This window comes from Stegodyphus dumicola, chromosome 9, assembly GCF_044657685.1.
Source record: "Stegodyphus dumicola isolate Sdum_Otavi_A_Nest chromosome 9, ASM4465768v1".
NCBI lineage: Eukaryota > Metazoa > Arthropoda > Arachnida > Araneae > Eresidae > Stegodyphus > Stegodyphus dumicola.
In genome coordinates this window covers 12,308,163-12,380,251 of record NC_140776.1, presented here as the reverse complement: position 1 = coordinate 12,380,251, position 72,089 = coordinate 12,308,163, and the positions used below count along the sequence as shown (strand labels likewise).

Genomic DNA, 72,089 nt, shown 5'->3' with positions numbered 1-72,089 from the left:
TATGACCGACCAATCTGTTGAATTCCGACCGATTTATTGTCCAGAGAATCAGTCGGTGTTACGGTTCACAAAACGGTCTTGCGAGGCAACACAGCGTACGATTATGTCATTGTACATGGAACAAGTGTTCCTAAAATTTCGAGAGGTCAAGAATGACATCTCATTTCAAACGAATCGAGAAAAATTTTCAAACGGACCAAGAATTGAGTCGGTTTGAAAAGGAAGACGAAAGCCCCAAAGAGGAAGGATGGTCAAAGAGACAAACGTTCGCCATTCATTTACTACTGGTAACGGCAGGTCCTACGATTCTTTTCGCTTTACTGGGCAACGTATTGAAGATTCATTATTATGTCGTCTGTTTAATTCTATTATTTTACTTTGGAGCTCTGGCCTACTTGATACGATACCGATTTCAGTGGCTATTGCAAGCTTTTAAAGAAAGCCAGAAATATATTCGTTGAATATGGGACTTGAAGAGTGGATTATATAAAAAAAACTTTGAAAAAATGAAGAGGGAGAAGAGTAATAAAAAAGGAAGAAGCAATAATTTAACCATGGCGATGGATCCTGTACTTATTCATCTATCTCCCAAAAATTCTGAAGGTAAAGAGTTAGATTTGGAAATATGGATAAACCCCGATGATACGGATGACAAGATTATAGAAATACATCGTCATGATCGCAAAGACAAAACGAAAGAATTTGAACCCTGTTGTCAAAATCCTTCTTTAACTCCCGTTATCCTCCAACGTAGAGAAAATGAAAAGAATAAGACGATAGATAAAACATTAGAATTGACCAAAGAAGCCATCCACATGTTGAAAGAAGTCTTTTCGGGAAATGGAGAATTCAGTACAATGGAATTTGATGCATCGTAATCTGAGGTAAGAGCTGATTTTAGACAGCCGACCAAAGAACCTGAAGTTGAGAAAGCAACAAGTTGTCAAGGTCGTAAACATAAGAAAAGAGTTAATAAAAAGAAATAATACATTTAAAAAGACCTCCCCATCTTTCCATGAATTTCTTGAACAATTAACTGTTTTCACGAGACTCAATCCACATCTTTGCTAGATCTAAAGAGAATCTTGAGAGAAGACATGGCTTAAACTGTTTCCAGGAGAGTTGAAGTGCAGGCTTTTTCAATAGCACAGAGGGATCTGAAGCAACAGTTGAAATGCTGAAATATATAGAACAGAAATTCCATTCTTAAAAAAAAACTGGGATGTCTTGTCAATCGAATCGGGTGGAAAAAATTCTTGGCTGAAAGAAAAAAAAAAAAAAAAAAAAAAAAAAAACCACTTTTTGTTAATTTTTATCATGTTTTTAGACATGATAAAAATTAACTCTACCCTCCTTTTTGTTTTGAATGATGTCTCACCTTTTCTAAAAATAGATTTCTAAGAATGATCATGTTTTTCTTGGAAGTCTATTGTTTACAAACATGTCTAGACAACATGTTGACATCATTCAAAACGAAAAGGAGGGTAGAGTTAATTTTTATCATGTCTAAAAGACATAATAAAAATTAACAAAAAGTTGTTTTTTTTTTTTTTTTTACTGAAGAATTTTTTCTCCTAGTTCTTAAAAATATTTTTCAACGATATCTCGATACCTCTACCTACTTTATTCCCCCCCTCTCTTAGTATATAAATGGTTGAAAAAGAAATCGGGGTTCATTCTGTTTCGTAAAAAGATAGCGAACACATGGCAACGGATAACTTAGTCATTTCATGTGAAGAAGATCCCTTTGAGGATATTCCAGATACGGAACCCACTTTTTATGGACCATTTTCACACGTTTTTAGAGTACCGAAAAAGTCTTCTCCTTCTCCAACTCATTCTTTGGAAATACTGTCTTCTCCTCCCTCGTTATCCACTCATCAGCGCTCTAGAAAGAAGAAGTCCTCACAGACCAAGCTTCACCAAAAAATTGTTGGTGTGTTGGCTGTCACCCCTGATGGATATACTCTTACGAACTGCGTCCGGTTTATAGCCAGAGACCTGAAAACACATACGAAGGAATTTATTCGGCAATTGAATGCGGATCTGGAACGACTTCATATTGAAAAACTCTACGTGGCGAATGAACCCACTCGAGAAAAAATTCATCAAAAGGCACCTCTCAAGTTTTTATGGACTGTTATTTACAAACCTCAACATCGTCAGCCACAGCAATGTCCATCTTGTCGATCGAAATCTTGTCATCGATTTATGGCCATGCTAGCGCTCCAACAATTAGTGAAATTTGCTGTTCATAAATGTATTCATTGAGTGGATAGGTAATCAAGGAATTTTTCTCTCTTTTTCCTTTTTTCAGATGATCCAGAGAAACAAATACTCTACTTCATATGGTTTAGTGGTAAAGACCTCATCAGGACAGGTGGTGATGATTCATCGAAAAATGCCATACTGTTTTCAAAATTATTTAATTCAGCTTTTAAAAAATAAACGTATCGAACCACCCTTCGATTTGGAAAAAATATCGGTGCTTCAAGATGAATTTGAAAACCATATTTATCCGACTCTCCATCCCAATTTACAAGACGATTATGATCGGTACAAGGCTAAATTAGCTTATGAAGATGAATGGGATTTCCCGCATGGACAAATGGATAAAAGACGCTTCAAGAAAGACGACGACCCTCGATTCAAATGGTTCAGAGTCGCGTATCAGGAATTTGAAGAAGAGTCCGGCTACCGATTCGCCTACCAACCCTCGGACCCTTAATCAGTATCCCTTAATCAAACTAGAATTTACGGGATTAGATCAATGCATTTATACACAATATTTTTTATAGTCGAACATCCTAAACATTTACGCCGTAATACCTACTTTGATAATTATTCTCCTTTCCAATCTCAAGCAGCTTATAGAATGGCTCTCGAACGCAATATCGGGAGTATTGATGATCGGATGGTCTATCGGGGTTACTTAATTAAAATCGAAGAGGCTCTAAAGTATCTAACACGTCAACAGGAAATGAAAAAGGACGGGAAGGATCAAGTGTTGCTGTATTTTTTAGACGGAGATAAATGGAATCCACCCGATTCTATTTGTTATTTAGAAAAGTAAAAAAATGGAATAAGATCCCTTAACCACCCCGCATTTCCCACTTGAAGAATCCATCCTATCTATTCTTTTTTTAAATGTCTAGGGATGTCATCCGACGCATTCTCTCCGCCAAAAAAAAAACAAGTTCCTCCCACCTACCCCAAAAAGAAGAAGAAGAAAAAGAAGAGGAAATTTCCCATGAGTCTTTTCGAGAACCCTCCCCCCCTCTCTCTTCCTATATATAAAAGAAACCGAGAGAAAAGTTGTCTTTTCTTTTTTTTCCATCTCGTCCTCAGGAGAGAGAGAGAGAGAGAGAAAACCAAACGCCATGGAGTGGTTACGGCGAGAGTCTTTTTCCCTTGCGATTCGTTTCCGGTTCGCCAAGACAATTCCCCTCACGTTTTACTTGGGGTCGGGCACGCTCTATTTTCGAGGATCGGAACTCGTGACTTGCCTTTCCCAGCAAGGGACTTGGATGAGTCCGAAAGGTCAACGGACCCTTCAGCAATGGATCTCTCGAGCCCCTTTTCACCCTTACCGATCCTTAACGACGGATCTCTGGATCGATACGTCGGACCGCCCCAGCCGGATTCTCCGCCATACCCCTTTTATCACCTTCGATTCCCTGGAAAGACTGCTCAACGATTTGGGTCCAGACGCTCTCCTCTTTTCGACCTGGCTTCAGAGTGTGATGAGAGAACCTCTTCAAATCCAAGAAGATTCTCAGACCGGGGAAACTTATTTTAGTCCCGTGGAGAACAAAGTGATGGACTTTCAGTTTCAAAATTTATCGGAACTGTTTCAATGTGCTTTATGTTTTTATTCTTCTTAAAGAGTGGGGGGAAAGGAAAACTAAAAATTGTAGAATAATCATAAAAAATAATTTTGTTTTTCTTTAAAAAAAATATTGAGATAGTCCAATCTTGGGGAGGAGGTGGAAAATTCAAAACTATTATCTAAAACAGATGTGGCGGTCAGTCCATTTCGATCCACGGAGGAGGATATGTGTGAGATTCTCTGATCCATAGTGAGTTTCAGAAAAAAAACTGCGAAAGTTTCCCCCCCCCCTATCTCCAAAAAATGGGTATCCAGGTTGAATGCACAGTACAGACTGATGGGAAGCCGAAACTCGAGTTTCTTAAATAGAAAAAAATAAGAGCTCCTTCTAGAAATAATTTTAGATGTCTTGTTTGGATGAGTGAGTCGACTGGGAAAAATTTCTCAGCGCTGTGGAAAAAAATTTTGAGTTAAAAAAAAATAAAAAAATAAAAAAACTTTTGGTTAATTTTTATCATGTCTTATAGACATGATAAAAATTAACTCTCTTTTCTTTTTGTCTGGGAAATGATGTCTCACCGTTTCGAAAAATAGAACATATCCCATTCTTGAAATTCTATTATTTTAGAAAGGATGATGAGTGATGGTCTATTTTTCGAAACGGTGAGACATCATTCCCAGACAAAAAAAAGAGAGAGTTAATTTTTATCATGTCTATAAGACATGATAAAAATTAACAAAAAGTTTTTTTTTTTTTTTTCAATTCAGAAATTTTTCTCTGAGCTTTGCCAATTTTTTTCCCAGCCAGCTCCATCCATAAAACAACACCTCTCAAAATCTTTTCTCACTTATCTATTTAAACCACTCGAATTTTTGCTTCCAATGAGTCCACGCATCTTGGCCTTTCTTCCACTCTGCTCTGAGAAAGATAGGATAGATTGTTTTCGGTGGACCGTCCTGTTGACGCATTTACCTGACGCGAAACTCGGAATATCTGCATAAATAACAAAACGTCCATTTTTAAAAACTCATCGTCTAGTCCATTGAGTTGGTTGGGAAAGAAAAAAATTCTCAGAGCTCTGGAAAAAATTTCTGAGTAATAAAAAAAAAAAAACTTTTTGTTAATTTTTATCATGTCTTATACACATGATAAAAATTAACTGTCCCCTCTTTTTGTCAAGGAAGGATGTCTCACCGTTTCGAAAACGAAACCAAAACTCATCCTTCTCATGGCAATTATTCCAAGAATGAGTCACGGTTTGTTTTTCCGATTCATATAGAGAGCTATATATAGATAGTTTCCCTCCTAACTCCCTCTATTATGACTATTAGTCTTTTCTATTTTTCCAAGAAATATACAAAGAATGATCCACAGTTTTTTTTCCGTTAATGAAAAAAAAAATGCTTCCACCTACCGACTTCTTTTTAGTACCTCTTTAGGTGTCTCCTCCTTCTGGATCTTTTCCTTCTCCTCTCTTCCTCGCGAGCAGGGAATTGGAAATGCTGTTCAGGATGCAACGCTCGTAAAGGCTCCATTTTCTTCCTGGAGAGGGCGTCTACGGCAAACACCGTCTTGTCATGAAATTGGAGTTGGTAGTAAAGAGGTCCATGAATAATGTACACGGAGCGAGCTCGCAGTCGATAGGGAATCATACGATACCCGTCGGCTTCTGATTCCATTTCCCATCCATAAAGACGGATAGAAGCTTCTCCGGTTTGAAGAATATGAACCCACTCGGGTGAAACGTAAAACAGTTTTAAAAAGGTTCCAGCATCGACGGCGATCATATTTTCCTATCGCAGATAAGCGTGTAAGCGAAAGGTTCCTGCCTCCATCATCGATTGGAAAGCAAAATGCTTGAAAGCTTCGATGGACGAAAAATAATGCAGGATTTTTCCATCGTAACAGGATAAATAGCACATGGTTTCTTGGACGATTTGTTCCATACGCTCCGGATCCCGAAACCATTCTTCGAAACGGGAGAGAGGTTCCCATTGATGAGCTCGTTCGAGATGACAGACGGGCGTGATTTCCACCAGGGTAGGTAGAACTGCAACGGCATCGGTCGACATTTTAGTTTTGCTTGGTTGGGAAGGAAGAACGAGAATGAACCCTGTAGGCAGAAAAACTCGGATCTATATAAATACTAGTGGAAAAAAGGCGAGGGGAAGGGAAGTTCTTCCTTCCTCCCAAAGAAAGAAAAGTGGGTGGAAAGAAAAAAATCATTTCACTCTCAGAAAAAAAAAGAATTTTTTTCTTGTCAACATGTTGTCTAGACATGTTTCTAAAAATAGATTTCCAACAAAGGTTCATTCTTTTCTTAGAAATATATTTTTAGAAAAAAACTGACATATCCTTCACAACAAATTTCTTTTTTTTCCCTCCCTCCAGTCAACTGGATGGGCAAGCGTTTCGGGTCAGATCAGTCCGTGCTGACATTATTTTTTTTAAATACAATGGAATTAGTATAGGAATGTACTAGAAACTGACCCAAGGTTGAAAAAAAATATCAAAATCAATACTCACTTCTTGACGATTTCTTTTTCCAAAAACCTGTCGAAGAATTCTTGATGGGTTATTCACTCTCTAGACCTGTCTGAAGGGAATCCACTCTAAGGTGAGCGCGCATTTACCTGACGCGAAACTCGGAATATCTGCATAAATAACAAAACGTCCATTTTTAAAAACTCATCGTCTAGTCCATTGAGTTGGTTGGGAAAGAAAAAAATTCTCAGAGCTCTGGAAAAAATTTCTGAGTAATAAAAAAAAAAAAAACTTTTTGTTAATTTTTATCATGTCTTATACACATGATAAAAATTAACTGTCCCCTCTTTTTGTCAAGGAAGGATGTCTCACCGTTTCGAAAACGAAACCAAAACTCATCCTTCTCATGGCAATTATTCCAAGAATGAGTCACGGTTTGTTTTTCGAAACGGTGAGACATCCTTCCCAGACAAAAAGAAGAGGGAGTTAATTTTTATCATGTCTAGAAGACATGATAAAAATTAACAAAAAGTTTTTTTTTTTTCATCACTCAGAAGTTTTTTCCTCCCAGCCGACTCGATGATCCAAACAAGACAGATCCAAATTGTTTCTAGAAGGAACTCTCCCTTTTCTATTTAAACCACTCGTGTTTCCAACTTCAGTTCAGTCTGTGCTGTGAATTCGACCTGGATACACACTTCTCCCTCCTGGAAAGAATTTCTGTGAAGGTATGCGAACATTTTTCTCAGCTCTTAGAAAATTTTGCCAGCTGACTTGCTCGACGAGAGACATCGAACATTCTGTTATCTGCGGAAGCCGTTTCATTTTCGTGCAGTCCATGCTGTGGACTCACCTGAATATCCATTGCTCCCTCCTCTTCTGGAAAGGGTCGTAGCTTTTTTAGATCCTCGTCGTCTTTTTACGTTTCGTTGGATATCTAGGACGAACTTTTTTACCTTATTCCTTGCAAACTCTAATATTGAGGTTGGAGAGCCGTCATGGAAAATCAGCCATGACCCTGACGAATCTAAACCGACTCCTTGAAAGCAGAGCTATGTCATGTTTTTTTGATGACAGATTTCCAAGCTCCGAGTGATGAGAAATTTAGAAATTTTGCAGTGTTAACGGAAAGGAGGAGACAGAAACCTGGAGAATGGAAATGAAGCTGAGAAAAAATGCTAACAGCTCAGAAAAAAAGGCTCTTTCCAGGAGGGAGGAGAAGCGCGTATCTAGGTTGAGTGCACAGCACACACGGATCTGAAGTTGGAAACGCGAGGGGTTTAAATAGAGAAGCGAGAGTTTCTTCTAGAAACAATTTTGGATGTCTTGTTGTTTGGATCATCGAGTTGACTGGGAAAAAAAATTCTCAGAGCTCTGGAAAAAATTTCTGAGTAGGAAAAAAAAAAAAAAAAAACTTTTTGTTAATTTTTATCATGTCTTCTAGACATGATAAAAATTAACTGTCCCTCCTTTTTGTCTAGGAAGGTTGTCTCACCATTTCTAAAAATAGATCATGACTCATTCTTGGAATAATTGCCTTGAGAAAAGGTGAGTGATGGTCTATTTTTAGAAAAGGTGAGACATCCTTCCCAGACAAAAAGAAGAGAGAGTTAATTTTTATCATGTCTGTAAGACATGATAAAAATTAACCAAAAGTTTTTTTTTTCAGTCTAATTTAGAGAATTTTTTCTAGCCGACTCGATCGAGAAGACATGACATGACCATTGTTTTTTTTTTAATAATGGACTTTCACCTATCCCTTTCAACCCTCCGAATTTGGCTTTGGATCCGTGTCCTTGCTTCCACATTCAGAGCTCTTTTCTTCAACATTTCGATGCAGGGGAAGAATCAATTCTTTCACGATGTTTAGATATTCTTTCAGAATGCTAGAAAACTCATTCAAAGAAGAAGTATCTAAGGGTGGAGTTGCCGGTTGAGCAAAATTCACGAGTCTTGGAACCGGATTATGCGAATCCGTCTGTATGCCAAACTGTAAAGGTGAACCACCCGCTTTAGGAGAGCAGATAATAGTAAGATCCATCTTTTTTCAATTTTTGATTTGAATATACTTGTTTCTTCTTACTCGGAACATTTTCCTTTTTCTTCCTCCTCATCCAGGCACTGAATTCCAGGTGGAACGGAAGCATTTGTAATAAACTGTTGTTTCTTGGTTCCACACGCCTGACATTTTCCCGTGACCATCGGCCGTCGATTTTTTGACATGCGATAGTGGACGTCGACCGTATCGGTCTTGGCTCGGCATTTCACACACCAAATGGAATACGAAACAGGTTCCGCGTCAGAATGCTCCATTGCAGTAACACACTCTTTATTATTTTCTTCTCTTTCGAGAGAGAGAGATCTTAACCAGAAGTGTAGATATAAAATTTAGGATACGTTTCGGATCCTTCGGCTCTTTTCGCATATCCCACTTCTTCACAGAGGTATTCCGTTTGCTGATCCGCTCTTCGAGGATAAAACTCGTTTCCCCAAGCATCGCGAGCATAACGAATTCGATCGCCGGCCGTTAAACAATATTCGACTCCATCCGCCTTTTTAGGATACATTTCATGCCCCGATTCGTCTTTGGCATAAGGGAATAAAACAGACGTATAAAGCGAATACTCGTCCCCATTTTGAAATTTCGGGTAGTATTCTCGTCCAAAAGACGTTCGGGCATACCGTCGAGGAGCTAAAATGTATTGGTTTCCGTTTAAATCTACCGCGTAATACTCATGACCGCTTTCGTCTCGAGCCAAGATAGGATTTCCTTCAGGATCCGTGACGTATAATTCGTAATGAGGATGTTGGGGTCGGTCGGGTATCGTTCTTTCCCTATGCGTCTACTCGATAAACAGACATGCTTAGTTCTCGTCGCCTGCTCCTTCCTTCCTCCCACTCGAGACCCGTTGAGATGAGGGTATGAGGTTGATATCTATAAAATGGTTTGACCCTTTCAAACTATTCCATTGTTTAAAGACGGGTGGGTTAGGAAAAAAAAATATTAATAAAAGCAAATATCTGAGCGGTTCAACACAACGGGTGAATGGAAAAAGGAATAGTTCTCTCTCTCCACTCACAGGATGGTTTCTTCTTCTTGAACGGCTCACACTCAACTGAAGCGAAACTCGGAACTCGAAATGTTTAAATAGATCATAGAGTCCATTCCAGAAAGAATCCGGAGATGTCTTGTCCAGCCAAGTCGACTAGAAAAAAAATTCTCACAGCTCTGAAAAAAAAAACTTTTGGTTAATTTTAACTGTCCCCTCTTTTTGTCTGGGAAGGATGTCTCACCCATTCGAAAAAAACAAACCATGACTCATTCTTGGAATTGTTGCTATTAGAAAGGGTGAGTGATGGTCTATTTTTAGAAAGAGTGAGACATCCTTCCCAGACAGAAAGGGGGTTCATTAATTTTTATCATGTCTAGAAGACATAATAAAAATTAACCAAAAGTTTTTTTTTTTTTTTTTTTTTTTTTTTTTTTACAGAAATTTTTTCCAGCCCACTCGATCGACAAGACGTCCCCATTTTTATTTAAGAATGGATTCTTGTTTATTTGTGTAAGCATTCCGAGTTTCGTTTTAGATGAGTCTATGTTGTTGAAGAGGAAACATGGGTACCCTCATTTTTTTTTCCTATCTGATTTCTAAGATGAATTCAGTGAGTTCACCTTGACCTTTTCAAATTTTGTTTGTTTACTTTTAGCCCAGAGGTCGACGGATAAATCATTCTGATTTTTTATATATTTTTTTGTGTCCCTCTCTCTCTAAGAAACCTATCTCGTTCCAAGTCTTCTCGAAGTGCTATTGGTTCGTTTCGAGACGAGGTCATTTCACACCCCCCCTCCTCAAAATGTATAGATATAAATTAAAGGAAGTGATTTTCATACACACACTTCACCTTTTTGAGTGGTGTCACGATGAGCCTATCCAGTAGAGAACGTCTTAGGGAAAGAATGCGTGAACAGAAACGACGCTGGCGAAGCAATTCAGCTAATCGAGAGCGAGAACGAATACTTCAAAGGGAACGTTATGCTGTTCTTAAAAAGAACTCCCGACCGCGAAAGAAACATCTTCCTCCCAAGCAGAGGGAAAGCTATACGAATTTGCAGTATAAGGATATGTGGTCCGAAGAAGCCTATCAAAAATGTATTCGACAATGTAATAAAGAGCAATACAATTTCCTGATCTACGTTCTTGTTCGTTTGTAGACCTATTACGCGTTACCTGAATCGAAACGTCCCCCTCCTCTGGATATTATTGTGCAAGGATCTGCCGGAATGGGTAAATCTTTCCTGATCCAAGCTTTATACCAAACTCTGATTCGAACGCCTCTTTTTAGCGAAGCGTGCTCGGTTCTCAAACTCGCACTCAGTGCTCAAGGAGCGGTCTACATTACGGGAGATACTTTGCATCATGCCCTGCGTCTTCAAATGAACGGGACTTTTGTTCGACCTCTGACCCAAGAGACTTTAGACTATTACAGACCCCTGTATGCTCCTTTACGGATGGTGATTCTGGATGACGTTTCCACGATCGGATCCAATTTATTTTCGCGCCTCGACGAGCAACTTCGACAATTGTGTCATGTGCCGGATAAGCCGTTTGGGAATGTGCATATGATTAAATTCGGAGATTTGCAGCAGTTCCAACCGATTCGCGACACGCCCATTTTTTATTCTGAAGGGTGGTGGACGCCTCAATCCACGCTCTACTATGAACTAGTCGAATGTATGCGATTCTCTCTGGATTACGAGGAGAGACTCGATCGTTTAACGAGAAATCACTTTTTAGAACCGGACGATGTGGCATTTTTCCAGTTCAGCGTTCGCAGTTTCGACGAAATTCCTCGCGAAGCCATTATTCTCCGTTTTTCGAGCAAGGATGCAGAGAAATATAGTATGAAACGTCTCCAATCCCGACGGACGTACTGTTCGTGTCTGGCTCGAGACGTGATTTATTCCGAGAGCGAAAAATTGCGGAAGAGGATGATGAAACGGAGTCGACATTTACATCGATCTCAGATGGCGAATCTCGAATCCGTCCTCCATTTACAAAGAGGAGCGCGATATCAATTGACTAAAACGCTCGACAGATCCAAAGGATGGGTGAATGGAGCGATTGGAACACTACACCAAATAGACCAGGACGAAGACGGAGTTGTGACGCGTGTCTGGCTGCAATTTTCCAATAGTCTAGCTCCTATCGATCGCGTCTCCATTCGTATTGACACCTGTTCGACGAAAAGACTCGCATTTTATCGCGAACAGTTTCCTTTGATGTTAGCCGAAGCGATTACGGCTCATAAAGCCCAAGGAGCCACCTTTCCGTCGATCGCAATTTACATGCACGGACCTTTTAATCGATTTCAGCAATATGTCGCTTTTTCTCGAGTGACTCAACCCCAGGGATTGTATATTCTGGACCAGTTTCGTCCGCGCATGAAATTGGCGAGCAAGCAAAAATACGAGGAGGAACTGGAGCGATTGCAAAACATGTCCCGGATTCCGTATGATATATCGGCTCGAAAAGAGAACCAAGATCCGTACGAGTTTCTCATGAACCTTCTTCAATGTGGGAATAGTCTTTCCTTCCATCTTTCCAATAGAAACATCTCCCAAGAAAAAGAAGTCGTCAAACTAGAAGAAAAACCTTCTTTCCATGTAAAACCTGTTATAAAATGTCACTCTTAAATCTTTTTTCAAAAATTCAATAAAAAGAAATATTCTCCGTCCCCTCCATTCTTTCAAAGCTTCACAAAACGCTCAACAATGTCCACACAATGGGAAGAGAAAAATCGATCTCAACGGTCCACACAACATGTTGACTCCTCAAAATATGTCTCTCCCAAGTGACAGGATGCTTCTTCTTCTTCAACGGCTGACACTCATCTAAAGCCAAACTGGGAATGCTTAAATAGATAAGCGAGAGTTTATTCTTAAAAAAAATGGCGCTGTCTTGTCAATGGAGAATCGAGTCGGCTGGGAAAAAATATTGAGAGCCGGGGAAAAAAAATTCTCTAACTCTAAAAAAAAAAAAAAAAAACTTTTGGTTAAAGACATGATAAAAATTAACTCTACCCTCCTTTTGTCTGGGAATGTTGTCTCTCCGTTTCTAAAAATAGACCAGAACCCATTCTTGGAATTTTATTCTTTTTAGAAAGGATGAGTGATGGTCTATTTTTAGAAACGGTGAGACAACATTCCCAGACAAAAGGGGAAGGTAGTTAATTTTTATCATGTCTAAAGACATGATAAAAATTAACAAAAAGTTTTTTTTTTTTTTTTTTTTTTTTTTTTTTTTTTTTTTTTTTAAGTTAGAAAATTTTTTTCCTGGCTCTTAAAATATTTTCCCAGCCGACTCGATTCTCCAATTGACGACACAGCGTCATTTTTTTAAGAATGGACTCTCGTTTATCTATTTAAACATTTCGAGTGTCACTTCAGATGAATGTCAGCCGTTTAGGAAGAAAAACGCAGATTCCCATTTTCTCATTTCCTTCAGAGAGAGAGGCCTAGATTTTCGAGACTCGATGACTTTTCAAGCATTTTTTGTTTAAGCTATTCGACTTCATATTTGTCTGACGTTCAAGAGTATGATCTCTCGTGGATGGATCTCTTCCACCTCATTTTCTTTCCAGTCGATTTAGAAGGGGGAGGGGAGATTTTTTTCCCTCGCGGTCTCCTGAATACCGTTCAAAGAGTCTATGGAGAAATTATATGGTCAGAGTCACGGATTTCCAGGGCAATCTGCTTCTCAGCTTAAAAAAAGGATCTCTCTTTCCCAGTCTGTCTTCGATTGCCTCGTTAACTGTGAAACCCATCGCTTTTCCGATTTCATGGTTCTCCCAGTATAATCAGACAGTCGGTCACAAAAGTATTCGAACACCGGTACCCTATCAGAAAATGACAAGACGGCGTTTTTTTTTCTTTTTTCCTCTGTGTGTCGTGTTATTCCATCCTAGGTTTTCTTCTCCCCCCCCATCTTGGAAAAAACTGGAAAAAATTGGTCACGATCTCTTTTTGAATGGGGAGATGCTATTTTGAGAAAAAGCTGACGACCCTATCTTGGAGAATGAACATGACCGCTCTACACACCCTTTCACTCTCTCTCTCTCTCTTTGAATTGGGAAGCCATTTTGGGAAAAAGCAGACGACCCTATCTTGGAGAATGGAAATGAACGCCTCTCCCTCTCTCTTTGAAATGGAAAGCCATTTTGGGACCCTCTATTCTTGGGGAGGGAGAAAACTGAAATCTGCACTTTGCTGTCTCTGAATGCGGAAAGCCCTTTTGGGAAAAGCGGACCCTCTTCTTCTGATCTTGGAGAACTGGAAATGAACGCTCTACACGATCTCTCTTTGAATTCAGAAGGTATTTTGGAACCTTCTAATGTTGGAAAACTGAAATGAACGCTCTACGCATTTTCTCTCTCTCTCTCTCTCTCTCTTTGACATGAGTAGCCATTTTGGAGGATTCTCCACCACCATCCTAACCTTGAAAAACTGAAATGAACGCTCTACACCTTCTCTCTCTCTCTCTCTCTCTTTCTCTGAAATGGGTAGTCATTTGAAAACTCCCTAACTTTGGAAAAAACAGAAATGAACGCTATACACCATCTCTCTTTGAAAATGGGGGGTGTCATTTTGAGACCTCCCTCCCCTAAACTTGAAAAAAAACTGAAATGAACGCTCTACACTTTCTCTCTTTGGACATGGGTAGCCCTTTGGGGACCCTCTCCTCTTGGTAGAAAAAAAAAGAACTGAAGTGAAGGCTCTACACAATCTCTCTTGGAATGGGATCCATATTTCGGGAAACGTGGATCACCTCATGCTGGAAAACTGAAGTGAACCACCAAGATTGGACTCTATATAATATTTTTTTTAAATTGACATCATGACCCTCCTCCAATTTGTTATTAAAAAAAATTGTTTTTTTGTTTTGGTTTTTATCCCATTTCCGATGTGATTTCAGAAATGCAATTCCATAACAGTTCAATTTCATTCGAGGTTAAATGATCTAAACAGTCTTTGACCCACCCATCCGTATGATTATTTTCTTCTCCTTCCTGTTGCATCAAATTTTGTAAGTCCATATAATCATTCCATACGGAAGGGCTGGATCCTCACAAGGCTGTCTTGAAACACTTGGAGTCTCTTTGGGATGAGTGGAGGGATCTAGGATGTCTGGACCCGGCTGTGATTCTACCTCCATGATTTCTGGACCCGTTGGAACTTGTGAACCCGGCTGTGATTCTGCCTCCATGATTTCTGGACCCGTTGGAAGTTGTGGACCCGGCTGACATTCTACCTCTACGATGTCGGGACTTTTTGAAGCTTGTGGACCCGTTTGACATTCTACCTCTACGATGTCGGGACAGGTTGGAGGAGAAGAAGAAGAAGAAGAGGATACTGGAAGAGGTTCTGTCTGTGAGGAGTCCGAAAGAGGCTGCCTGTTTGAACAAGTCGGGGAAGAAGAAGAAGAAGCTTCTGGATTCTGAAGCGGATCTTGCACGCCAGGTAGGTTCCGGTAAGTCGACCGTTTTTTAAGAGGTAATTTTTTTTCTTCCTCCTCATCTTCAATCGTGATGACTTCAATTTCATTCCGTTGCCGGGTCGATTTTGTTTCGGGCCATGACGGTTTGGTCCAGCTCCTCTTATCATCTAAGGAAGGGATGGGTAAAGGTGGCGGAGGGTTTTCTTCTTTTTCTTGAAACACCATCGGCGATTGGAAAGAAATCTCCTTTTTCAATTGTTTCCAAAGCGAGTACGAGCACCGATCGACGAGAAAGAGAATCTTCTGGGTTGTGACGATGAGATATTGCGTTTTCGGGGGAACGACATAGTTTTGAAAAGGTCTTAGAATATATTTCTTATATTTCATCCTGTCGCTGACTTTAAAACTTCTTTCCTTCAGATTGGGGGACGATGATTCGTAATAGGCGAGAGGAGCGGCTGTGGTCTGAACAATATGAATTTCGTCCTCAGCCGTCGTTCTCACTCCAAACGTAAAATATCGTTCGTTTCGTGAGAAAAATATTCTTCCACCGAAAACTCGTGCGCGGATCCGTATATCGCCGGTCTGTTTGAATGGGCCGTCTCAACGCTCGATCCATCCGATTCCAAGAGAAGGGAGATTCCTCTTTCGTTTGTTGCGATTCGAATAAATTTCTGTATATATTCTGAACGAGCAGGTTGGAGGATTCGACATCTTGGTTGAAAGAAACGATCGCTTGATGAGGTGGTAAATGCGGAATAAATGTCGCACAATGACACGCCAAAAAAATTTTCAAGTTGGAGATTTGCTTTAGCGTCTTCAAATCCTCCCCGTTCGAAATCCGTTGAGTTGGAAAAACGTCTAATAGCGAAATGGCTCCCAATGGAAAAGAAATGATCTCGCCCAGTACTCTCGCCTTTTTATATATAGACACACACAGACACACATAGAGGCTCTATGACGTCCGTTTTATTTGTTTTTTTTGTTTCTCTCTCTCTCTTCTTTCCAAGAAATCTTATCTCCATGACCTCTTTTTCTTTTCTTAAAAGATGAATGTGTGTGGGAATGAGGAAGTGAAAGTAATAATTTAATAAACAAAAAATTATCCAACCATGACCTTTTTTTTCAAAGTCAACCGTTCCAATCCAAGGACGTCCAGAGATAGAGGAAGCAAGGAGAGAGGAGGAGGGAAGGGAAGGTCACACTCTCTTTCTCTTTATAAATAAAAGGGGAGAGCCCCAAAGTCGTATTTTTGTCCAAGTGGATCATGAGGAGGCATCCCCAGCTCACTACGTGTATTCCTTTCAAATATAAATATGTTGATCTTTCCTTTTATATCATCCAAGGAGTCGTTTACTTGAAAGCCTCCGATTTTTCAAAATGTGCGGGTTATCATACCGTGGGGAGTTGTCAAAAGATGCGGGACGAATTTTTGTCCGACGAAAACGTGTTGATGGCTCGTGACATTCCACCTTTGGATGCACAAATTTTGTTAATGAAACGAACCAAATATTTTTACACGTCCCACTTTCTAACCGTCTCGCAAATGAATAGGATTATGGATCGTCTTGAGAAGACAAAAGGGATTCTCGTTCATTTTAGTGAATGGTTGCACAAATGTCTGCACGAACCTCTCTCGATCGAGAAGACTGGGAAGAATACCTATTATATTCTTCTCGAGGACTCTCCTCCTTCGTCTCATCTTAAGAAGGCTACGACTTTTGAAAAAATCCTCGAGCAAGAAAAAATAGAATGGTGGAACAACTACCCCATCCCTCTCCCCGAGCATCAAGAGGAGCCTGTTCAGAAGAAAAAGAAAAAACCTTTCCAAAAGCCTATCCTCATCCTCCTCGATAATGATGGGGATGAGGAGAAGCCTGTTCAGATTCCTCTCCGTTTGTCAAAACCCGTCGAGGATGAAAAACCTCTCTTTTTCTCAAGACCCCTTGAGGAAGAGAGACCCCTCGAGAAGGAGAGATCTCTCCCATTGTCAAACCTCCTCGAAGATGAAAAACCTCTCCCTTTCTCAAGACCCCTCGAGAAGGAGGGACCTCTTCCTTTATCAAACCCCCTCAAAGATGAAAAACCTCTCCATTTATCAAGACCCCTCGAAAATGAGGGACCTCTCGATTTGTCAAAACCCCTCGAGGATAAGGGAACCAAAACTTCTCTCTCTTTCGAAGAGGAGGGACCTCTCAATTTGTCAAGACCCCTCGAGAATAAGGGAACCGAAAATCCTCTCTCTTTCTCAAGACTTCTCGAGGAGGAGGAGGAGAGACCGCTCCATGTCTCAAGACAGGACCCCCCCTCTATCTCTTGAGGATCCGAGGGAAACGATTCCTATTGAAAAACCATCTATCGACGATCCCCAGAAAAGGTCTTCGGAGGAGATTAGACTTCCATGTAGAAAACGAATCTGCCACAATCATCATCATAATAATAATAATAATAATATACCCCCCTCTCAACAACAGAATCCTACAACATTTGCAGATAAATGCATTCAAACCAATCCCTTTATAGTAACCCTTTTGATTGGAGAACCCGTGCATTAGCCTCGAAAAAAAATGAGATTCTAGACTGTTTCTATGACAAGAATGTTAAGCCAATAGATAGGTCTAGCTCAGAATTTTTCTTTTTAAAAGAAAATAAATAAATAAATAACCCAAAGACTATTCGTAAATATAAATGGTAAAGTCTTGAGTCGGCTGGAAAAAAATTTTCAGAGCTGAGAAAAATTCTCCAACTCAGGAAAAAAAAAAAAAAAAATGTTTGTTAATTTTTATCATGTCTTAGACATGATAAAAATTAACGACCCCCTTCCCTTTTCGTCTGGGAATGTTCTCTCACTCTTTTGAAAAACAAATCGTGATTCATTCATGGAATGATTGCCATTAGCGAAAGGATGAGTCATGGTCTATTTTTAGAAAGGGTGAGACATCCTTCCCAGACAAAAAGGGAGGGTCATTAATTTTTATCATGTCTAAGACATGATAAAAATTAACCAAAAGTTTTTTTTTTTTTTTCATTAGAGAATTTTATCTCAGGTCTGAGAAATTTTTTTCTCCCAGCCAATTCGAGACTTTACCATTTTTTTTAAGAATGATTTTTCCCTGATCTATTATTTCAAAATTCCAAGTTTCGCTTCAGAACCATCTGTGCTGTTGAAGAAGTAACGTGATATATGTATTTTTTAATGAGTTCTCTCAAGATTGAATTGTGCAGGATCGACCTTGCGAATTTCTTCTCTGTGTCTTTAAATAATAATGATACCGAACCGCTTTTTGTAGAGCGCAGTGGAAAAAACCTTTTGTATGGTTAGGACAATTCATGTGTTCGATCCCATTGTATTTGAGAATCTCTTGCGTCGATCCCGAAATGCAATAAATGGATCTTTGCAACCATTTCTCTAAAAACCGCCGTTTCATTTCTCCTCGCACCCAAATCATGGAAAAGGGTTCCGTCAACATCGTTAACACCCATGGAAAATAACTGTACGGAATTTCTCCTTCGTACCACGACAAGCTGTGATAATAATCACTCGCCCACACAGCGGTTCGTTTTTCTTTTTCGGTGAGCATTTGCCATGGAAACGGGGGTTTAAAAACAAATATCCCTCGAGAAGTACCGTCCAATGTGACGTAAGCCAATTCTTTCACAATAAAGGCTCCTTGAGAATCGTAGAAACCTTCAAAGTCGAGCACGAGTTCCATGTTTTTTATTTCTTTTTCTTTCCAAGGTTACCTTTATTATTATTATTATTATGGATGTGTATTGAGATACGCACGATATTATTCAAAAAACAAGTATATATACGAATGTGAACTTTCCCAGAATTCATACGACCTGTCACGTGCAACTTTCTCTCTCTCTATAAAAGAGGAGACGGCGAGAGAACGCTATCCATTTTTTCCTTCAGAACACACAGTGAGAGAGAGAGAGAGAGAATTTTGTTTTTTTTTTTCTCAATTGAAAAAGATAGACATTTTGAGTGCCAAACCTCTCAAAGATTCCTACATTGTTCTGGACATGGAATACTTTCACTGTTATGATCCAAAGACGGGAGATATATGTTTCATCTTGAAAGAACTGGGCTACATCACTTGCGATTTAACCTTATGCGGATCCATGATTTTTCTCCCTCCTGTCCATTACGTCCGCAATTATCGTCCCGCAATCAAGCTGTGGTCAACCAGACTACAAATAATCGACACGGCCTGCAATGGATCGAGGGTCGTCTTTCCTACGAGCATCTTCCTACGATCCTGAAAATACTGACCGAAAATGTGGAGACGATCTACGTCAATGGATACGATAAAGCCGAATTTTTCAGCAAGCTCTGCCAGCGATCCGTTTACGAGTTTTACATCCCAGGGAAAACCGAGTGGCGGAACAAGTCGAAATGCACGCGACACCAATATTTCCAAAAGATGATTCATTGTGCCGAGAACAACGTGAGAAATTTTCGATACCATTTGATGGAGGGTAGTTACGTTTTTCGGAAATTACAATGTTACCCCTCCGAGAGCAAAGCTGTCGAAGACGAAGAGGAGGCGGAAGAATCTCCCCAGGAGAACTCGTGCGACGATGAGGAGGAGGAGGAGGATGAACTTTCTAATAATAATAAATGTCTAAGTTGGGATGCTTTAGAGACCCAAGAATATTGGTCTCAACACTTATCTCACCTAGACCTGAAAGAGGATCCTCAAGTGTACTCTTTGTGGTCCTCTTCTAAAATTTGGTCTTGGAGAGAACCCTTGAATGTTCATGAATGAAATGGTATGTAAATCCCTAGAGAAAAAATAAAAAAAAGTTCCTTTTTTTTGTAATATGTTGATTTCTTTCCAATCCCATTTCTTTTCCATAACTCCACCCCAATCGACGAGAAGAAGAAGAATTTTCCAAGTTACACAAGACGAATCTTCCAAGTTACACAAGACGTAGAAAGATTTCACAAGGATTTATAAATCACACGCTCCCACATGATATATGTATAGAGAGAAAAAGACCCTCTGTTCTCTAGCCAATACGTCAAGGCTTTCCTAAACTAAGAGAGACCATGGGTACCGAGGAAACCTTAGCAGAGCAAGTGGAAAGACTTTCAAAGAGATTAGAAGAGTTAAGACGGGATAGATTTACAGTTCCGCCGACTAAAGAGGAAACTATCATCTATTTCAACAAACCGCTGTACTTTCATCCCCTACCCCAAAGAACGAGACGAGTGGACTCGCCGTTGAACAGTTCCAATGAGAAACAAAATGTCACTTATTTGAATAGCCAATTTCAACACATGAATATTTCATAAGTATTTTTTTGTTTTTTTCCCTAAAGCGTAGGGAAATCGGATCAGTAGTTTTTCCCTTTTCATCGTCGAAAAAGATTGGGAGGAAAAATCTTTCTCAACTCTCTCAGAAAAATTTTTCAAACTTTAAAAAAAAAAAAAAAAAAAAAAAAAAAAACTTTTTGTTAATTTTTATTATGTGTTAGACATGATAAAAATTAACTCTACCCCCCTTTTGTATGGGAATGTTGTCTCACACTTTCTAAAAATAGACCATCACTCCTCCTTTCCTAAAGAATAGAGTTCCAAGAATGGGATCTGGTCTTTTTTTAGAAACGGTGAGACCCTATTCCCAGACAAAAGGCGGGTAGAGTTAATTTTTATCATGTCTAAAGTTCAGGGTCCATCCATCTTCTTATGTGAAACGGTGACCCTGACGAGATCGAGATAAACAAGTCCTATGAGTTGTTTTGTAATCTTGACGCGATCCAAGAAAGACTTTTTATTTTTTTTTTTTGAAATAGGCGGGGGGTGGGGAGAGAAAATGTTCTCACGACCCTCAGATATCTTTTCATAAATATATTTTTTATCAAAGTGTTTCTTTCATTCCGATCCTTTTAAGAGGTTGGAATGACCCTGACATTTAGATGGGGTCGCGATCCCGACAGATGTCGCGCGAGTATAAAAGCGTGTGTCCTCCGCGAGATTTCTTCAGAGAACAGAAGAAGACGTGAACTGAGCTGGTAAGTCCCTTTGGTCCTATGAATATGGTTATCTATAAAATCGATTTGATTCTTTGTTTTTTTAATAATCATAATAATCATAACTTCATTTAAAAAGACCTTTGAAACTTTGAAACTTCTTAACCCTTTGAAAAGAAAAATGTCTCTTTCAAGACGACGACTCTAAAACGTTTTATTGTTTTTTTTTTCCCTTTCTAGATCTTCCCTGTTATACATATATACCTTTTCGACTCTTTTTTTGCTCCTGTTTGTGGAAGACATCACCGTATTCATCGCCATGGCGTGTTCAGAAAACTTTATCGTGCTCGATCTAGAGGGTTTCCAGTCCTACAACCACAAGAAGGGTGAATTTACCTACGTTTTAAAAGAATTGGGCTATGCGACAAAAGATTTTTTGACCGTGGGATCGTTGACGTTTGCTCCTCCTCAACCCTTCCACCAACTGAGTGACAAAAACCAAAAGACGAATGCCTGGCTGACGAGAAACCGGCACGGACTTCGTTGGAACGAGGGTCATATTCCCTACAACCATTTAGGACGCATTCTCCAATCGCTCACTCACAGCTTCTCCACGATTTATGTGGTGGGATGCCAGAAAGCTAAATTCTTTGCTAAAGCCTTGGATTATCAAAAACCCGTGACGGAAATTTATGTGCCAGATGGAATCATTTGGAAGTATCGGGAAAAATGTGCATGACATCATCAAAGGAGGAAATATTTCCATTGTGCCGAAAACAAAGTGCGCAACTATCGATGGCATATTACGGAAGGAGATTTTCATATCAATCACGTCTATCCAGGCGGAACGGAGAAAGAGGAGAGGATTCAGGAGGAAGCAGACAATCCTCTGTAAGCTTTTGATAAGGCCTACGATCAGTTAGAGAAGGATCCGTCCCCAAAAGCGTACGATGACCTCATCCAGAAATGGGATAATCTGTCCTGTTTCCAAGTGATGGAACATCCGGATGAGCATACGCCTTTCCACTTGATGGGCTCTTCTTCTTCTTTGTCGTCAACTTCCTCCAATAACTCGAGGAAGACGGAGGGTTGGGGAGACATACCTGAAAATATTCCCCATTAAGATCCAGCAGCCTGTTGGGACGAACCTTCCAAAGAATCTCATGAGACCCCCAAAATATCTTCAGAGGATCCAAAGACAAAATCCACTAAGTGTTGGGACGTTGAACGGACGACTCATGCTCCAAAATCCACTAAGACTATGTCCACTGAGTGTTGGGACAATGAACAGACGACTCATGCTCCAAAATCTACTGAGACTATGTCCACTGAATGTTGGGACAATGAACTGACGACCCATGCTCCAAAATCTACTGAGACTATGTCCACTGAGTGTTGGGACGATGAAACCGAAAAGACGACAGAGAATTGGGATGACCGTTCTCAAAAGTATTTGAATTGATATATACATAAACTCAGGAGAAAAAATAAAGAAAGGATTTTTAGAAATAAGTAGGGAAAGGTTCTCCGCTTTCCCTATATTTATGGAAATGGACTGAGAAGAGAGAGAGAGACGAATCAGGAGACCAAAAAAATGGGTCTTGGAAGGAATGAGTGCAAATGCATTCGATTCCTTCCGAGACCCATTTTTTTGGGTCCCTCTCTCATCCAATCTTGGAAAAGAACTTTGTCCTATTTTTCTAGGTCCATTCAAAAAGAAATGAATCTATCCATAAATTTTCTTAAAAGAAAAAAACAGAAAGATCCTTTACCTCTTGACGGTCCAAAGTCGAGAATCTTGGAAAACGTTATCCACTCTCCATCCAGTCAAGCTTCTCTGTAGAAAATCTAGTAGGTGCATCTGCATTCTTGAACACCCGGCAGTTATTATTGGACGCGAAACGTCGAATGCTGAAATAGTTAACAGTGAGCCCATTCTTAAAGAAACGGGGATGTTTTATTCATCCAGTCGAGTGCGGAAAAATTTCTGAGAGCCGGAGAAAAATTTCTCTGTTTGAAAAAAAAAAAAAAAAAATACCCCCTTTTAGTCTGAAAATTGATGTCTTCAATTTTTCAAAAATTGAAGACATCAATTTTCAAATTTTCAGACTAAAAAGGGGGGTAATTTATTTTTCTAATTGCATCCAATGTAAGATCCAAGTCACGGTTTGTGTTTTCAAAAAATTGAAAACATCAATTTTTAGACTAAAAGGTTTTTTTTTTTTTTTTTTTTTTTTTTTTTTTTTTTTTTTTCATATCTAACTTTGAGCCACAGAAATTTTTTCCGGCTCTCAGAAACTTTTCCCAGCCGACTCGATGTGAATAAAACTTTACTGTTTTTTAAGAATGTTATTTAATGGATCGATTTCAACCTATCGAGTTTCGCTTGAGTTCCGGCCGTGCTGTGGGCCGACCTGGATACAAGTTTTCCCCTTTTGGAATAGAACAAAACTTTACTGTTTTTTAAGAATGTTATTTAGTGGATCGATTTCAACCTATCGAGTTTCGCTTGAGTTCCGGCCGTGCTGTGGGCCCACCTGGATACATGTTTTCCCCTTTTGGAATAGAATTTCCGTCAAGGTAGGCTACTTTTCCTCTTTTTGCATTTTTCATGTCATTTCATTTGTATTACAATATACTGAATACGGGCGTTCGAACTGATTTCTAGGCTATTTCTATACAAATGGAGCTCGATCCAAGAAACAAATGATGTCTTTTTTTTATTTTGTGGACTGCTAATTTGTATTGGAATATACTGAAAACGGGTGTTTGAGTCGGTTTTCAGTATATTTCAATACAAATAGAGCTCGATCCAAGAAAAAAATGATGTCTTTTTTTTATTTTGAGGACTGCTAATTTGTATTGGAATATACTGAAAACGGGTGTTTGAGTCGGTTTTCAGTATATTTCAATACAAATGGAGCTCGATCCAAGAAAGAAATGATGTCTTTTTTTTTTATTTTGTGGACTGCCAATTTGTATTGGAATATACTGAAAACGGGCGTTCAGGTTGGTTTTCAGTATATTCCAATACAAATGGAGCTCCATCCAAGGAAAAAAATGATGTCTTTTTTTATTTTGTGGACAACCAATTTTGTATTGAAATATACTGAAAACGGGCGTTTACGTCGGTTTTCAGTATATTTCAATACAAATGGAGGTCGATCCAAGAAAGAAATGATGTCTTTTTTTTTATTTTGTGGACTGCCAATTTGTATTGGAATATACTGAAAACGGGTGTTTGAGTCGGTTTTCAGTATATTTCAATACAAATAGAGCTCGATCCAAGAAAGAAATGATGTCTTTTTTTTATTTTGTGGACAACCAATTTTGTATTGGAATATACTGAAAACTGGCGTTCACGTCGGTTTTCAGTATATTCCAATACAAGTGGAGCTCGATCCAAGAAAAAAATTATATCTTTTTTTTATTTTGTGGACAGCCAATTTTGCATTGGAATATACTGAAAACGGGCGTTCACGTTGGTTTTCAGTATATTCCAATACAAATGCAGCTCCATCCAAGGAAAAAAATAATGTCTTTTTTTTATGTTGTGGACTGCCCTATTTTGTATTGGAATATACTGAAAACGGGCGTTCGAGTCGGTTTTCAGTATATTCAAATACAAATGGAGCTCCATCCAAGAAAAAAATGATGTCTTTTTTTTATGTTGTGGACTGCCCTATTTTGTATGGGAATATACTGAAAACGGGCGTTCGAGTCCTTTTTCAGACTATTTCTATACACATTCCACTATATCAAAATGACGTCATCGTTGAGTCCAAACAGAGTCGTCCCCGGACAGAGTCGTCTCCGGACAAAGTCGTCCCCGGACAATTTTATACCGAATTTGTATAGAGATATACTGAAAATGGGCTTGAGGGCCGCTTTCTGGTATATTCCTATATACATTCGGTTGCATTCAGAAACAAAAAGAATGTCTTTTTGAATGGACAGGATGACTATGGAAACCGGATCTCTCTCTCTCTCTCCCAAGATTGGATGAGAGAGCGGCCCCTATTTGTATTGCAATATACTGAAAACGGGCTTTCAAGTCAGTTTCTAGACTATTTCTATACAAATGGAGCTCTATTTACGAAAAAAATAATGTCTTTTTTATTGTGTGGACAGCCCTATTTGTATTGCAATATACTGAAAACAGGCGTTCGAGTCGGTTTCTAAACTCTTCCTATACAAATTTCACCATCTATATAGAGATGATGTCCATGTTGAAATTATTTCTTTTTCCCTCCGATGGATTCATTTTTTCTTTTATTTTTTATCGTCTGTCGCCGACTAGGTCACGTGACTGGCGGCAGAGAAGGAATGTAATACACTTCTCTTTTAGTTAGCTTGAGGGCGACGCCTTAAAATGATCTGTTCTTGGCCGCATAGCGGTAATTGTTCTTGATAAACGAATATTGGCCCTATGATGGGAAAATTTATAATATATGTATGATTGTGCTTTCAATAATGTAAATAATGTACATAAGCTCTTCATTAAATGTTTTATTTTTATATAAAAAAATAGAAGCGTGAATTCGTGAGCATAAACTTGACAATTTTTATACACATGTATTTTGGTGCCGAAATTCCCGGACCTTTAGATACTTTAAAGTCGAAACTGAATATAGTTGAATATAGTTCTATGCTGGAATAATGGAAGGATACCTGAAAATATCAGGTAAGCCATTTTCTTTCATTCTTGAAGTATTCAACCTTGAAAAATAATGATTGAGTTGAATAAAAGTATTGAATATTTATGTTGTTTTATTGAAATATTACTTGAAAGAATAATATTTCATTGATGCTTAAAAAAATAATTTATCTTAATCGAAGGAAATTTGTGGACTATAAATATATTGTTTTTAAAGGAAGTGCTTAAAATATTGAAATACTGTACTTTAATTTTTGTTACAATTATTTGTTGAATTTTATAAGGTTATATTCCATTACTTGAAATATGGAAAATATAGACAAATTAAAGTCGAAAAGAGCTGCTATCAGATCTGCAATCACTAAACAAATAAATAAAGCAGAAGATTTGCTGGTAGCAGCGATTGAAAGAACTGACACAGATTCCTTGTTAGAGTGTCAGGATATTTTGTCAGAAAAAGAAAATTCTTTAAATGAAATTGATAAAGAGATAGATAAATTGATTGAAGATAAAGCTGAATATGAAAAAGAATTAAAATCGGTTGAAGAATACTCTCATAAAATTTTGAGTATGAAATCCAAAATTAAGAATAGGTTAAGAAAATGTAAAGCAGATACCGAAGTTAACGTAGTTCAAAATGTACCTGTAACTCCTGTAAACGAAAGTAAATTTGTTGCGGCAGTTAAGTTGCCGAAATTAAATATTGAAAAATTCTCTGGTGATCCCAATACTTATTTAGAATTTATTAACTGTTTCAAGAATGCTCTGAAATCACATCGGAAATGGGATAAAAACCAAAACAAAAAAAACAATTTTTTTTAATAACAAATTGGAGGAGGGTCATGATGTCAATTAAAAAAAATATTGTATAGAGTCCAATCTTGGTGGTTCACTTCAGTTTTCCAGCATGAGGTGATCCACGTTTCCCGAAATATGGATCCCATTCCAAGAGAGATTTTGTAGAGCCTTCACTTCAGTTCTTTTTTTTTCTACCAAGAGGAGAGGGTCCCCAAAGGGCTACCCATGTCCAAAGAGAGAAAGTGTAGAGCGTTCATTTCAGTTTTTTTTTTCAAGTTTAGGGGAGGGAGGTCTCAAAATGACACCCCCCATTTTCAAAGAGAGATGGTGTATAGCGTTCATTTCTGTTTTTTCCAAAGTTAGGGAGTTTTCAAATGACTACCCATTTCAGAGAAAGAGAGAGAGAGAGAGAGAAGGTGTAGAGCGTTCATTTCAGTTTTTCAAGGTTAGGATGGTGGTGGAGAATCCTCCAAAATGGCTACTCATGTCAAAGAGAGAGAGAGAGAGAGAGAAAATGCGTAGAGCGTTCATTTCAGTTTTCCAACATTAGAAGGTTCCAAAATACCTTCTGAATTCAAAGAGAGATCGTGTAGAGCGTTCATTTCCAGTTCTCCAAGATCAGAAGAAGAGGGTCCGCTTTTCCCAAAAGGGCTTTCCGCATTCAGAGACAGCAAAGTGCAGATTTCAGTTTTCTCCCTCCCCAAGAATAGAGGGTCCCAAAATGGCTTTCCATTTCAAAGAGAGAGGGAGAGGCGTTCATTTCCATTCTCCAAGATAGGGTCGTCTGCTTTTTCCCAAAATGGCTTCCCAATTCAAAGAGAGAGAGAGAGAGTGAAAGGGTGTGTAGAGCGGTCATGTTCATTCTCCAAGATAGGGTCGTCAGCTTTTTCTCAAAATAGCATCTCCCCATTCAAAAAGAGATCGTGACCAATTTTTTCCAGTTTTTTCCAAGATGGGGGGGAGAAGAAAACCTAGGATGGAATAACACGACACACAGAGGAAAAAAGAAAAAAAAACGCCGTCTTGTCATTTTCTGATAGGGTACCGGTGTTCGAATACTTTTGTGACCGACTGTACCCCTAGACAATGGGAAATCACGTGTCACATAGGAATGTCAGAAACGTTTTCTTTGTGCGGTAATGACAACACAAAACTGAAGAAAGAAAGGACACGAACGGGATGAGAAAACATGTTTATTATTCGAAGTACAACAAAAAACAAAGAAAAAAATATAAAGAGACAACGATCATCATCAAAGAAGGTGCTCGAAATTACGACCCAGACTGTGATACAGGAACTGTACGTCATGCAATTTCCATTCGTAATGCATATCTTCCATCCGCCAGAGAAGTGAGGGTCCATCACTGCGACTTCGTAATTTCGAACACCTTATTTACTGATGATCATTGTTTGTTTTGGGTTTTATTTGTAGGTTTCTGTACATAATAAAACGTATTTTTTCTCACTGTCTGTGTCCTTCCTTTGTGGCGTTTTGTTTCGTCACTACTGCGCTAGAAAAGCGTTTCCGACTATGCTTTGCTATGATTTCCCATCGTTTAGCTGTATTCTATCTCTCCTGAAAGTTTGTCACAGTTGTACTGATACACACTGCATTTAAGTTTCATTAAATATGAATTTAGTAACTTATAGTAATATGTATAGTTATATTTGGCAATATGTATTTCTGTAATTTTGCAATATATTTAATACTGGAAGGGTCGAAAAAGCATTAGGTATAAATAAAAAATCTTTAAATTAAACCTATAAAAACATGTCATAAATATATCACTAAGTAATTATCTGTAAAAATTATGAAGAAATTTATTCATAATTATTGGGAGAGATTTAAATAAATCTGTGATGTGTGGAGCAGTATTGCCTATTTTCTATTAAGCTTATCATTTCCTTCAAAAGGAATAATTTACCAGTTTTGTATCTAATCAGTGACAGAGGTGTTTCCGTTATTAAGGGGTCCCTTTATGTAAATTTATTTATGTATTATTTATTTATTTACTTACTTTATTGTTAAAGAAACGCTTAACGACTGGCAACGGTTCTCGTTTTCCTTTACGTTTGGTGTTGTGAGTTTGGCCCGTGAAAATAAGGTGAGGAAGATTGAAATGCGTGGCTCTTAAATGTTATCTGAAGTGATTTATCGTCTGTTAAGTTAAACATGAATCCTTTAGTTGGACAACAAGTGAATGTAAGCATTTCGATTGTTAGAATATATGTACCGTAATTGTGTTTCCCGCTGAATACTTCTATACAGCATCTTAACGTTTTGCTTCATTTTATTTCCGTACATTGTCTACGATATTTTTTTTTCGTAGGTTCTATTAATGTGTACATTTATTTCGAAATAGCGACTTATGAATGTCCCACAACATACTTCTCTATCCCAAGCAGACCAGGAAAAGGTTTATCAATGGATTAGTGAACTAGCTCGTCCGGATACTAGAGAAAATGCTCTTTTGGAACTAAGGTGAGCTTTTACTTTTGACCTTTCAGTGAAGGTTTAGAAATTAAGTATATGTATACATGCAAAATTCAAAAACTTAAGTAAAATGTATTACGAAGTGTTAAGACGACATGTTGTATTTATGGATTCTAAGAGATTGTCTTCAGATATTTTATCATTTTCATTTCTGCCTTTTTTTTTTTTTTTTTTTTCTTTTGTATTGCCTGTTCTAATGCATAAAATTCCAACATGAGTTTTGCCTCAATTTAATGATTTTAAATAACTCTGCATAAGTTCTTTAGATCCATCGATTTCCGTAAATATTTTCAGTTTGTCTTATTAACAACTTATTATCTAAGCCATAAATTCCACTAAAATAAAAATTGCAGACTGGTCAACCTTCTCTTGCAGAGAATCATATATTTCAGGGCAGGTGATAGGGTGTTTGGCTACAAATTAAAAATAGCACCCTTCATCATCCTTTTTCAATGTTCATTTTCTGTCAGTGATGAAATATAATTTGGAAGAAGAAATAAAACCACAGAACCATATTTTAAGCGATTAAATTGCATTTTATTGAAAAACATAAATGAAACATTTATGCATAAAAATTTAATAAAACATTTTTTTTTTTTTTTTTCAATCTGAATTTTTATTTTTCTACCCCTCAATTGAGTGAAAGAAAAATTATTTCTTATATGTCTAATCCAACACATACATAATTTTCAACTGTTATTAATGTCAGTCTCAGAATCTTTCTTGTGACATACTCATATGTAAATAAGTTTAAATTAATTTTAATTTGGAAAATGATACATTGACATGTGAATCAACATCAGACAAAGTCAATAATATTCTTATTGAGATGGGCAAGTTAAAAAAGACTTGTCCATTAAGAATATTTTTGAATGCATATGTACATCTATGGATATGTGTACATCTAATACTGTAATATAAATCTAATAATGTATAATATGTATTTAATTGCAGAATGGTAAAATGATTTTTAGTTTTAAATTATCTTTGTAAATACTTTTTTAAAATGCATATCTTTAGAATTCCCCCTCCCAATTTAGTTTTCTGTAGATTTTATGTATCAGTTTCTGATAAATTGTATAGGAAGCTAAAATTACTGTAGTGCAGTTCTATTGGTTAAAACCATCCATTTAAAGATGTATCAAATGTACAATTGTAAACTTGTCCAGATATTTCCTTTATTTTGATGTTAATACTGAAATAGACTTGTCTTGTGTTCATCAGATTTTAGCTGCAGATTTAAATTCATACTCTCCATCTACATGTGCACTAACTTTTTTTTGGTAATTTTAAGCATATTGCTATGATTAGAATCTGATCTGTGTTCTAAAACAATTTTTTATTTCCTCTTAATATATTCTAAAGTAAGTGTAATATTCATAGTTTTATCTTGAAGCTATTTGCTTGAGGGTTTATTCTAAGAATATTGTGCCAAATCAGAGGAGATAAATTTAGCAATCTTTAATTTTGTGCATTTTATGTTATGTTGCTTTGTCGAAAATGTTGTTTTCATTATTTGATAAAATGCATCATTAATTTCTCATAGCTGATTAGGGTATCTGATAGCTGCTTTAAAGTTTAAATTGGATTTAAAGAATTGCTTCACTCTTTGGTGAAGAAGTGAAGACTATTTAGTATACAATTTGAATGAAAAATTCTTAAATGGAAACGGCAGAGAGAAGTAAAATGGCAGTTTTGTTAAATTCAAGAAGGGGTAAAATTAGGAGCTTTTTTTTTAATTAATTGGGAAAATATTAGTGAACTTAATAGTGGGTTTTAATTTTAGCAATCAGAAGCTGAAGAATCTTTTAGAGAACGATAAGCATACTAATTTTGGATTGTAATAACTTGACCGTAATCAGCTTATTATCACAGGGATACTAAGAGGCTGTTTTCAATTTTAGATTCTTACTGAATTTTTTATTGATTGATTTCTAATTGAAGTTAACTTCAATAGCATGAACAGTATAGCTACCTGAACTAAGCCCTGGTCATCTGATTTTTCGAATCGTCTGCCAACTGCTGGTTTTATACTGTGACTCTTCGATTTTTCAAAGATTTCTGCAAGAAAATTAATCACATAACTTAAGTTAAAATTGACTACCTAAAAGTATATTTACTGGTACCCCTTGGTAAAAATTGGCGATTTAAATTGCCGCTACACAAAGACAAAATAAAAAGTCGAAGAATTGCACAAATTTGGTATCCATGTATACATTGACCTATTTTTACTTAAAAAAAAAAACACAGAATTGCACAAACTAGGCATTGACTTTATCCATGTACATGTCGACCTATTTTCACTTAAAAAAACATCAGAGAATTGTACAAACTTGGCATAAATGAAACAACAACTTCGCGATAATACAAGGGGTACTTTCAGTCTACTCTAACCAGTTAACTATTAGGCTTTATATTATTGTATATAATCATAAATAATTTGAATCTTGATATGTTGTTATATTTTGCTATGTCACCATACATAAAAAATTACCGTAAAACCCTGTTTAATCGAAAGCCATCTTAACAGGAATGGTGGTGGTGGTGGGAATAGAAGTTACTTGGTCATGCCCAACATCCTCCCCTCTGGAAACCTTGGTTGTGTATGAAACAGTGAACTATGAAATAAATCTTTTCCGGAGATACTTTTAAATGCCTTTGGCACAGTGATGTCAGAAGTTTTTCGACTGAAATAGTAGAATTGAAAAGTCGTAAAAATTAGTACATGAAGCCTGAGCTTACATGATTTGGTGACATCATAGTTATACATGTTTACATGACCTTTAGTGTCATCACAAATGGTTTCGTAAGTTGCGGACTGCAAGTCAATTCTTGGTTGTTTAAATTGCATATCTTGGTTTTGACAACAAATAAATAAATAACTAAATAAATATTGCTAATTATCCATTGTTTAAATGTTAATTTTTCTTTTAATTAATTCTCAGTTAATTTAAGTTTCTATTTTTAAATGAATAGTTTCATATCTGTTGTTAACTGCTTCCTTACATTTGGATAGTTAGCGCTTTTGTACGAATTATTTTTAAGTTAGTAGCTGATTTTTCTAATTTATTTGTCCTTTATTGTAAATATTAATGCTTTTCAGTGAATATTCCATTCTGTTTAGTTGACTTATTGCTTTATCAGATTCTGATTGCTCATAAAATATTCATTCTTTCACTGTTAAATTTCTTTGTGTTGTTATTTAGAAAACTTATTTTGCTTTAAGTCATCTCGATTGTTTAGTTCTTGGTAATATTTTAATCAGGAGAATAAACTTCATTTCTTTCTCTGTTTGAATACTGAATATATGACACTGAGGCTACAAATCGCTTCATTATCACTAGAGAACTGGAGGAAAAACTGACTTAAAAGCCAAATTTGTAAAGCAGTTAAATCATTAATATTAATGTGCATGACACTGTTTTACTCTTTTGTGATATTTTTCCTTTTATTACTGCTGCTTTTAAAAGTTCACAAGGCTATCAATAATGCAATACAATCGTTGCTTTATGTACATGTGTCTATACACACACATATGTGCACATACATACATATACTTGTGCATACATACAGGCATTTCTGAATCCAGCCCTGATGATGGAAACATACTGAAAAATTTTTAAATTCTCTTGTACATAAGAGACAACTCAAGTACACATTGAGCTCACCAGCAGCCGAGCGGTAAAGTCGCTGAACACTGGTAGTTCGGTCCGAGGTTCGAATCCCGCAAATGGGCTGGCTGCATGGCTGTTTTCGTGGTTTTCCCCATGTGTAACGTGTATATGAGCCAGTTTCCCTTAGAAAGTCCTCCACGAAGGCAGATAGCCCTAGTGTGCTTTGCCATAATTAAATACACCAACCAAGTACACATTGTTCTTGTGCAATGTTTTTAGAATTTTTTGAAATCTCCCCTACTTAAGTTAAATATTTTAGCATGGAAAAAAAAAAAAAAAAAAAAAAAAAATATGGTAAAAATATATTTCAGAGTACCCCTCGGCGAAAATTGGCAATTTTTTGGTATCATTCTGGACTATATCCAAAGCCTTCCCCAGTAAAATGGCATCCAAAATGTAACGCAGTAAAGCATTATTAAAACATAAAATATAGAATCTCATTAAACTGCATTTTAATTCAAATAAAGAAACAACATAAGAATGGAAATACATATTATGTAATCTATGCAATACAAAAAGGAAAAATCGACTTATTTAAAAATTTTGAGTTTATTTGGTATGCGAGACGTATAGAACTCCTTAACAGCATCCGAAAACTATTTTAAATTATCTAAACTGGAATCTGTATACTGCCGTCGTCACATAAATTTCACAAAAGTAAAAATTAAAAATATTCTCCATACTGCTGCACTGCAAGGATAAAACTTGGGTGCTTTATTGTAATCTTAATAAGCTTAAAAAGTTTTGCTATCCTAAAAAATTTTACTGCCTGTGCCTATTGAAGTTTTATTTTAGAGTATATTAATTATGTTTTCCAATTTTTACAACATATATGTGTTTAGTTTAGTGAATAATGTAGAGTTAGCCTAAACGTTTTACCATTTTTCCTTTTCAGTAAGAAAAGAGAAGCTGTTCCAGAATTAGCACCAATGCTATGGCATTCCTTTGGAACAATAACTGCTTTACTTCAAGAAATAATAAATATTTATCCTGCTATAAATCCACCTACTCTGACTGTGAGTAATAAATTATTAAATTTTTTACATATTTAAATTTGTGTAATTTCTTCAAAGCTGTTCTATTATTTCTAATTTATTTTTTCAAATCACATTGCTTAAAGTTTTATTGCTATTGAGTACATATGTTGTCCCATTAAAATATTGATTAAATTAGTTAGTTTACGTATGCATTTGATTCTATGTAAAATAAATTGATTTAATTTTGCTTCAAACAGAAAAATATGAAACTGCAAAAATGTGCTTCTACTGTAATCCTACATAAAAGCTGTTCACCAGAAGATGTAAAAACAGAATTATTTCTCTAGATTTAAAAATTGTTTGATTGGGGGGGGGAACCTGCCAGACATGTTTTATAGCAAATTTATGTGGACAATTTTATCCCATGTTGTAGATTAGTTACAACATGGACCACAAAAGCAAATAACCTTTATTTGATCTGTGTAACAAAATGCTGGGTTGGCAAGTTTCTTTCACAGTGGAAGAGAAAAATAGCCAGAGGGAAAATGTGAAGGGGCTAATTTTTTAACTTATTTCAATTTTATAATATATCAATATTTTATTTTCATTTTCATTTTCAGTGTAAAGTAAAGAGAAGTTGTATTTAGTCTAACTAGTCTTATTTGAACATTTTTAATAAATTTTGACATTATATGTGTATATATACAGGGAGATCATAAAAAAAAACTTCTCAAATATATGAATCTCATGTGAACAATTCACTCAATCAAAATGACATTTCGGATATTACTATTGGAAGGTATGCACTTAATATTGTGAAAATCTAAAATAGAACTCTCAGTTATGGTTATGATGAACAAATTTGAAAATTTTCAACTTACAACACCCACCTTTTTCATGTGCAAATTAATTGGTGTATTGAAAAGCCATAAATGCCATTAGAACAATACACATATGACAAAAATGGTATTGTTCTGTTGATGGGATAGGATTCAGAAATGTGTGTGTGTGAATGTGCATATACACTGACGAGCCATTTCATTATGACCACCCTGTTAACATGAAGGACCGACCACCGTTAGCCCTTAAATCTGCTAGAACCTGACGTGGCTTTGGTGCTGATATGTAGTCTGAGGTATCTGGTACTAAGCACTCACCAACTGGTCCTGCCATTCCTGCACATTGCGAGGGGGGTAGCGTCGCAGCACGAATTTGGTTTTCCAGGTGGGACCACAAATGCTCTATTGAATTAATGTCAAGTGTCTGTCATATTCACTCAGCTTCTTCCATCCATGATTTCGCTTTGCCGAACTTGTCTTGCCATGCTGTATGTATACCTCTAGAAACGCCTAATAGCTCAGTGTTTCAGTCACACTTGCTTCAGTTAGTTGGGCTCCTACAATTTGGCCTCTTTGAAACTTTTTGTAATTTGGCTTCTTTGAACTCTTTGAAACAACACTTTGAGGTCTGACATTCTTTACTTCTGACGATAATCCAAGACGTGTTACAACTTAAAAAAAAGCTACTTCATGCTACTATGATATATACTTATATTAAAAAAAAACTGGTAGTTAGGATTATATTTTATTGCTTATATATGTAATAAAAACAAAGTCAGAAGTAACTGACCAGCAGGAATTTTGATGGCGTAGAAGTGTTGATTCATAATGAAGAGGAAATTGGAGGTGAAAGCAGATTAAATATCCATTTTTTATTTCAGCAAATATGTTGCAGCCACAATAAGTAGGCACATTAATTGTGCCTATTCCAAAAAGCTTGCATTTAAGATAATTTTGCAGTAAGAAAAAAGGAATGCACAGACTGCAGTCCAGCTAAACCAAAGCGTAGAAAGCAATTGTGTTATGTGCAGGGTGAAATCATGATTCAGGCTGAATTAGTATTGGTTCTTAATGCATTTCGATTGGATAGTTAATATTACCGTAAAATTACTATTGGCTGCTTGAGTTATAGTTCCATTGAGGTTATTAGCGTGTAATATGTGTGAGCTAAGCAGACTTCTAAATTTAATTTACTATAACCTCTTTTATTTTTAATTTCATTTGGGAACTTCTCTCTGTCCTAAAAACAGTACTGTAAGTCTAAACTGTGTCATTCAAATTAATCATGCAACTTACGTAAAGCTTAATGCAGATGCCTCTTGATAAATCTCCAAATTGTAAGCTAAAACTTAAAATTGAAACTTTTGCCTCCCTTCCTTCTTCCTTTGCATTACTACTGCTACATTTTCTCTCTTCTGGCTTATGCTTCCTTCCTGTTAAGATGCTTTGCTGCAATCGTTGATATTCGCTTCTGTCACTATAGTATCAAAATTGTTCTCGAAATAGGCGCAATTGGAGTGCCAAGTGAATTGTGGCCATCATTATGAAATAAAATAAATATGGAATGTAATTCGGCTTGACTGTTTATTCTTCATTAAAATGGATAGACACTCTGAGCATCAAGTATATTCGCAATCAGCATTTCTACGCATCTACATCTCGGTGCTTTCAAATTTGTGCTTTTATTACTCCAAAATTATGCTAATATTACATATATATATGCATTAACAAAACAGAGAAATTTAAAATTACGATGATGCATATTATTGAAATTGCACAGTATGCTGTGAAATTAATCAAGTAATCAAGAGATAATTGATAAATCAAAGTTGGATCATGAAAGAGGGACAACTTCTTTCCACAGGAAATTTTACTAACTTTTTCCTTTTAAAAATTTTCATTACCCATATTACTGAAAGTTTCTTTTTAGGAACACTTAAGTACTTAAAGTAATTTAAGTGTTAAGTGCAAAAATGTGCAGTACTTAAAGTAATTTAAGTAAAATTTCTGATTTTTTAATTAAAAGAAAAATAAATTTAGACTTAATTAATTTTTCTTTTAACCCCTTCGCGCCAGGTAGCGCAAACGCGCGCTTATCTCGGAAGCCGGCAGTGTCTTACGCGAGCGTCTCTCCAAAGCTGGGGGCTTTTTTGCTACTAAGCCTAAATCCATGAAATTTCCGAAGTATCAACACATTGTTTAATAATGCTCTATAGAGTATTTAAATGGCTTATGCTTTATAGATATTTTTATACTATATACTTTAATTACCTTATTTCTTGTTTAAATGCATATTTTACACATTTTATTTTCATTACTCGCCATTTTATGACTTGTAACATTATACATCTGAAAACTAAATATATTACTTAAAATTCTCTTTTCGTATGAAAAATTTGAAAACAGGGATCTACACACAGTCCTACGTTACATTCCTTGCACTTGTAATAACTCATTTGCCGTTTTGGAGGATTTTTCCGGGAATGTGAACAAACGAAGCATCGTCGTCTCATTTTCTTATCAGTCTCTTCTGAACAAAGTTTTGGAAAATGTCTTTCAGTTAATCTTTCAGAATCAATATCTGAAATATTTTGCATCATTTCTGCTATTTCATGCTCTGTTAAACATTTTCGATGCTTCGACATTGCAACGGTAAAAGCAGAAAGAATTCACGTCTAACAAGATCTAATTATTTTCTAAAAACTGAACTGCAAACCGAAATACCCAACGCTTTAGCGTAAATAAAACTTCTCTTTTTACAGTAAACAACTACCACGTGCGAATGAATTGCGATTTAAAGAGACGTCATAAATCATGCCATTCGGAAACATTTATTCCCCTGTTTGTTTATATAATCAAAAACAAATGTATGTGAGTCATGCTTCTCTCATTTCGAGTAGAAGGTCTAATGTACATGTATCTGAAACCGTATGGAACATACAGAGCCATCTTGTGGCAGAAATTATAGTTTTTCAAACGTTGTAGGACACTGGCACAAATACGTAACAGTCGGTAGTGAACGAGAAAATTCTCTGTCACGCCCGCGTGTCGTCCGGGAGGTGAGTGTGTTCATTGCTGGCACGTAGACGTGACAGTCAACGCGAAGGGGTTAATTAAAAAATTAGATTTTAAATTTCTTTTCATTCATAACTTAAAATTTTTTTAAAAATAAATAATTTAAAAATTTATAATTAAAAAAATTATTTTTTAAAATTAATTTATTTAATTTTGTGAAATTAATTCCAATTAAATTTCCAATTGTATAACAACCTCTGACAAAATCTACAATCTCCAACATTTTCAATTTTACAGACTAAATATTTGCACCTTCTTTCGGTGGGAATGCCAGACACTGAACAAATTAAAGCAGGTAAAACCCAATTTAGAGTATTGGGAGTGGAGAGGGAATCAAAAGGAGGATGTACTGCTGATTTGCCTGCAAATTGGTCACAGCAGACTGACACATCAGTAGCTCTTGAAAGGAGATAATGAGTTTATTTGTGGCACTTGCGATGTTCCCGTTTCAGTCAATCACATTTTAACCTGCTGTCCTGCTTTTAGTCAGAAATGTGAATATCATTTTAACTGTATGAATGTTAACAGATCTCATTGGAAGAAACCTCATAAAATTTTTAAAAGACGTCTCTTTTTACCATATGATTTGAAGTTTTCTTCCTTTTATCTTGCTCTGCCTGTTGCGAGAGCATTTCTCAAAGTCATTTCTCCATGCCTTCATCAGCATTACAGGTTCATTTCGACAATTCATCTGATACAGTGTGTTTGTATGTTTTGGATCTTGTTCACCATTCGTCTGGCACATAATAACCTTTAAGGTTTTGTGCCATTAAAAGTCAACCAACCTTTTTCAGTTTTGCATTTAAAAAAAAAAAAAATTAACTCAAGCTTTCCTTACTGCAGCTCAACTGGGCTTTTTCTTTAAGATTGTGTTCTCGAGGATTACTCAGTAACAAGGTTTATACAAGGACATGTTAACTTACTCTTTGGTAAAGAAACAAAAAGCCTAGGGCTCAATTGGCTGTGACATTGCTGAAGTTTGATCTAGTCACTCATAACAGTGACTTCACATTTTATTTCAAGATTTTTTTTTGGGGGGGGGGGAAATAAAAATTTGTATATTTGGGGTTGAAACATATCTATCTTGAATATTGTGTACTATGCAGAATATGTCTTGATTACAAAAATCTCTCCCCAGTAATTCATTATTTCACTAAAAATCTCCCCAACTTCATTACAGTCATGTGCTTCTAATTATGGAAGTGATTTAAATGATGAAAATATTCATGCTTTGGAAATGTCAAATTCTATTTTAAAATTGATTTTGGACAAACAATGAAATCCAACTTTTAAACAGACTCTTGCTTCCGATACTTATATTTGAGAAAATTTTATACTCATTATTAAAAATAAAAATACAAGAAGTTTGACTCCTATATGCCAAAAATTAACTGGGATATTTAATTTCAAAATTTTCAATTTGTAATGTCATTTTTAATTTGCTTGAGAGATTGGTGAATTAAGTTAGAATAATTTGAGGAGATTAGTTTAAATAAAGTGCAGTAAAAAATGTGTATAATTTAATAGCCCTACAAGGAAGTTTTGTAGTGTCCATATCAGAATTTTTTTATAAAGTAGTGAAATTTATCAATAAAATTATCTGAATATTTTTTGTGTTAATAATACGATCATTGTTTAGTGTTTAATATATTTTAGGCCCATCAATCCAATCGAGTTTGCAATGCACTTGCTCTACTGCAGTGTGTAGCATCCCATCCTGAAACTCGCACAGCTTTTCTGCAAGGTAATCTTGTCTATAAAAGTTTATTTTTTTAGTGAAAGTCAAAAATATTAAGCAAACTTTATATGTATTACTCAGTTGGAACTGGATTATTTATTGCAAACGCTAAAATAATTGCAATATCACTGCTCAACATATTTCCCATTATAGTTCAATAATTTTGTAATAGTGTCTGACAACTATGTAGATATGAGAAATTAATTCTTTTTGAAGAATGTGTACAGCACTGACGGAACTTTATCTTGCTGGAACTTCATTCAACTTGGAATTGTATTCAGTTTTCATATACAGTGACATTGGGTTATAGAAGTGTTTTATCTTTAGCCTCATACTGATAGAGAAGCTTTTAACAAGCACTCATATTTTTTCATCTGCCGTTTTAAGCCCTTGCTTTCACTCTATGGAACTTCAGCTCATTTTAAGTGAAATGAGTGTTGAGACAATATTAACCTTTTGAGGGGGTAGCAGCAAAAGTCTTGAAAGGATGGGGAATCTTGAACTGAATGCTTTCCCCCCTTTAAGAAATCACCTCCTATTTACAACAAAGATTCTTGTATGTAGTTTAATGGATTCTCAGAGGGGTGCATCTATGTCACAAAAGGAAGGGAAGTGTAGGGATTAGTGACCAGACTTCAAGATGCTTTTCGTCACTGAGGAAAAATTTCATATTACAGTTGTTCCGGATTGAGACTACTGGGAAATGTTTAACCCTCCATTGAAGAAAATGCCATTCTTTATATTATAGGACATTACTTTCACTTTTATAAAATTTAGGTTTGAATTTTGAATTACACTGCAAAACTATGTGTCTTTAGTAAGTGCTTACAGTAATTATTTCTATCATATCTTTATATTAATGTTATTTCAAAAAATATTTTACCTATTTGTTTATTTCCTTGGACAATTTAAAATTTAACCAGTCTTCATCTCAGTTTTTTTTTAACTATTAAATGTCCTTATAATTTCAAATTTGTTTTGGTATATATTATCAAATATAGCTATATCTTTAAACTTTCTTCCATACAGGGAATCATTCAAAAATAAACACTTAAAGCTATAGAAATGATTAAAAATTAAAGTTCAGTGGAACTGTTAAAATTATGCTCTATAGATGTAATGAAATTTTAATTTTACATGATTGTTCAAAATCTGCTTGATAACATACTATTTAAGGAGGAAACTTTCAGCAAATTAGAATAAAACTTGTTTAATTAAAAAGAATTTTATTTTATTGTAGACTGTTAGTACTGCAATGTCCAACTACATAAGTGCTACTAATTAAAATTCAGTTCTTTTCCAAAATTAATGCATAATAAAACAGATGCTCAAAAACTGTTTTTTAGAATATTTTAGTTTTAAAAATTTGGAAAAAAAAAAGATTATTTAATCATGTATCGTTTTATACTGTTTATTGAAAAATAGTAAGTGATATATTTCAAGTATTAATAATAGAATGAATTCAAGTCATTAAAAATGTCAAATTATTTAGTATTACAGTTCCCCATAATTCAAAACGTAAATTCCATTTGTCTCTTTTTTTTTTTTTTTTTTTTTTTCCCATTTGTCTAAAACTAAATTTCCAACCTGACTAAGGAAATGTGTTCATACGGGTATCAAAATTTAGTTCTTAGTGCAAAGTTTTTTTTTTCAAATTGAAGGGAAAATTGTTTGTTATGCATAGTGTCTGCAAAAACTGTGGGACAAAACTTACAAGATAATTAGTTGTTGTCTTCAGTACTGTATTATGTTATTCTATATTATGCTACATAATTTAGCACATTAAGAGAAATTTCCAGATAATTTCAGGTGCTCGGTCAGCAAAATTCTCTCCTGTTTGAAATCGTCGTCCCATGTGAATTTCTCTATTTCCTCTATTGTTTAAACCAGTTCGTTTCAACTCCAGACTGTCTTTGTAGCAGTTTTGACATCAACCATGACGGCATATTTTATATGATGGAATTTAAATTCTACGATATATTAGCAAGTATCTTTACTTGCAGTTACTCAAAAAATCTTCTCTGTCAGGTCATGCAAAATCTATACTGACACAGTTGGATTAACTGTTTTTCTCTTTTTTATTGAAATGAATGACAAAGGCATTCGATAACTTAAAAGGTCAAGGTTTAGAAATTCAGATGGAGAACATGTGTTTGTCTTAGAACATGATTTGTACATTATTTGAGAACTTTTACATCATGTTTGTATTCTCGGAGCTCAACGGAGAGTGAAATTTCACAAATGCTACTCTAATCCATTCTGAAAATCTTACTTCAAAATGATTTGACCTATCGTGAAATCGAGACACTGATACGGAAGTACTTTTTAAAATAACAGTACATCTGGAATCTAATGGCTAGAGATGACCTTTCAAACTGATTGACTAGTTTTAGTGTATTTAGGATTTCCAGGTTTCAGACTGAAATTGTAAAACTACTGTTGTTTCTTTGACACAAAATTTAGGTTTATGTTCTTGTGATTTGTCTGAATAATAGTACCATCACAGTAAACTTCCATGTGTGAAGGTCACTTCAGCATAAACAGATATATATGGAAATAAAGACAGACAGAACTGTTAAGAATGAATTGATAAGAATGTAAGAAAAAGTGCGTGTACATGTATACAAGTACATGGGAGTTTATATTTGTTTATGGAAATGTATACCTACATATCCATGTAGTGTGTAGTGTGTATGTCTGCACTGATATAAGTGCAGATATGCATATAAAGCGGAAAGCATGCGTACCCTTAAATGGGAATAACGTATATATAGACGTGTACATGTGCACACAAAATTATTTGACCGATCGTGAAATCGAGACACTGATACGGAAGTACTTTTTAAAATAACATAATAATTAAACATACATATATATGTATGTGTATATATTTCATCATCAAGCTTTTGAAGAAGTTTTTGTATTTCTTCTTTAGTCAGACCTCTTTTTCTTTTCAGCATATTGCTAGAAAAATGTCAATTCCTAAAAAAGTTACAAAAATATGCAATATTCTAAAGCAACGCAAGGCTCTGTTCTCAATTTACAAATACAGTTATCGCAAATTCTGTAGCTATGTAGCAACAAGAACTAAAAGGGAAAAATTGGGAAAAACCAGATTTTTAACACAAAGACCTTTGAAAGAGATAAGTGGTTAAAACCCCAGGGATGTCAAATTTGACATTTCACCCCACTCTTTCAGCCTGGAAAATGGGGGGAAAAAGACATGGCCACTAAAGTGGACAACCCCGTCATTTCAAACAGAGCACTCTATGACCACTATAATGGCCATCCCGTCTTCAAAAGGTTAATATCTTTTCAGGAAGATACCTCCTTGTTTGTGATAAGTCAGTTTTCTTTTATCACTTTTTCCAAATTACATTATCTTCCATTGCTATTGGATAAAGGTAAAGAGTATAAGTGAAACTGGTCTTCGTCTTCTCAGATCACTCATATACTTGTTTTGGTTTCATTCCTTCACGGAATAAAAATCTCAGAACGCTTTACTGTTCTTGTTCGGCGCACTTTGAAAGGGCACCACTATCTCATAGAATTGTTTTCCATGGTCTTATGCATGTTGCAAGTGATAATGTCATTCTGTTAGTAGTTAAAGGTCTTTCATATCTGATATTATAATGATATTGGCCATAAGTATGATTTTTAATACAACTTTTAAGGTTTCCTACTGAATTACCTAACATGTTTTTAGTTTAAATAAATATATTTGTATATTTTATTGAATGTTTCCTTTGCATGCCATAAATATCTATTATTATACAGAAATACTTGCTTTTTTTAAAAGACATTAAGTTATCCAGAATAACTTCATTGCTTTTAATCTGTCTCTTGCAGCAAACACACCTCTTTATTTATACCCATTTTTGCATACTGTAAGTAAAACAAGGCCATTCGAATATCTTCGTCTCACAAGTCTAGGAGTAATTGGTGCTTTGGTAAAAGTAAGTTATTTTCAAAGTTTGTCACTTAGCTAACTTCCTGAAAAACAAATTGTGCAATATTTGTTCTAGATATTTATATACTGTGTGAAACTACCTACATGATTTATTTATTAATGAAGCTATTATCATAAATAATGAGAAGGAATTTATATTTGAATTTATTACAACAGTGATGGAAGTTATGTACTAAAGCCAAAATATACTGCTGTAGATTTTAAGGGAAATTTAATAGTAATCAATAATCTTCATATTGAAAAATGGAAAGAAATAAAATTTTTTATGACCAGACTTAGTTCGTAAAAATCATTTGAATTTACATGTTGATAATTAAAACATTACATTTGACATGCATTAATGTTTCCATTTGAATTTTTTTGAAAATTTTTAAATCATTTAGCTGTAACAAGAAAATGTGCTTTAAAAAAATGATGATCGTGTTTGTATTACAAGGCAACAAATGTGCATCAAGATTGTTTTCTGGACTATTTTAAGAAAGTTAATAAATCTGGAAGTTATTGAAAATTTTAAAGCTTTTATCCAGTTTAAAGATTCCAAAGCATGCTACAACCCATAAAATGTAGCATGTAAACTAATGTTTAATTGTAATTATTACATCTATATACATTATAAGTATGTTAGGAAATACTAATTTTGCCAGCAAATTATTTTCTAAAGATAAATGAATGTGACAACTGAGCATAGGTACACCTTTGCTCAGTTGTCACATTCAACATGCTCAGTTGTTACATTCAACACAGACAACATGTATATGTTTCCATCAAATTATCCACCTTTGCTCAGTTGTCACGTTCATACAGACAGCATATACATTTCCATTAAATTATCTAATTCAAATTGTCTAGTCTTGGTACTGCAGTTGAAAGGAAGAGTCACCTTTGGAGAATGGAGTAGTTTCTGTGCGTGCTCATGGGAATGAGACATAACACAGATGTGGCAATTGTAGGTACTAATGTCTCTGTATACAGTCAAAAGTCGTTAATCCAGACTCGTCGGGACTTCGGCAATTACGGATTATCGATTTTTCCGTATTATAGATCATCAGTTTAAATCTCGTAAGATGGCATGCAGAAATTCTAAAATTAAAAATATGAAACCGTAATTTATGAAATAAAGAACAATTATGATCTAAAGGGTATCAAAATTTACAAAAAAAAGCTTAATATTTATTTGTTTACTTTATTAAACATTTCTTTCAATGTAAGTTGTTTAAGTTGCTTCGTTTTATGTGATAATACTTTCTCTTTAATTCTATAAACAGACATAATTTCTTGTTTAGTTACAAAGTTCCACTGTTCAAGTCCTATAATTACTGTGTCGAGAATACCGACTAATTTGTCAATCGAAATCTTTTCGTTTTCACTAACCTCTCTGTCACCTTCTTCATGTCTTTATCCATTTTTTGCAGCAATTCCACTTTTTGTTTGACGGACGTCGAAACATACTTTCGTTTTGTATATCTTTTGGGAGCTCCAGCATCGGAAATTCTACTCGACATAATCGAAAGTTTACTTTTATAAAATTGCTCTTACAGTCTGCAAAAAATAATAAGCGGGATCCAATTCGAAGATCAAGGAACAACGCAATCATCAACATTAACTGAAATAGATAATTAGATAATTTTAGCTTATACCGTCCGTTATACATTAAACGCGCACGCGGAAACGTATTTTGCACTTGTGCACACACATATGCGCAGTCATAAAGGTCTTACGCGCACGCATAAACGCCTATGCGCATGTGTCAATGCGGCGCATGCGCAGAAAGTTTTTAGCTTTGAGGTCCGGATTATAGATCATTCCAGAGTGTCCAAATTAACGACTTTTGACTGTAGTTGTTTTTTAAAGGTATTTGTGTCTCTTTTCCGAAGAAAGCCCATGTGGCAGTTGTTATCCCTTGCATGTTATTTGCTGGTATGATGAGTTATGGCGAAGCTACAGTCTATATGTATATAGATCCAAAATTCTGTGAAGAACTTTGCATACCATGGTTATCTAATCATCTTTATGAGTTCAGTTGGTCCCTGTAGTTTCAGATGCGACAAGAGTCAAATGTGATTCCTTTAAACATGGTTTGTTTCTTGCATGATCCTTCAGCAAATTATTTTCTTCAAAATGCTTGACAAGCTTTATTAGTCCTGTTGATATTAAAAAACTTTTTCTAGCTCTTGAAATCTTTTGTGCTCAGCACTGTCATAAAGCAGTGGATGCTAGTTCATGATTAATTCGGAAAAGTTTTACTAATGAAACCTTCTCTGGTGCTCTTGAGACTCTTGTGTGTTATAAAAATCTACATTTTCAGCCATTCTTCATATGCTTCACAAGCTGCTTGGAGTGATGAACTTGTATTAAATAATAATAATAAATATAAAAGTTGGAATAGATTCTTATAATAGTCTGATTTGCATATTTCTAGTGTAGTTCCAACTAATTGCAGTACTTGACTTGTTTGTAAAATTTTTTCATATTGTAAAAGGAGGATAAAATACTTTGGTTTTTTATACTGAGGTTTTACTAGTGCATATTTAAAGCATTGGCTAGCAAAAATGCTATAATCTTGGGAGTGGGAATATAATTTTTAAACAGAGCTGGCTAAAAATACTAATGGCAAAATGTGATTGCCAGGTGCTCTCTCAGCTAAATGCTCTAGACCCTCAGCTTAAATACACACAAAGCGAATTTGAATTCTGGGGAGGAATACAAAAAGGAGAAATTATAATAAAGAGTTAAATCATAACTGGTTAATTAACATAATTTACAAATTTAATAATTTGGCTCTTACTTTAAGTAGTCCCACTAATGGCTGAGAGATTGCTGGTAGTTTTCCCAGAAACCAACTCTGGCTGGCTGCATAGTTTTCATGATTGTTCTCTGGTGCAACGTGAATACGAGACACTGTTCCTTAGAAGACTTCTCCATGAGGCATTCCTTCATTCAGGCAAATAGTCTCCATGTGCATTGCCATATTTAAAAACCAACGAACCTAATTTATGTATGATTTCTAAATGCAGATTTATAAACTAAGGAAAACAGAAACTCGCCCAAACCTAGTGTAATGATAATATTTCAGATCTTGACTAATCACACTTTGACTTTTAAAAATGTGTATCTTTTAAATCTTATGTTTACATAAAAGTGTATTTTGCTTTTCTTTTTTTAAAGGAGGGGCCTCTATGATGGTAATTATGAGCTCTTTCAAATGTAAACAGCTTGAGAAATTCATTGTGCTAGTAAAGGCCACAAGTTATCTTTTGGTGATAAGACAGCTTCAAAATCATTTTTATTTGCTGCCTACATACAGAATAAAAGATAAAAATCTTATATTCTAATCAATTTTGCTACTGTTGCACATTTCCAGAGTAGAAGATAACATGTTTTATTTATATTTTTGACATATTTTTTGATGTACTCAGAAGTATTGAATGTGTATACGATGCACAATTTTTTAATCAGCAAAATAAATTCTGGTGTATAAAATGAAGTTAATTTAAATATCAGGATATAAAATGGTGAAGTTAAAAATTAATGAAAGGAAAAAGTTAAAAAAAAAGAGGGGGAAGGCCTCTAAACTTTTGATTAATATTCTTTACAGATTTAAAAAATAGCCTAGGAATTATAAATAAAAATGAGGGGGAAAAAAGAAATTTGCCATGAATGATCCTCAGTGAAAGTTTATTTGGAAATTCAAGGTTCAAAATAACTGTAGTAATTCATTGAAGATTATAACAAAGTGTGTATTGGCATTATTATCACTTAAACAAATATGCCAAATCTGAAAACATGTCAGTATATAAATTCACATTTTTATTGAGAAATTTTGAATAAAAAATTCTAATTTTTTACAAGTATGCCTAGAAATACATCTATTTTAAAATGATGACAACATTTTTATGGATTATTATATTTTTTTTTTAATTTATAAAAATTATTTAAAAAATAAATCATAAAAAAGTTCAGATTTTATTTAGATTGAACATAAATTTTGAATTCTGAAAGAATGAATCAAATAAGTTTAATTAAAAAAAAGAGAGATTAATATATTATGTATATAAATAGTATATATATATATGCTAAATCCAACTAACATTGGAGAGCTAAAATTTGAGACCTAATTTTTTAAAAATTACATAAGGGATTTTTTATAAGACTTAGCACTTTGGCATAATTTGAGGCATAGGATCAAAATATGGAAAAAAAGTTGCTTATGTTATTTCAGGAAATGTCTGTGTGTCGAAATACCTGTGTTAGAATAATGCTGTATATCAGTCTACTATGTAGCCTAAGTTGCCCTTTTGAGACATGAAAATCGTAAGTTGAATTTCGTTAGTTTAACCCAGCAGAATGAGAGATATAGATCTGTTCCCCCCTTTTTTGGACCCTGTACATTTTTTATAGAATAACATTCATGTTTTCTGAAATTAGAAAATAAGTATTTGCCTTTTATACTATTTGTTGCTGAAAATAATTGGTGCACACTGAAAAATGTATAAAAGATTTTTCTTGGTGTATTTTAAAAATTGCTTAAAGTGGTATATATTTTTCCTTGTCATTTAATGGCTGTAATGGTTGACAATTATTATAATTGTAAATCAAAGTGTTCATTTATTTATTTACTTTTTGTTTATAATTTAGACAGATGAACAAGAAGTCATTAATTTTCTATTGTCCACGGAAATAATTCCATTATGTCTACGCATTATGGAATCTGGTAGTGAATTGTCAAAAACAGTATGTAAATTTATTATTTTATCGTGAATTTTTTAATACTGTACTTTTTATAATTGTTAAGAATATTCTGGTTCATTTAGTTATTAATGAATTAGCCTCTATAATATATTAAACTACTGAAAGTTTTGTTGGAGAGAGCTAAATGTTTGTGTACTTTTTTTTAAATTTCTTTCAGTGAAAATATTTAAAGAAATTTATTTCATAAATCATGCTAATGTTTTTACTGTTGCCGGCTAGCTCTAAAAGTATTTATTAACAGAGCACGCAGGAATGGTTACAAAGAAAATATACGTGAAAATAAAACATATACCAAACGAAACATTAAACATTCGAATTACAGAGACATCTGGACGGTTATTCTACGCTACGAGAGTCGACAGCAAGTTGTGGGCCGCCAGATGTCGCTACTAGTAAAAAACAGGTCTGCCCAACATCCTATATTCTCTGAGTACGGAAGTTGTCGAAAGCGCGTGAAAAAGTGTTGCCGCGTCGTCAATCAGGGTTGTCCAGTTGACGTACTAAGTAGACAATGGCTTTGTATGTGTTTTCGCCGCTGATTTTTTTCATATTTAAATGAAGAATACCGTCGTAGATCTCTGAATCGATGGCGAATTTATAGAAAATATGTTGATGCTTTTGCTCTGCCAAAAGATGTTTTCATTGCGTATTTCAGATTGCCAAAATATAAATTTTGGCAGTTATTTTAATTTGGGATGAACTGAGAGAGTATTTGGAGCCACATTCAGAAAACAAGAATGCAATTTCTACTGAAAGAAAGGTTATACTATTCCTGAAATTATAGATATAAATTGTAATTGTACGCTTTAAAAATGTAGAAGATAATAAGTTTATCAAGCACATAAACCTTCTTCATTTAATACAAATATAGACATCCGATAAGCTTCTACTCGATTTATGTACATTATACAAGAATTACGTTTACTTTAAAATCTAACAGTTGAATACCTTACGAATAATACTGTGAACACAAGAAATGTCGTTCATTATTACGCGAAATTCACACTAAAATAAAAATTTAAAATAATAATAATTATAAAACTATAAAATAGATTTATAATATTTTTTTCAGTAGTTGTACTACTACTAGTGTGATACTTTTAAAAATAAGTTTTAGCCCAGAGGGGCTATTAATTTCGTTTTGCCATTTTGTGGCGTTTCACGATAAATGGCGTTTCACTTTTCAAATCGTTGCCACCAAGTATTATCGCACTCTATTATATTTAAAGAAATTAAATAATGAGGAATCTGCAGAATGTATGAATGTTTCTCGCACTGTGATAAAACAACGGTACCTAGAGCCATGAAATTCTGAATAACGTAATCCTCCATCCTAATATAGGCATCTGGAGGCCCAAATTTGGAACTGGAAATTTGTATTATTATCCATTTCATATATCATATTTTGTAAAGCATTTATGAGTTTTTGATTAAGAAACCCAACGATTTCAAAGCGAGCAATGGCAAAAAACACTTTCATCTCTAGCGCGCGAGACTATGTATCGGAAATTCTAAAAATATGCTTTTTTAAAATTATATGATATTGCTGTTGAATTGAATTTTATGGTTTAAGTGCGAAATGTGTTTTTATGTGTGTGTGTGTGTGTGATTTTAATACATTTTAAAACTGGTTTCTAAGTGAGGACTTTCTAAGGGAAACTGGCTCGTATACACGTTACACATGGGGAAAGCCACGAAAACGCCGTCCAGCTCGTTCGCGGGATTCGAATCTCGGAGCAAACTACCTGCGTTCAGCGGCTGGTGGGCTTGTTAGCAGAATTATACTGTATTATTATTGTATTATGCTGTAAAGTAACAATGCTATAAGACTGAGGGTTTGTTCATGGAATAGTACTTTTGTAACCTATTATAGTAATAAAAAATCATTGTTCCTTTGCAAACTTAAAAAAAAAATAAATAAAAATAAAAATACTGTTCATAGCATTCTCATTTTTGTAAAAGAGATATTGATTATTATTAGTTTTCTATTTAAAATGTGTCGAAACGCTGGTTTGATAAGGACTTGAACTGCAGGAGACCTACACTGATTATTTTTACTTTAATACTTCCATTGTGAAAATATTACTATCTTTTAATTATTTTCAAAGAACAAAATCTTTTGAGAAGGAAGAATATTTAAACTGAGCAGTTCTTATATACAAAATTAAAATAACAGCAATGTAATATTGAAAAAAAGGTATTAGTAATTGTGTGACAAAAATTGCAAAACGAATTAATCACACATACAGGATAGATTAGTTTAATTTTGGTTATATATTTTATATTGAAAAAATATTTTCTTTCATGTTAATTATAGAATAAATTATTTAAAATAAAGCATTTTGATGCGTGTGTGATAATTGAATGCAGCAGCAATCGGCCATACTGTAATAGCGAATGAATTTTATTTCTTTTCCTGAAAGAAATAATTTTCGTAGAAAAAGAAAATTAAAAAGGGAAGAAATATTAAGAAAGAAATATTTTCTTTCTAATTTCTTATTTAAAGAAATATTTTTCGAATAGTAACTGTAAAATAAATTGCGGGAAAACAGTTTTAATGTAAACATGGGAAAAAAAAGAAAAAAAAAAAACTTAGTTTGCTATTAGATTGTAATGCAAATTAATCATATTATAAATTTAAATAATTAAAATTGTTTATTTCTAAAAGGATTTGAAGTAAGCTTAATTCATTTACTCTTATCTATTTACCATTGCTTTCATGGTATCCCATATCACTCTTTATTTCTTACCTCTAAATTCCTGCGTTAACTTCCCCATTAAAAAACGAGATTTTCTTTCACATAACACAGCAGCATATTCTACTGCGTGTTGGTCATAATACTGTTTTGTGCAATTTTTTTTTTTTCGAACTACAAATGCAGCGTGTGAGTTAGTGAAATAATGGGGGAATATTCTTAGAACTTCAGCCAGCGCGCGCTATAAATTTCGTCACTCGTCTGTACTGCGATTGGTCTAAAGCTCCTTGAAGCCTTGTCCCCTTCCAGTAAAGTTAAATGGACCCACCTGCCCTCCAACTGAGGACCACAGAATGGCTTTCTCCGATAAGTTGTGATGGCTGTCCATACCGGTTTTTTTGAGTTAATATTGTTCGCTCAAGTTGTAGACAGATCCAGTGATCACAGAATAGGCGTCCTGAATACAGGGTAAACTAATGTCATCACAGCTGGAGGTTGAGTGTCTTAGATTGTTCCTCTTTGCCGCTGGATAGTGTTCAATAAAATAATTTGTTTACAGCTAAATAGTTTTGTTACATTGCTACTAATGCATAATTTTGCTGGTTTGTGCCATTACTTGTATCTGAACTAATAACTCTCTAAATTTGCATGATATTTCGGAACTAACTTCTTTTTTTTTTTTTTTTTTTTTTTTTTTTTTTTTGAATATTTGAGATTAAGTTAGACTGAAATCTACTGGTACTATTTTGAATTGATAAAGTAAAAATAAAACTAAAAGATAATTAATGTGCATTCATTGTATAATTTTGTTGAATGTGTAGGGCGACATGGGGCACTGTACTCTATTTTGAATGGCCAATACATTGCTAGTTTAATAACAAACTTTATGTCCTAGATTTGAATAAGTGTGGAAATGTATGCCATTTGCATTACACAGAAAAAAATCTTATCTGGAAGGTGTCTGTCAATAGAGCTAAATTTATCCAATGGGTATAATTTACTATGAGCAATTGGTTTACACATTCTTATATGGATAGAATTAAAGATTGCTTTTCAAAATTCTGATTTCCATACCAAAGATGATGTGATGAACTGCTGTGAACCAAATGTCGGGAGCTAGGGAGAACTATCCTCATACTCGCAGTATTCTGTGATGTTCTTGCAATACATTCTATACTTACTAATGTTTTTTGGAATTGGAGTCTGTGGTTAATTTTGTGTGTGTTGTACATTTTGCAATACCAATAATAGTTTAGTATTATTGTTATTGCATGGTTTAGTATTATATTAATTATATAATCAAAAATGAGTACACTCTCCCGTGTCACTGTGTATACTTATTCTGGGTGAATTATTTGTTTCTTAGCAAATACGAGTTTCTTAAAGGTGTGATTTATCAGCAGGGCTGTGGAATCAGAATCAGGCAGATTTTGGGAGTAAAAGAAGGAGCTGGAGTCACTAAAATCAATAATCACAAGCTGAGTTAATATTCTTATTTATGGGCTGTATACATTAATAAATAGTTATTTTCTATTTTATTGATGTATTAATAAATAAATATAAGGGAGAAGGATCGATGTGATATTTGCCATTAGGGATTAAACTGATTCATTCAGTTACAAATCTTGCTGGTAACTTTAGGTAAGCAGCAACAGCAGTAAAAACTCCCAAAATTGATGCCATTCTTAGGAAGCAAGCAGGAAAACGAGCAATTATTGATCAAGTAATGTGATAAGGAAGTACATATTTGATGATAAAGAGGTTGTTAGAATTAAGTACTTTTTTAGAAGATGTAGATAACCCTAATGTTTCACTAACAGAAAGACTGTGGAATGATCTTGCAGAATCAGAAACTCTTCTTTCCACACCGTATATAGCCACAAAAATCTGCGATCTGAAGAATTGACAGGACGCGAGAATGGAAGAATGTGATGTTTGTTCTTTCTAAAATGGAGGGTTTATTGTAGAAGGAATCATTTCTTCCATGAAGAAAAGAGAAACTAGTTGGCTAGACAATGAGATCTTGCTGGATTTAATATATGTAGATCCGAAACATTGAATTTTCTTGGATGACGAACAAATTGAAAAGGCAAAGAAAACCATCTATGAACTTTTCATTAAGAATGAAATTATTCTCAGAACGATTAGAGAATTCGAATCAGTACAGTCAAACTACAGACATTGCATTTGAGTCTCTATCATCCTGTTCCAGTGATGAATTATATTTTTAGAAATATTTTTGGATAATATTGAAAAGGCTAAGGCAAAGCAAATGAAAATAAAGAACCAAGAGCCTTTAGATATAAAATGAAAAAATACAAGCTTTCTACACGGCCTATGAAGAAATAAGAGAAATATGATTGTGCTTGCAAGGCACCTCTTTTAGAACTTATAAAAATCTGTCCTGAAAAGTTAAAAAAAGTAGCCCTAACAGTAATAGCTCTTCCTCCTACTCAAGTTAGTGTGGAAAGACTCTTCTCAGCTCTGAAGTTTATCAAATTGGATCAATGGCCCTCCAACAAAGATCTTGCCAAAGCTATATACTGTTTCTTAGAAATAACGAATGCCAGTTTTTCATTTCATAATAAATGCTAACTAATACAAATAATTTGCTATGCCATCAGTTTTTTTTTCCCCTGTAGCATCTATTACTTCTTTTATATTAAAAAAATAAGGTGAAATTCATGTGTATATGTTTACATGTATATATATGAGGGAGTCGGAGTCTTTAAAATTCCAGGAGTCGGAGTTGGTCATTTTTCTTACCGACTCCACAGCCCTGGTTTTGAGGCTAATATATCATTCGGGACTAATGTCCCTTTTGGGCTAATAAAAGGAAATTTTTTGCCTTTTTCTCTTTTCGATGCATTTTATTCAAAACTCATGAAAATATCTACTCATTGTCTAAAGTCAAAGTGAATTCCTTCTACCGAGTAATTTTAAGTACAAAAGTCTCTAAAGCCTAAATCACAGAAATTTTCTGTCGTATGTTTTCATGAAATGTACTTAAATTTAAAGAGGAAGAAATAATAATACCAGCTAGAAACGTTATAAAAAATGAGCGAAAAGTTAAAAAATTAAATTAACCCTTTGTTGCATCATGTCCACTCCAGTAGACAAAAGTTTAAATTTGTTTATGCTTCTGTGAATGCCTTAACAGATTCCATTCCTGTGTTTATTCATTCTATATTATTAGAATTTTCAACTGTCGATCATAGATGGCTGTATAGCATCACTAAATAAAGCATTGCTATTTGGAAAATGGCTGCTACTTCTGTTTCCAAGTTCGTACAATTTCTCATAGTGAACATTATATAATATTGCTTACATTTTCTTATACTGCCATTTTTATTCATAATTAGTAATTTTAGGTATTTTATTTTAAATGTCAGTGTGAGAAAATTGTGGAGTGAGTAGATAAAGATCTACCGAAAAGAGTGAATTGAAACCCAAATGTACTGCTTATCAAGCCAAAACACCACTGGAAATGTTTATGTTTGGCTAAAATGGAGGGTTTATTGCAGAAGGAATCATTTCTTCAATGAAGAAAAGAGAAATTAGTTTGCCAGACATTGAGATCTTGCTGGATTCAATATATGTAGATCCGAAACACCGAATTTTACGATAACGAACAAATTAAAAAGGCAAAGAAAGCCGTCTATGAACTTTCTGGACAGTCAAACTGCTGACATTCCAATTGAGTCTCTATCATACTCTTCCAATGATGAATTAGATTTTGAGAAATAATTTTGGATAATATAGAAAAGGCTAAGGCAAAGCGAATGAAAATAAAGAAATATGATTGTGCTTGCAAGACACCCCTTTTAGAACTTATAAAAATCTATCCTGAAAAGTTAAAAGAAGTAGCCTAACAGTAAGAGCTCTTCCTCCTACTCAAGTTAGTGTGGAAAGACTCTTCTCAGCTCAAAGTTTATCAAATCGGATCTATGGCCCTCCAACAAGGAAGATCTAGCTGAAGCTATACCGTTTCTTAGAAATGACTAACGGCAGTTTTTCCATTTCATAATAAGTGCTAATTAATATAAATAATTTGCTATGCCATCAATTCTTTTCTGTAGCACATATTACTTCTTTTATATTAAAAAAATCTGATGTGTACACCACATGACTTCCTTTTACGGAATATTAAATTATACGCATATTTTCTTGCATTTCATTTAAACTTATTGGATTGAATTAAATCTACTTTGTCGACAGTGCATAAACCACAGTAGAATAAATGCATTCTTTAAAATTCACTCTAGTATTTGTTTACCATAGTGACACTCTGGCCCTAGATTCACTTAACAGTATTATATTTCGTTCATATTATAACTCATGCACAAAATTTATATCATTTAAAGAATAGAATTATCTAATCGTTGCCACATGTTCTATTCAAATACTATAATAAATAATAAAGCTAGAATGATGTATAAAAAAATTAAGCAAATAAAACACAAAAGAAACAGTTTTTCACAGACGATTGAGTATTTCTCATTCAATTAATTCAGTTCTCACTTCGCGACAAGGCAAAAATACATAAAAACTCAAAATATCTATATTAAAAATTACTAAGTAAATCTTAAACACTTATTTCCTCGAAAAAATTCCAGAAAGGATTAAGCATGATTTAATTGGCAATAATAAATGAAGGTGTTATCTTTGTTGTTGCGAAGCTAAGTTTCTCTAGATTGGCAACAAATCCACTAGTCTGCTGTTTCAAATGCAAACAATCAATGGCCGCCATAAAAAAAAGGCTTAGCGGCACTTAAACAACTTTAAAATTGTTGATAATTCTAAAAATATTGCATTCAGATTTACTAAAGGCATAAAAACCTTAACTGGAAGATAAAAACAACATAATTCAATCATTTTTAAAGCAAAAAATGTACAATTTACAAACATAAGAGTAAAGAAACTGAGATCACTGAGCCGGGTAACAGAGTGGATATATATATAAATATATTTATACATGTTTGGTGCGGCCGATTGCAACCAAAATACGAGGTGCACATCTACATGTTATAGCAGTCCTATATACAAAATTTCAACAATCTGAGGCTACTCGTTTTTGAGTTATGCGAGATACATTTGTACAGACGCCACGAAAAATTCTCTTCAGAATTCATTTTAAAGCAGTTTTATAATTTTTTTGAAGGAAACGAGTCTTTTATTCTGTCACGCAAATATCATGCAAAAACAATGTTAAATTGCATTCGATAGAGGTCAAAATGGATATTTTCGTTGAAATATGCTGCCTCAAACTTTTCACGATTACTATACTTCCTTTTTACTTCATACAAGGAAGTAAAAATAAGCTGTAACCCATGTGTAAATGTTTATATATATATATATATGAGGGAGTCGAAGTCTTTAAAATTCCGGGAGTTGGAGTCTGTCATTTTCCCTACCGACTCCACAGCCCTGCTTATTAGTGCATACATTTTAAATTTTGCATAACTCTAAATACTATTTTTTTTTTTTTTTTTTTTTTTAAGGTTGCAACATTTATCTTGCAGAAGATTCTACTCGATGAAACTGGTTTAAATTATATATGTCAGACATACGAAAGATTTTCACATGTAGCTATGATTCTTGTAAGTCCTCTCCTCATTATTTTAATTTGCTTATATTTGTTGCCGTAAAATTGATGTTTTTCTATCTTTTGTAGTGCTATCAAAAGCACAAAGAAAAAATGCCTGACTTTCGATGTTATATTACAAAAGAATTCATGAAGCATCAATGTATTGCATGCTTTTTTCGTGTAACCATTCGAAAATAAAAAAATGGGTTGAAAAGTGTGCGAGATGATTACAAATTTTTAATTCAAGCCAGAAATGATTGTCAGTGGTCTTGAATTATTCTAAATTATGCTTACATTCAATTATAATATTTCTAACCGGCCATTGTCAGTTAATTTTTTCAGCAGTGTACTATCTTAATATCTCTTTGTTCAACAAAGAATGGAATTCCTGCCTTTTTCTTGTAAGGAAGAACCAGTCATTTCCTGGAAGGCCACTTGCTGTTAGGGTAACCTGAAAATCTCATGGGACTGTTTGTGTAGAAATTTCTTGACTTAGTTTTCAGATTGCATAGATGACAAAGATGTGATTAATTGGAACTTCCAAAAAATCATTTAAATAAAAATAACTGACTATAAGAAAAAAGATGTAGTAGTAGAGAATTTTATTGGATATTTATGAAGAAATAGATTTATCTAATAATGATAAAGTAATTTATATTTATGTATTTTTATAGCTAATTTCTAATGTCTTGATCATAATGGTGAATTCAAACTTGAATCTTTTTTTTAGAGAAAAAAAATTAACCACACGATAAAGATTAATATATCTATAGCGTTGTTATATGTTTGCAAGGATTAAAATTGTTTCAGATATAACAAAATCCTTGTTATTTATTAATTTAATTTTATCTGCAAATAACCAGTGAATTCAGAATAGTGACAGTAGGTGAAATGATTAGTTTGGGTTAATTGAATATGGCAAAGCTAATGAAAGCTATCTGCCCAAGGGAAGAGAAGCCATCTTAGGCCCATTATCACACATGCATTTGTTTCACATGAACAATTGTTTCGGAAAATTTTTCTGCCTGGTTTATTATTGAAATAAAGACTCGCAGTGTTTTTCCTTCTTTTTGAAAAAAGTTGCAAGTTGTTCATTTTCAACTAGTCAGCTTCGAATGCTATCAGCTTGTTTGTAATGGAGAACCAGCTTCCTCTGTGTTAACCCCAAAGTGATCAGTGGTGATTGGCTGTTGTGATAAAGCGGAAAAACTGTTCTTCCGAAACAAATGGGTGTGTGATAGAGGACTTCCTAATGGAAACTGGCTTTTATTCATGTTACACATAAAAAAACCTTGAAAATGAACCATGCATCTAATCTCTCTGCATGTGATCAAACTTAGATTGAACTCGCAACATCCAACCATCTTAACCACCCGGCCACTGCTAAAAGGGTAAAAGTGGGGTTTATTATTATTATTATTTTTTTTTATTTTTATTTTTTTATTTTTTATTTTTATTTATTTTTTTTTAATAATTATTTTATTTTATTTTATTTATTTATTTATTTATTTATTTTATGTTTTCTGAATAAATCTTCTTCTGTTGGAGGAAAGCCATTAGCCTGGGCTAACATTAAAGACACATGGAAAAAATTTTGTCAGAAACCCCGTAAAGAGACTGTGGCAAACAGGCCGTGATTGCATGGCACATCATCTTAATAAAATTGGCATTCTTCCATCTAATATATGCCAGATTTGTGAAACTTAGGTATCATGAATGCAGATTTTTTATTTGCCCAAAACTAGATAAAGAGTCTCGGAAGCATGGTGAGATAAGCAAACTATACTGGAATGTGAGAACGTTCATGAACTCCCTGTAAAGACTACATCTCTGATGTTCCTTTCCTTGTTTTTGAACTTTTATTCCCATATTCATTTGTTCCAATTCTTACTTTAAATGTTTTATTTTATATGATTGTTCTTGTATGACACTTGAGCTGTTTTATATGTATGAATTGATTATTCCAATAAAGCCATACGTAACAACAACATATTATTAACTTAAATTCATTAGACTTCTTACATCCCGAACTGTTACAAATACATCAAATAATGTCAGATTAATATATCTTAATATCATAATTGCTAATTTTATATGTTTCATTAAGTAATACATTAATTGTCATAATTTCAGGTATTTTATGCTTTACGATTTTTTGCTTGCGGATCATATCACTAGCTCATAGCAAATGAATTTTACCCTGCCAGTCAGTTGGCATACTGCTAGCAGAGCAATTACTTATGTTATGTGGAATGGTGGTCCTTTTAAATTTTTGCAAAAGTTCCAGATATCGTGATACTATTGTGAACTTTTGTCACAATTACTGTAAGCCCTGACAATAGTGAGAGGAATTTTCTAAATAAAAATGATTTAAAAAAAAAGTATTTTAGAACAAAAGATGCTTGTTTTATATGTAAGAAATATTTAAAAGGTATAAATGTTTATGTATTTTAAGAAATCTTTCTTTCTGCCTCAAAAAAGCAGCAAAATAATACTATAATTTTAAAACATCAGAATGAAAATTTTTCTTCAAAAATAAGCTTAAATTTATTTCCTTGTAACCTCATTTTGAAATTTTTTTTTAGTTATTTGTGAATTTACTGCCCTTCTTGATATACATTGAAACCTTTCCTAGCAGGAAGAGCCATGTAAGAAACAATACCACTTTCTGATAGTTGTAAACAAAGTTGACTTAGTATTTTCATGAAGCAATGTATTATGTTTTTGAGAAGAAATATTACACTTAAATTTAGAAAAACCTTCACCAACTCATGACTGTCACTAAGACAATTAAAGCACCAATTATATTTTTTATTAGATCTTTATTTTTCTTGATGTTCCATCTAATTCTTTAAATTTCATGTACTTGTTTAAATAATAGATACCATATCAGAATTTATATTGAATTTCTTTTATATTGGTAAAAAGCAATTATAGATCTATTTTTCTTTGCACTTGGATTAAAAACAATACCTTTCCTGAAAAGTGTTCCAATGAAGCACCATCAATTATTCCAAAATTCAATAAAACTATCAAATATAGTCATTATTAATAACCTTTTAAGACCATAAGTAGATTATCAGGATGAACCTTTTGTAGTAACATGAATATTAACCGTTGGGTAATTATTAAAATATCAATATTAAAAAAAAGAGATTTAAAATATTAAAAAAAAAAGAGATTTTTAAAGAGACCATAGTTAATAATTTCACAATCTTTTTTTTTTTTTTTTTTTTTTTTTTAACCACATGGTCTTTTTTATCTTTCTTCCTGCATTTGCATGCAGGGAATTTAAACTGTGAATTACTTCACCGGAAATATCTGCCTTAAGCTCAAATGGTTGGCATGATTATTGGATGGTTAATCCAAGAATGTTTTCAATAATCATATGGCTATTTGTTTTTTGTCATCATACTACTTAGACAACTTGGCCCAAGCCTAATCTTGTATGATGCAATATGAATGCCTGAGCGGTAAAGTATCTCAAAATCTCCCGTTAGGATAATGCACAAATTCAGGTTCTGCATATCTTCCATCATTTTGTATAAGAGAAACACTAGCAAGGTTATTTATAACCAACCTTTCTTGCACATAAAACATAAATACAAGAACTGTACACTTAGATCAAAAGCAGCAGATTATGTTGAAATACTATTTGTGATTGAGAACTATATGGAGGGTAGACAATTGCATGGTTTCTCAGTTCAAACTCTGCAGTGAAAGGTCTATAATATACACCGACTCGTATAGTACATGTAGTGCTCTTGATATATTCTCTGAAACCTAGAATGTTGTGGTTGCTGAAGTGCTGAAGCTAAATATGAACTTAAGAAGCCATGGGTACCATCTTTTTTGCTGCTGGATTATTGAACATGTAGAGATAAAAGGTAACAAACTGGTAGATATCACAACAAAATTTGCAGTTCAGTTATTGAGTCAGCCAGTGGAATATTGAGAGAATACTAGAAACTAAAAGGATGAAGTCTTGTTAAACTTGTGTAAGAATCGGCCACTACCAAATCACTCGCAGTTACCTTCTAAAATCGGAGAGTGAGACAATATGTCCTAACTGGGATAATGTTCTGTCTATAAATCTTTTTTTTTAATATTGACATTTTAATACTTTGATTGAAGCATTTTAATGATTGAACTTGCCTCTTAACCATTTAATTAGAAAAGAGGTCAATAGCAGTTTTTTCAGCACATGAAAGAAACCATTCTTTATGATATTTCATTTATTTTAATTTGGTTTTGAAGTTGTATTTTAATGTTTCATGTTTTTGATTCTACTTCTGTTTACATCTGAGTTATCTCAACATTATCTGAGTTTTATATATTTGTTCACCTCAGCATTCATTATTTTATTACTTCCTTTGATTTTATAAGACTTCATTTAATTTATAAGTCTTTTTGAAACTTGTGCCTAGAGATAACTTTTACTGGTATGTAAGTCATAACCTAACAGTCATAACCTAACAGGTGTTTGGCATATATAACTGTTGAGGCTGTGTGCCAGGAAATCCACCACCACTGTGTAATTATTCCAATGCTTGAGCTACTGGAATCTCAGAATTTAAATTCTAAATATAAATGGTATTGGTGTATTTATTTTATTGGAGAAGATTTTTTATTTCAAAGTGAAGTATTTTTACACTAAAATTAGTAAGTGGATGAATTCATGTGGCAAATAATGAGTTTATTTAAAAATATATGTCATAACTGTTTCAAGCTTAACTATCTTAATTTGTGTTACCTTTTTTTGCAGAGGTTTGGAAAATTTCATGTTAACTAAAATAATTGTGATGATCTGTTTTTGAAAGTTCAATCATTAGTATTTTTAAAGCTTTTGTCTAATTTTGTTCTATATCTTTATTTTATATATATTTTTTATAGTCTTTCAGAATCTTCTATACTATCCACTGCTTTATTTATTATAGTGATTTATTAAATCACTTTTTTTGCATCTATTTTTCTTTTTAGGGAAAAATGGTGCTTTCATTAGCTAAAGAGCAATCAGCTCGTTTGTTAAAACATGTCATTCGCTGCTATTTGCGTCTTTCAGACAATCCCAGGTAAATATACTTATATCTCATCAAACATATATTCATCAAACATATATTTCAGTTTTTTGAATACCCACTTATTTATTTGAAACATTTTAGAAGACATTTAAATAATGGGCTGAGATTTCATTTATTGAATCCTTTTTGTCTGCATTGAGATCTGTGTTTATGTATATATAACAAAATAAATTCAAACAAAAGCCAAAATATAATACATAATTGACTTTAAAATGTGACTAAAGCTGCAGTAAATCAAATATTTAATAAAAATTTCAATTTGTTTATTTATGCTAAAAGGAAATAATCAGTGATGCAAGTGCAAAAACAGTAAAACTATAAAAACATACAAATCCAAATACATGGCAAAATGGAAAGTTTTTTAAAGCTTACATTTTTTAGCTTAAAAAAGAAATTTTAAATATTTTTATTTTTGTGAATACATATATGTATATTGTATTTGATTACATAGTTCTCCCTACCTTTTTGATACACAGTTCTAGGATTTGTTCAGATGTTTGTGAAAGTCTTCCTTCCTGAAGGCATTCATAAAGTGTGTTTTCCTTAATTTCGCATAGTGATCATTTTTGTCTTACTGATTGATTTGTTCATGAATTTTGGGTCGATGGGCTGATTCATGAAGCAATAATATTGAAAAACTTCAAGAAAAGTGAAATATCTCATCATGTTGATGACTGAAGATTATTGCATGTAGCAAGACAGACTGAATGGTGACAGAGATTATGATAACAGTGACAGTTGCATTAATTTGCAAGCTTTAGCAGATGACACTGCAATAGTTGCAGCAATATTAAATGATTTGAAACTTGGGGAATAGCTGTAGATAGCAAGAATAGCAGTCTGCATTCTAGGTATGGGGAAGGTTAAATGAAGATATTGTACTAATTTTGTATTGTTAATATTACTGTGTATTCTTATTGGAATATAGATTTATTTTAAATAAATAATATGATAGTTGCAGTAGTTTATCCATGGACACTTTTCAGTTGTTATTTCTTACCATAATTGCATCTTTCAAAATTAAATTGTTGAGGTAATTTTCCCTTCTTAAATTTTTCAAGATAAAGTAAGTAAAAAAAGAGGGTGAAATACGTAAGTAAATACAGTATATAGTGATGAGGTCGTAAAGTTGTGCGCTTCCAACCTGCACGCAACAAAGTGGTGACTGCTGAAAACTGGAAATTAGACAGAGTCTTGAAGGGTTTAAATCCCTTTTTATTCAACTGTAGAAATTACAAATGCGTGCTCTTGACGCTCACAAACTACGCCGACCCGGCGGTAAAATAAAAATATTAAACTAAAAAGAGATAATAACAAGTGACTAACTACGAGGCTCTCTAAACGTAACTAACCTCACCGCGTTCTAAAATACCGCTGATAATTCAGCAAACTCTGAATATTATGTTGAAAAATTAACAATTTGCCGAGGCAAGCACACAGGCCGAAACGCGTGGTTCTTCAATTTCTAACTAGCCACCTCCACACTCGTGAAGCAAGAAAGCACACCTTCGAACTCGTTTCCTTTCTATTTAACTCAGAATACTTCCGCTGATAAATTTGAATCCTTGCGCGTTCTACTAAAATTTACATACTCTGGCATTGGCAGTTCCAGGGGAAAGTAAGGATTGACAGGAAAGATAGTTTAAACTTAAAATAAATGTTAGTTAAAATAAATATAAACCCTACATGGTATGAAAATTTTAGCTAAAGGCTTATAAAAATAAAATATGAAATTCTAGTTAAATGTCTTATTTATTCAAAAGTAGAAAATACTAATAATTGTTTATGTACAAAAAATATCAAATTAAAAAATAAATAAAATTTATAGAAAAATTGAAAAAATAAAAAAGGACAATTTATAAGATTTAATTTCTCGTATAATTCTAAATATATGCACCAAGTGGTCTTATTGGTGTAGAATTGAAATTTCCCAACTAACACTTTTTTCATCAAGTCAGACTATACAGATTTAATTGCATGCTTATTTGTTTCTCTAATTTTTCAAGTAAAGGAAGGCATTTTTGCATATTCCCTATCTTCATGTATCTTTCATATAACTCCACATAAAATGATTAAAGGTGTGGTCTGTGTTGGTATCATTTGTTACCTTTTTTAGTGATATGTTTTCTTAACCCAGTTCTTTTGCTAAATGTGGTTGCCAACCAAGAAAAAACATTTTTGGCTCCACTGTGTCAAATATATTCTATATGAAATGAGTAGCATAGTAGTAAAACTGTTGTTAATTTTGTTCAATAAATCGTAGTTTAGATTTTCACTTAGATTAGACATTGCTCAGTGAAGTTTTATGAATGCAGACATTACAGTATCAAGACGTATATTCTCAGTTTGTAATATTTCCATTTCTTAATTTAGAAGTCAAACAACAAAAATCAGTGTTATATTTTAAAATTTTCACAGGACTAGTTTCGATGGTTTTACCGAAACATCAGCCTCAGCTGCAAAAGTACATAAAAATTTCAATTTCTTATATCAAAACTAGTCCTGTGAAAATTTGCAAATATAACACTGATTTTTGTTTGACTTCTAAATTAATATTTGTTCGGCGTGTTATTGTATCTTTTTTCCATTTCTGTTTAACATATTTTTTTCAGGTGGATGCGAATAAGCTTTGTTGTTAAACCAAGTATTTTTATTTCCCTCCTAATTCAACATTTCCTCTAGCATCTCAACCATTAAATTTTAAAAACTGTGTCAATTTTTTATATCCGTCTTCTTTAGTGGTAGATAAAATTGCATCTACTGTATACACCTCTTAATGTGATTGCTGTTTATGTTATCATTCGGATGTTATGGAATTTCTGATGGCCAACCCATTTGTATAAGAAAATGTGGAAAATGTACTGCTTATTGTTAAAATAAATTTGGTTAATAGTATCAAAATATTAGGGAATAAATTTCTTAAACTGAACTAGAGTCACCAAATAAAAGATAAAATCACCAAATGAGATCAAAATAAAATTTTAAAATTGACAAGTAACATAAAAATGTCAGCAGGTAAGAGAATAAATTGCCAAATCATTTCAGCTGAAATCGAAATGAAGCCAACACCTTTTGATTTCTGTAAGCATTTAAAAAAAGACAAAAAAGCAACTTTAGTTTGGTGTACTCTTTGAATAATTCTATTGATTCTGAGAGTGATCAGTTAGGTGCCCCCCTCTTAAAAAAACTGCAGAATCTTTGTTTCTTGAAGAAAACAATTACCTGAAAGCATTAATGCCAAATTAAGAGTACTATTTTGCCTAATTTTAAGTTTTACAGTGGCATGTTCGCTTTGAATGAGGGATGCCTTCTGAGTATTAAGATAAAGGTACAGCGTGGGTCAAATTATTTTTAGAAACAGTATTAACAGTTCATAGACAAACTTTTGCATTTTCTGAATTAAAATGCTGTGAAAATACCAATTTATGTAATCTTGATATTTTTATATTATTTACATTCCATTGCTATTTTGATATTGCACATTAAACAGCACCTGCTGTAATACACAAGTCTCATAGTTTCTAGTACTCTTTCTTTACAATGAATTTCATTATACGAGGGCTATCCAGAAAGTAGATTACGTTTTGGAATAAAAAAATAAACAAAGTATAGGAAACAAATTTTATTATATACAGATGAAAGCCACACTCAAATACTACTTTTCTACATAGTCACCATACAAATTAAGGCATTTATCGTAGCGATGTACGAGCTTGGAAATTCCTTCGTCGAAAAATTCGGCCGCCTGCGCCTTCAACCACTTCGTTACCTCTTCTTGCAGCTGTGCGTCGTCATCAAAGCGCTGCATAGCCAGCCACTTCTTCATTTTCACAGTTCGTTTCACAGTTCACATGTTTCACCCATGTTTCGTCACCAGTAACGATGCGATCGAGTAAAGAGTCACCATCCTTATGGTAAGCGTCCAAAAAGTTCAACGCTGCAGCCATTCGCTGATTTTTGTGGTCCTCTGTCAAGATTTTTGGAATCCATCTTGCACAAAACTTGTGGTAACCAAGCTTTTCGCTGATGATTTCGTGCTACAAACTTCGCGAAATTTGTGGAAAACTCAAAGAAGGTTCCGTTATTGTGAAATTTCGATTTTCACGGACTTTAGCATCGACTTTTTCGAGAAGTTCGGCGGTCACTATGCTGGGTCTCCCACTTCGATCTTCGTCGTGAACATTGGTTCGGCCATTTTGAAATCTTATGACCCACTGACACACTCCACCTTCAGTGATAATGTTGTCCCCATACACTTCACGAAGCTGCCGATAGATTTCTATCGGTTTACAGTTTTTTGCAGTCAGAAACCTTATTACTGAGCGCAGCTCGCGGGATTTTCAATTAACGCAGACATTTCAAACCGTCACAGTATCTGAACGGAGCACAGCACGAACCTCTCACTAGCACGGCTAGATGCAGACTGAGCTGCGCAACGCTCTGACCCCAAGATGGCCGCGCTAGCCCCGCCCCTAGCGGACACAGACGGAAACGTAATCTACTTCCTGGATGGCCCTCGTATCTCTAATTGTGGCGAAGACTTCCATATATTAGTTTACATTAAAAAAAGCAATCTGTATAATCTTATAATTATGAATTTTTTACCATATAACATCAATTACATCACTAAACTAAATGTCATGAATATATAGTCAGTTTAAAAATGAATAAACTTAAAGATGTTTAAACCTTACTATGAAATGACCTTTATAAAATATTTCTTTATCCAAAATATTCTCCTAAATTCATGTTAAATTATTATTATTTTTAGTTTTATTTTCGTAAAGTCTTCATTCACTATTTCCAGAGTTAAGAATTCAATTAAAAAATTTTCCAAACCAAGAAAGAATGTCTGTCTTAAAATTTTAATAGGTAAACCTTTATAATATGATTTAACAATATGCATAAATCAATAGCATTACAATCATTCTAATAAAATAGTTTTATTATATTTTGGAACGATCTTGTATTAAACTCACAAAACAGCAAGATTTCTTATTGAGTCTTTTCAATTATTACTATTATTAATAATCCAAATTTGTGTTTTTGGTGTGAAAGAAAAGTGCCATATTTGACTTCCATTCCTTTACTTCTTAAAATAACTATCTCTTAGTTATCTACTTTAAAAATCTGTATAATCTGTACTTTAGAATCAAATAACTTACTTCTGATATATGTATATTTAATTTATACAATAGTAGCAGAAGTATCTGATGGCAGTTAAGTTAGATTGAAAGTAATGCATCTAACAACAGAGAGAATAGTACTGCTGTAATCCTTCTGTAATAATGATATAAAAATATGATTAATATATTTTTCAGTCTGATGTGATATGGAACTCACATAAAAAATTTCCATAGAAAAATAAATTTTCATCATATCAGCAACAATGGCATGCAGTTTTCAATGATTTTAATCTTTACTAATCAAATAGTCATAAAAGTTCCATCCAATATTCAATTAAATGTGGCAAAAAAAGTAATCGTAATTGATCAGAAATCAATAACACGAACAGACATACACACAGACAGGCATTCTTCTATATATATAGATTTTGTAAAACTTACAAATCTTTTACTAACAAACTCTATGATTTGAAAGCGAGCAGTAGCAACACTTTTCTAAATAAAGCATTTTTATCTCCAACGAGCGAGACTGTTACCACTCGGAAAAAAGAGTGCGAAAATTAGTGGTTTCAGAATTTTTAATTAATATCTCGGCTGATTAAAGTTCTACGAAATTGGGAACAGTCAAAATGGCTAACCACAAATTTTTGGAATCTGGAATAATGTATTTAATGTTTGGCAATGCTATTTTTATTTCATTGGAAAACTTAGAAATCTTTTATTAACAAACTGTACGATTTGAAAGTGAACAGTGGCAACACTTCTCAAAATAAAGCAGATTTTTATCTCCAGCATGTGAGACTGTTGCCACTTGGAAAAATAAGAGGGAAAATGAGCGTTTTCAGAGCTTTTAATTACTCTCGAATTTTAGATACTTTTTTTTTTTTTTTTTTTTTTTTTTTTTTGGAAAAAAGTGGATGTTGACCTTTCCCAGGACCCAGAAAAGAGTTGTAGAAAGTTTGGTGACAATAGGCTATAGTAGGGATTGAGTCAATCGCGAACTAACTCACAGACATTCTACTTTACATAGAGAGATTCTGACTGTATAGGCTATATATGCAAATAAACAAGGTAATGTTCTCATTGAAAAAAGATAAAACAGAACAATAGATGATGCCCAAAGTGAATTATTGAATTTCACAGTAATAATATATGGGTCAAGCCTGTTAAGAGTATGTAAGATATCCAAATTTTTACAACTTCAGTAATTTCCACCATAGCTTTTAATCGTAGGCATTGGTGTCAGAGATGATTCTCTGAATTTCGTTCATATCATCTAGACGCTTTGTGTTTTTCAAAGGCATTTGTATTCCATTTCTCAGCAGTCTTCTGTTTCAAAACCTTATCATCTTGACATATTCAATCTGCAGATTCTCCTTTCTTTAAAATTGTAGCGAGTCTTGTTATGTATACTGACAGTTCTTTTAACAAAACCTGTCAGTTTTTTATGGAACTTTGTACTACTTCATATTCATATAATTTCTTGACTACTTCAGCAAAAAATACCATGTTTGAATATTCATCCACAAAGTTTTCATAAATTTCACCATTTAGAGACATTTAATTTGGTCTGTCAGCATTAAACCTTTCAGCAAATCAAAATCTCTCACTTCCACCTCATTCAAACACTCGTCTGGGTAATTTCTCAACTCGAGGAAAATCCTTTTATACAATACCTGCACTCCACTGGTACTGAACAAATTTGACACAAGCCTCTGGGCCCAAATTAAAATGTTGCAAAAGAATTTCCTTTACATAGATGTAATCTCTTCTGGCTGCCATAAAATAATGGAAATAATGTTCATCAGCAATAAAGCTATCGAGTACGACACATTTGCTTTGTGAACCGGATGCTGAAACATCGTGAAATAAAAAGAAATATCCTACGGGTCGGGATTATATTTAAGTTTTGCAGCTCTCTTATAGACCTTGGAATAATATTCTGAGTATTTAATTTGCTATTATTGAAGTTTTTGAACAGCAATTGTTTTAACTCTCTTTCTTTCCTTCTCGATCCCTCTTCTCTTCTTAGAGCGTTACATTGTTCGATCCATGTTTTAATGATACTCTAGTGTTCCCTTGGCAAGTTTTTCATCATAATGAGGACTCTATGCATTGAAGTTTTTAAGGTCTCATATTTTTTCACTGGGAGGAACATCTAAACCTGTAAGTTTTATGAGATCTTGTTTCTTGTTTCCTACCCTTCCCAAGATATGACATTTTGTAAATTCCAAAAATTTTAGAATGATGCAATAAAACAGAAATACAGTTTTTTCCTGTTCCCTTTTTTTTTTTTTTTTTTTTTTATTGACTGAGAAAGACTACTCTTTTTTTTATTCTTTTTTCACTCACCTCAATTCACTGAGCACAATTCGTGGCACAGCAGGTGGTCGACTTTCTCCTGCAAATCTGTGTTCGCAAACCGATCACTGAAACTTAATGCACTCACTGTTGTAAATCAAAGGAAGAATCTTTCCTTCGCCTGTTTTTGCAGGCACTTCGTGACATAGTTTTGTTAAAGTTGGCACTACATGAAGACCAGGGATGTCTCACTCACTTCTTTCTCAATCCCACTGCTGCCACCGATTTTATACATTATCCTAACTAGGTGTAGCGAGTTGACACAACCAAGGAGGTAATGTATTAAATTGATTTAATATTCAAATTCTAGGCTATATCAAATAATTTAAAAGATTATGTTCTCAGCAACAACAAAAAAAAAAAAAAAAAAAAAAAAAAAGATGATGCCCAAAGTCTGCTAAAGTTCCTATCCAATAGTCGGACTTCTCGGCATTTTTCTTTCAGATGTAGGGTGAAGTTCCTATGTAAGGCAACCAGCCTTGTTGCCTGGGCTCACCACCTAACTTAAAAGCTGTTCTTAAGTTAGGTAGTGGAAAATCCAGCTGGCTATTGACTTATTCTTAGCTTTCCACATTGCTCTTGACAGAGCTGAAAATGCAAAAGAGAAAGTTCCTCTCTTTTCGCTAACAAAAAAAACTCGCTTTCTCTCTCTGGAACTGTGTTCATTGTCTTTCTTCAAGACTTCCCAGGGGTGTCGGGACAATTTTCTGAATTTGCATTTGCCATAAAATTTTCAGAGCATCTCTCAATTGGCGAGAGCACTCTTATTGTTTGCAGATGTAATGTTGACAAGCCTGGGGAAAATTTCCATGAGAATTCTCCAGCTGCCGGTTGGTACTTAAATCCGGGTGATCAGGAACAGGTAGTTGCTGCATAACAAAACAGTTCTAAACAGATGCTCTAAACAAGGAATTTGGATGTAGGACTCCGATATTCTAGTTTTTCTCGGGAACAAAACAATGTTTTTTCTTTGAACCACCATGAAAGAAAATAAAGGCTTTAGAACAGTATGTAGTTATCAGTAGTGTTCAACTTTCTCGAGAATTCTTAAGTGGTCATTTGAAAGTAACTTTTCTGAGAATTTCAGAGTGGTTGCCAGAAAATAGCTGAAGATATTACAATATGTATCTAACAAAAGTTAAAAATTATAAAAAATAAAATACTAACCTGGAGGGGGGGAATTAATTGAATTTAAAAAGAAAACATAGAGAAACTATTCACATTTATAACAAAATGAGATGTAAATTGAAAGATATTGAAAGTTGAAAATATATTGAAAAATTTTTTAGAAATATGTTAAAAACTTAAAACCTTAACGATCAAGTACTTAACTCGTGTTTTGTTTCATCATTTTCACGCAGACTAATATAAAAAATAAAAAGTAAAATACAAAACAAAAATTTTTATGCCCACTCTCCAAGTGATTACCCCAAGCCAAAATCAATTTTAAAAAATTAAAAACAAAATATAAAACATATACATATATGTCATGGTTTTTTATGTGCAGTTGTGGTGTCAGAAGTGGAAGGCTGGGAAGGTGAACAGGTGACGCCGACACAAAAATGAATTAGTCGAATTCCCAATCTTTATTTCTACACATATAAAATCATATCCATAGATATTTATCCAATCATAATGAAATCTGATACATTTCTATCATTCAGTCATAATGAAATATGATAAATTTCTACGTACATTGGCCTTTTAAAGGGAAATGACTTTGTCAGTTAAGAAGCAAAGCGATGAGGATTTATTCGCAGTGGTGAAGCTAGTAAAGGAATGACATAGTTTTTTGTGCCAGGAGTATTTATACCAAGTCTGAGGTATAAGTAGAGCTAATCTGTGATTGTTTAATTTGAGATTTTTACAAACGGAAGATTTTTGAATTTGGGAGAAGAGATGAATTTAGGGGGAGATCACCAAATCTAGAATGTTAATTTTGAGGTTATCAATTATTTTTAAAGCAGCTATCGTATTTTCTTATCTTGCATATATATACATATGCAAGATATAAGAAAATTGTATATATATATAATACATTTTAAATCTGTGGATTATAATGGCACTTCTGGCACTGAAAATTTTATGTAGTTGCTTTAATTTCCTACTATTATACATATCTTTTCCTCTTTTTAATAGAGCTAGAGAAGCTTTAAGACAGTGCTTACCTGACCAGTTGAAAGATAACACATTTGCAAATTGTTTGAAGGAAGATAAATCGACGAAACATTGGCTGAGCCAACTGCTAAAGAATCTTGAAACAACTCCTGTGTCTGAGGAGCGACTTGGTTATGCAATGCAATGAATACTAACTATTTAAGGCAGTGTTTACAGGACCAATTGAAAGTTAAGAGGTTTGCAGATTGTTTGAGAGAAGGTAAATCTGCAAAACACTTCTTTTGAGTAGTCGGGTGTTAAAGAATATTGAAGCATCTCTTTTTCTGAGGTGTATATTGAATGAAGCAAGAAATACTTTTTAATGTAGGTATGCAGAATGACTAATGTACTATGAAATATTTTCATTCATAAAGGAGTTTATTTTTCTATGATCATTCATATGATAGTGTACATTAAAAAGTATTGCAAATGATTTAAATTATTTACGAACTTAAGATCAATTGTTATTTTGAAGTTCCTTATGAAATAAATGCCTTATGCATAAATATTATTTCTGACAAAGCTGTAGACATATATAAATAAATGATTTTTTTATGTTCACTCTTTTTTTGACAGCTCATGTAAATTTGAGTATTTTAAAAGATGTAAAAAACTTTATCATCATGAATGTGTGTTCTGTAAAATAAAGTCTGTTTGAAATATATCTTGTATGTTTTTTAATTGTTGATATATTTTATTCAATTTAAGTTTCACCATATATTGCAAATACACATTTCACGAACTGTGGTTGTTATTTTAACATTATATGTTAGCTTAATTTTATTTAAATCTGTGGTCCATTTAATTCTAATTTCTCAATAAATTTGCTGATACTGGAAATAACCTCCATAAAATGGGCAACATTTCTGGACAAGGTATCAAAATTTCTACTTTTCAGCAAGTGATGTCTTTTCAAAATTGTGTTGATCATGTAGATTATTAGCATAAAAACACACCTATAAAATTCTTTTAAGAGCTATCTTGATTGGAGGTCTAGGAATTTAGGTGGTCATATTTTCTTTCATTCTTCTCTGAAAATGTCAGTATCAAAGTGATTGTAATTCAAAGCATGTATGAATTGTTTATTTGCTTATCTTGAACATTGATCCAAATTATTTTACTCACTGTGTGTATGATCCTTAGACGAATTTTTAGAAGTTTTTGAATTGCATTACTATATTAGTTTAAAAATTTTTGCTTGCTGTGCACTTAAAATTTCTTTAAATTTATAGTTTGAGACTTCTGTGATTACCATGTTTATTTGTATAATGAGGTCAGCACCACCCTAAGATATTCAGCACCTGTGGGCTACTGACAGT

At 34.0% G+C, this 72,089-nt stretch overlaps 1 protein-coding gene across 3 annotated transcripts; it reads left to right on the top strand.

Moving 5' to 3' along the window:
• Positions 1-28,289: 28,289 nt before the first annotated feature.
• Rcd-1 (Required for cell differentiation 1) lies at positions 28,290-71,434 on the top strand. Of its 3 annotated transcripts, none has more exons than XM_035370234.2 (9): positions 28,290-28,449; positions 28,610-28,728; positions 33,310-33,430; positions 38,962-39,049; positions 42,893-42,999; positions 47,649-47,744; positions 55,960-56,058; positions 61,026-61,117; positions 70,753-71,434. In XM_035370234.2, exons 1-9 carry the CDS (start codon positions 28,420-28,422, stop codon positions 70,916-70,918), a joined length of 918 nt encoding a protein of 305 aa, XP_035226125.1. In that variant the 5' UTR covers positions 28,290-28,419; the 3' UTR covers positions 70,919-71,434. The 3 variants fall into 3 exon arrangements, with proteins under 3 accessions (XP_035226125.1, XP_035226127.1, XP_035226126.1); XM_035370235.1 differs by having other exon boundaries at positions 28,297-28,449; positions 28,577-28,728; XM_035370236.2 differs by lacking the exon at positions 55,960-56,058.
• The last annotated feature ends 655 nt before the right edge of the window (positions 71,435-72,089 follow it).

Bases quoted from the DNA above. Each gene is read 5' to 3' on its own strand.
- Rcd-1 (XM_035370234.2), top strand. From the start codon at position 28,420: ATGAATCCTTTAGTTGGACAACAAGTGAAT. The intron at 47,745-55,959 runs GTATGTAAATTT...TTTTTTTTTAAG, and splicing joins GTAGTGAATTGTCAAAAACA to GTTGCAACATTTATCTTGCA. The intron at 61,118-70,752 runs GTAAATATACTT...TCTTTTTAATAG, and splicing joins CGTCTTTCAGACAATCCCAG to AGCTAGAGAAGCTTTAAGAC.